We start from the raw sequence: 72,089 nt of genomic DNA on the forward strand, positions 1-72,089 counted from the left end.
CTAAGTGTGACTATCCCTAAGAAGTCAGACTTAGGTCAACTCTGGTCAACGGTCAACGGTCAGCTCGACCGGACTCGGCGAGTACCATGGCGACTCGGCGAGTCTAGACGTCCTCCAACTCTCTGGGATTCCTTATCTACTCGTCGAGTATCCCCCTTGACTCGACAAGATCCACGTGGAAGAATCGCGGGGCCACCCCGACTCCACTCGCCGAGTCTGAAGAACAACTCGGCGAGTCCCAGTAAATCTTCAAGCTACTCGCCGAGTCTGAAGAACAACTCGGCGAGTCCCAGTAAATCTTCAAGCTACTCGCCGAGTCTGAAGAACAACTCGGCGAGTCCCAATAAATCTTCAAGCTACTCGCCGAGTCTGAAGAACAACTCGGCGAGTCCCAGTAAATCTTCAAGCTACTCGCCGAGTCTGATCATTGGACTCGGCGAGTCCATGCCATGCAGACGAGCAACTGCTTCCTGAAATACGTATGGTCCCGAGATATACAATCATGGGACTTTCTGGACTTCTAAACATCTTATTACTGGGGTATAAACGTCTGGGTAATAACATAATAACCCCTCTAATCACTAAATGGGTTTCATAAACCCTAGATTCGTATACACATCAAAATAACAGAAATGGTCCGAGTATTACCTGAAAACGCACTCTCTGTGTCCCCAAACCTCAGGACTCGATCCTCCTTGATATTCCTTTGGCCAAACTCTTCTTCTTCTTGCCTAACAAGTTCATCCAAGTTCCAATAGCTTTCTCTCATGCTCTAGACGTCCAAAACGATTAGGGTTCTTCTCAATCGGCCAAAAGACGGACAATGACGGCCTAAGAGGCGTTATATACGATCCAAAACCAAACGGCTAGGGTTTCTGCTGAACAGCGTCGACTCGCCGAGTCCATATCTGGACTCGTCGAGTCCAGTCGCGAACCCGCGACCAAGTCTGCGGTCCTACTCGGCGAGTCTGGCTCCAACTCGCCGAGTCCCTTCCTAAAATGCCCCCAAAAATAGTTTTAAAGCAATACCTGAAATTCCGGGCTGTTACACATTAATCATGTCTATATTGAAAAGTGCCAAAAAGATCTTATTGGTCATACCTTTCTGACATGACCTTCAAATGCTCTTTGTTTTTTATTCGTTTTTGTGTATTTGATTTGTTTCTTCAAGAAATTCAGTTTTCTATTAATTTTGATAACAAATTTGTTGAATTAAGCATACTTTTATGATTATAAATTTGTCTATTTTCTATTGTTAAATCAAGTGTAAATGAATTTGAACAATCGTTAAATTTCATATTCTGTAATGTAATTTATGCACTAATTAATCAAATGATATTACATATCCAAGTGGTCAGGTACCTCAAAGACAATAAACATACATGTAAATTATATGCAATTACACAATAGTGTAATTTTTTACTGGATTCAAATGAACAATTACTTTATTCACTTGATTTAGATTTTTGATTACTCATATAAGGTTGTAATAAAATAAAATTATGATAAATTGAAAAAATTGTTCAACTAAACCTTAAAATTTTGAAATTTGTTGGAAATTTTGTTATATGCCAAGTTAGGCTTCTTTTTGTGTTGTCATGTTTGCTGATTTGACTATGTAGGGTTCATTTGAAGTTCCATTTCTCTATAAGAATGTTAATGTTCACATCCAAGTGGAAACAATCACAACCGGAAAGCATTCTAAATGATTTTTTTCACTTACATTAATCAAAACTGTCATTTTAAGTGGTGCATTCTCATGGATGCCATACCGGTTGTCACTATATAGACCTACTAGCGGTCTATAGAAGAATCCTAGCGGCTTTATGAAGAATTTTGTTGTGTTTTCATTAAAGTATCACCCTGTCAACATTCTTCTCTATAGTTCTTTCTCTTATTTTCGATATAGATGCGTGTCACAACAATAAGGCAGAAAGAGGTGTTAGTGACCATTAAAGATGAAAAGGTAATATATAATTTAAGAATAATATATAAAGTGTAAATTGTAGATTTATGATATTTTTTTTCAATGAAAAATATGTTGTTTGATTGTTAGGTTACATATCTGGTTATTTTATTATTATTATTATTTTTTTATAATTTGATTTTTACAAGTTTGATCTAAATTTGATACTTGAAGCAAGTAGGAAAGATATGTGCTAATGATTTTGAATTTGTATTGCCGTATAGAAACCAACTGTAGCCTCACAGACCATTCCCTCATATCTCAGTAGGTCTTAACATTTTCCAAAATTCAGCTATAAGAAGTGATGGATGCACTGCTAGAATCAATCCTCTAAACCGAATTTCATTTGTTAGTTGGATGTAGTGACCAAAATGCAAGATTTGTGAAAGTTCATTATTATTTATTAGTGTTAACCTTTAGCAAATTATGAAACTAATATTATATTTTTGTTCATAACATGTTTTTTTTGTAATAATTTATTTGATCGGAAGATATGTATATGTGATTGAGTGTAACCTGAAAAATCATATTTTAATTTTTATAAGGAAAAAATACTTTGAAATCGACCAAATTACAATGTCTGAATTTGATATTTATGGTTATGACAATTCACTTGATTTGTAATGTTTATCTAATTTCTTTGCAAAATTTTATGTTGCCGGTACTTGTAACAACTTACTCTTGCTTTTGGTTTTACATGACCAATATGAAAAGAGCCATATGAGTCTCCATGGGGGTTGGTACACGAAACAAAGTCAATTCATAAAGTTACTGCATAACATGTTTTAATCAAGAAGTCGCATTATGTTGTAATAAAACGAAGATCACATAGATCATTTATGTTAAAAATTATTGTATTAAAAACCAAATTACTCTAATATAAATAGCAAATAAGTTTGGTTCAAAAACTCTAAAAATGAATCTAACTAACATTTTTTTATTAAAATTCAACCTAAGACAAAGCCACATATTAATGTGATATCTATTTAATTTATGTTTCTCGCGTTTAACGCGGGTCATAATCTAGTAAATAAATAAAAAAGAAATGAAATTGACTGTAACAACGGAAATTTTTAAACAAATTTTTCATTTCAAAATAAAGTGTTTTCATCCAAAACAAGGCATAAATATCCAACGTATCATGTCATAATACAAATCATATGGATCCCAAGATCATAAATCATCTATCAGTGTGTACAGATCACGCCGGCGCCTTCCCACGGTCCTCGCTAGTACCTGAAACACATACATGACAACTGTAAGCATAAATGCTTAGTGAGTTCCCCCAAAATACAACTTACGCACATACGCCTTTCCAAGCCCTGACCTTCCGGTCCATGTGTCTCAGGGGACTTCCGTCCCTGCTGGGTAAACCTTCCGGTCCTACCCACGCCCACCCTTCGGTCCACATTACAACGCCTTCCGGCCCATAACATATTCGCCTTCCGGCCCATAACATAATGCCTTCCGGCCCACATTAAACATATCATACATAGCACATATAACAATTAACTTATCACATATAATACATATGTCTCGTATCATATCCGACCTTCCGGTCACACAATCAAACCCTTCCGGGTACAGTATAGTGAGAAGACTCACCTCATGAATATCGATAGCTAGCAAATCCCGAAATCACTCGTGCTCGATCCTCCGAGCTACAATCTCCCTATAACATCATACATCTCTTATTAACACTTTTTTTTCTAAGGTTGACTATCCCTAAGAAGATAACACAGGTCAACTCTGGTCAACGGCCAACGGTCAACTTTGACCGGACTCGGCGAGTGCACAAGGGCAACTCGGCGAGTCTAGACGTTTTCACCAACTCTCTAGGATTCCCTTCTTACACGTCGAGTACTCCCCCTGACTCGACGAGTTCCACCTGGAAGAATCGCGGGGCCACCCCGACTCAACTCTCCGAGTCTCATGAACAACTCGGCGAGTCCCAGCTCAACTCAGACCACTTGACAACCCTTCCCTAACTCGCCCTGAATCACTGAGTCAACCCATGACTCGACTGGACCACTAACTGGCCGATCCAAGGCAATCTTCAAGCTACTCGCCGAGTCTGCTCATCGGACTCGGCGAGTCCATGCCATGCAATCACTCAAACTCACTTCTAAGGTCATATCTGTTCCACCAATTCATAGATCTGGCCTTCCTAGACTGATTCACCACGTAAAGTCCCAAACTTGGTGTACATACAACCTCTATATGTCCATATATGAAGAATTATCAACAAATATCACAACTCAAGGTCATAACCTCCATTGTTCTTCATAAAGCTTGATGAATGAGGCTCTCTGGACCTCTATGGATCCAGATCCAAAGCCTCATCACTAGCAAGGGACTATTTGGCCATCAAATCAACCCAACAAAGGCCACAAGAAACCCTAAATCCAAATATACTTCACAAAACAGAAGATGAGCCGAAATCATACCTTTAGATCGATGATCTAAGCTTCAAATCCACAGAATAGCAACCTCCTTTGCTTCCTCTTGGCTAGGACTTCCCTCTTCTTTGCTAAACAACACACAAAGGTCAAGAAGTGCTTCCTTTCTCTCTCTCAAATCGCTAAAGCACTCTAGGGTTTCTCTCTATGGACTGCTGGGTACAAATGACGGCCATAAGGCCCTTTAAATAGGTCCCAAACCCGAGAAATTAGGGTTTCATTAAACAGCGCGGACTCGCCGAGTCCATATCCTGGACTCGCCGAGTCCAGGCGAATCCCGCGTCCAGAATCGCGTCCCTACTCGGCGAGTCTGAGCTCCGACTCGCCGAGTCCCCTCTCAAAACACCAAAATCATAAACAATAAAGATACCTGGAAATCCGGGCTGTTACAATTCTCCCCCACTAGAACTAGACTTCGCCCTCGAAGTCTCGCTCTGAAAATAGCTCCGGATGCTGCACCCGCATCTCGCGCTCCGGCTCCCAGGTCATCTCCGATCCCTTCCGGTGTTGCCACTGAACCAACACTAGATGTACCTCCTTGTTCCTCAGAACCTTGATCTTCCGATCTCTGATGGCCACAGGCCTCTCGGCATAATTCAGCCTCGCATCCACCTGAATATCCTCTAATGGAACCACTGCCGACTCATCGGCTATACACTTCCTCAATTGCGACACATGAAAAGTGTCGTGGATCTGCCCCAACTCTGCTGGCATCTCCAAACGATAGGCTACCCGGCCTACCCTCGCAATCACACGAAATGGCCCAATATACCGGGGCCCCAACTTGCCCCTCTTCCAGAATCGAATCACTCCTTTCCAAGGAGAGACCTTCAGGAGAACGAAGTCGCTGACCTGAAACTCAAGCTCGGACCGGAGTCTGTCTGCATAACTCTTTTGTCGGCTCTGGGCGGTCAATAATCTCTGTCTGACCTGCTGAATCTGCTCTGTCGTCTGAAGCACGATCTCTGTACTGCCCATCACTCTCTGCCCAACCTCTCCCCAACAAATGGGGGTTCGACACCTCCTACCATACAACAACTCAAAGGGTGGCATACCAATGCTCGAATGATGGCTGTTGTTGTAGGAAAACTCTGCCAAAGGTAAATACGCATCCCAGCTACCCCCGAAATCCAGCACACATGCTCGAAGCATATCCTCAAGCGTCTGAATCGTCCGCTCACTCTGACCGTCTGTCTGGGGATGATATGCGGTACTAAAATGCAATCTAGTACCCAACTCCTCATGAAATTTCTTCCAGAATCTGGAAGTGAAACGCACATCACGGTCTGAAACAATCGAGATCGGCACCCCATGCCGAGATACCACTTCTCTCACATAAATCTCCGCCAACTTCTCCGCTGAAGAACTCTCACTGATGGCCAGGAAGTGAGCGCTCTTCGTCAACCTATCCACAATCACCCAAATTGCATCAACTCCTCTGGCAGTCCTCGACAATTTGGTGATGAAATCCATGGTGATCTGTTCCCACTTCCACCCGGGAACCTCCAATGGCTGCAACTTGCCATGCGGTCTCTGGTGCTCGGCCTTGACCCTGCGGCAGGTCAAGCACCTCTCAACAAACCAAGCGACGTCCCTCTTCATACAGGGCCACCAATACTCTTTCCTCAAATCCAAATACATCTTCGTGGCCCCCGGATGGATTGAAAATTTCGACTGATGAGCCTCCTCCATCAAAGTAGTACGCGTACCGTCCACAAACGGCACCCAAATCCAACCTTGAAAAGTCATAAGCCCTCGTCCATCTGTAACGAACTCCGAAACCAACCCAACGACCCGCTCCTTCTTCTGCATCTCCGGTTGCACAGCCTCGGCCTGTGCCCCGCGAATGACATCCATTACCGAAGCTATCACGGTCAATCTCAAACATACATCCCGCAGTGGAGTGTTCTCCGCCCTGCGGCTCAATGCATCGGCTACCACATTAGCCTTGCCTGGGTGGTACAAGATCTCACAATCATAATCCTTGACCACATCCAACCACCTCCTCTGACGCATATTTAGGTTGGGCTGATCCATCAAGTACTTCAAACTCTTATGGTCCGTGTATATCGTACACCGAACCCCATACAAGTAGTGACGCCAAATCTTGAGGGCGAACACTATTGCCCCCAACTCTAGATCATGCGTGGGATATCTCATCTCATGAGGCTTCAGCTGCCTCGATGCATATGCTATCACATGACCCCTCTGCATCAACACCGCACCCAGCCCCAAAATCGATGCATCACAATATACTACAAAATCCTCCATCCCTTCCGGGAGAGCTAATACCGGGGCTTCTCACAACCTTTGGCGAAGTGTCTCAAAGGAGGTCTGCTGCTCGGGACCCCATGAGAATGCAACACCCTTCCGGGTCAATCTGGTGAGTGGCACTGCGATCTTGGAGAAATCCTTGATAAATCTTTGATAATACCCTACCAACCCAAGGAAACTCCTGATCTCAGATGGTGACTTCGGCACCTCCCAACTCATCACCGCCTCAACCTTTGCCGGATCGACCAGAATCCCTTCCTGGTTAACAAGATGTCCCAGGAACTGGACCTCCCGCAACCAGAAATCACACTTGGAGAACTTTGCATAAAGCTTCTCCGATCTCAAAACCCCAAGGACCTCCCTCAAATGCTCCTCATGCTGCTCTCTAGATCTCGAATATACCAGAATATCATCGATAAATACAATCACCGACCGATCCAACATCGGCCTGCATACCCTGTTCATGAGATCCATGAACACAGCCGGGGCATTGGTGAGCCCAAAAGGCATCACCACAAACTCATAATGCCCATATCGCGTCCTGAACGCTGTCTTCTGGACGTCCTCATCCCGCACTCTCACCTGATGATATCCCGACCTCAAATCGATCTTGGAAAACCAAGATGCTCCCTGCAACTGATTGAATAAATCGTCGATCCTCGGTAACGGGTAATGGTTCTTGACCGTCAGCTTGTTCAACTCCCGGTAGTCAATGCACATCCGGTGTGAACCATCCTTCTTCTTGACGAACAAGATAGGTGCTCCCCACGGCGAGCTGCTCGGCCGAATAAACCCCTTCCCCAGCAACTCCTGGAGCTGCGAGGACAACTCTTGCATCTCTGGAGGTGCAAGGCGATAAGGCACCTTAGCGATAGGCGCGGCCCCCGGAACCAAATCAATACTGAACTCCACTTGCCTCACAGGAGGCACACCCGGTAACTCCTCGGGAAAAACATCTGGAAACTCACGCACCACCGGAACCTCCTCAACTGGACTCGGTCTCTCGGAAGCCACCTGCGTATCCATCACATACGCCACAAAACCCTTACAGCCCTGCTGTAGACACTGCCTCGCCCTAGCGGCCGAACAAAAAGCTGATACTGAACGTGTACCCTCGCCGTACACTGAAAGAACTCCCCCACCAGGGTCTCGTATGGTCACCAGCTGACGCTCACAGTCGATGACTGCACCAAATCGGCTCAACCAGTCCATGCCCACAGTGACACAGACATCACCCATCGCAATAGGAATCAGATCAATCGGAAACTCAACCCCGAAAATCTCTAACACACATCCATGGAGAACCTCCGTGGCACAAATCACTCTCTCATCAGCTATAGAAACTCTCAGAGGCCGACTCAACGGCTCACGACTAACACCGATCTGCTGACTAAAGGCCAAAGATACGAAAGACCGACTCGCACCCGAGTCAAATAACACTAAAGCAGGTACAAAGTTCACAAGGAAGGTACCTACGCACATCATAACATAAGCATAATATCTCGACATCAAAATAAATACATGAAATAAAGCATACCTGCCACAACATCGGGCGCAGCGCGGACCTCCTCCGCAGTCAGCTGAAAGGCTCTCACACGAGCCCTCGGGGCCTCGGCCTTCACTGGTCGAGTCTCAGTAGCCCTGGCAGCAGGTGCAGATCCCTGAAGAAGCTGAGGGCACTCGACCTTCCGATGGCCGGTCTGGTTGCAATGAAAGCAAACCATAAACCCCTTGGGGCAATCCCTAGCGATGTGCCCCTCCTTTCCACACTTGTAGAAAGCACCTGATCGACATGTCCCCTAGTGACCCTTGCCGCACTTTCCGCAAGTGCGGCCCTTCGGACCTCCCGTCCTCGAATCGGCGGACTTAGTCCGCTTGGCTGCCGGCTGAGATTGAGCCGGCCGCCGATCCACCCGTTGAGACTTGGCCTCTTCCCTGGCCTGGGTCTCCAACTCGATCTCGCGCTTCCTGGCATTCGCCTGAAGCTCAGCAAAGGTATGATATGTGGAGTTCGACACGAACTCCCGGATATCCCTCCTCAATACACCCAAATACCGGCTCATCCGAGCCTGCTCTGAGGACACCTGCTCGGGGCAGAACATCGCCCTCTCATCAAACTTCCGCGTGATCACCGTAACCGAATCAGTACCCTGCTTGAGGGTCAAGAACTCCTGAACCAACCGTTCCCTCTCCACCGGGGGAACGTACTCGTCTCTGAACATAGAGGTAAACCTCTCCCACGTCACAGCTGAAATCTCTGCCAAAGTGAAGTTCGCCGTCACGAACTTCCACCAATCCTTCGCTCCCAGACGGAGCTGGTTCAAGGCGAACCGTACCCTCAGATGCTCCGGACATGAACAAGTGTAGAAGCATCCCTCGATATCAGCAATCCACCTCATCGCAGCGATCGGATCCTGCGTCCCGTCAAACTCAGGTGGCTTCGTGTTGCTGAACTCCCGAAACAGCAACGAGTCACCTCCCTGTGGCCGCGGTAGCTGCAGCGGCTGCAGCCTCAGTCAACGCGGCGTACCGCTCATCAAAGGTCTCCATCAAAGTGGTCTTAATAGACCCAAACATCTCCGGAATCTCGGCCCGGATCGCCGCAGCCACCTCCTCATGAATCATCTGACGAATCTCCTCGTCACTTACACTGCTCGAACTCGATCTGTGGCGTGGTCCAACCATGATGCCTCTGAAATACAACATAGAACTTATCAGAGACTCTATCGAGCATAATCGTACTCGATAACGCAACCCTACTTAGTCTCCGATACCTAGGGATTCTTACTTGGGTTGCCCACTGACCCGATGTCTTCGGTAGTACGGGCCCAATACTACCGACCACACCGCATCAGCATTCATCCCAAGTCCTCCTCCCCAAACCCCGGATCGTGAGTACTCTACTCTTGTTATGCACTAACTACCCGCTCGCTATCAAAGCATCTCATAGCAACAGACTTCCCTAGACTAAGGCATCACAAATCAGGCCATTCTAGTCCTATCATGAATACCTAGTCTTCTAGCATGCACAACGATTCATATCATCTCATATCTCTTAACACAACATTGTAAGGGTATTTTGGGGATCTTTACCGTTCGGGCGCTGGCTGATCGTACACACTACTTCATTCTTGTTTACCACAAATACTTTATAAAAATTTTATGCCTTTATTTTAAAAGTTTTCCTCAAATCCTCGGTTTGAGTTCAGTTACGCCCGAAGGTGTACCCGAATCCCTCAAACCTAGGCTCTGATACCAATTTGTAACAACGGAAATTTTTAAACAAATTTTTCATTTCAAAATAAAGTGTTTTCATCCAAAACAAGGCATAAATATCCAACGTATCATGTCATAATACAAATCATATGGATCCCAAGATCATAAATCATCTATCAGTGTGTACAGATCACGCCGGCGCCTTCCCACGGTCCTCGCTAGTACCTGAAACACATACATGACAACTGTAAGCATAAATGCTTAGTGAGTTCCCCCAAAATACAACTTACGCACATACGCCTTTCCAGGCCCTGACCTTCCGGTCCATGTGTCTCAGGGGACTTCCGTCCCTGCTGGGTAAACCTTCCGGTCCTACCCACGCCCACCCTTCGGTCCACATTACAACGCCTTCCGGCCCATAACATATTCGCCTTCCGGCCCATAACATAATGCCTTCCGGCCCACATTAAACATATCATACATAGCACATATAACAATTAACTTATCACATATAATACATATGTCTCGTATCATATCCGACCTTCCGGTCACACAATCAAACCCTTCCGGGTACAGTATAGTGAGAAGACTCACCTCATGAATATCGATAGCTAGCAAATCCCGAAATCACTCGTGCTCGATCCTCCGAGCTACAATCTCCCTATAACGTCATACATCTCTTATTAACACTTTTTTTTCTAAGGTTGACTATCCCTAAGAAGATAACACAGGTCAACTCTGGTCAACGGCCAACGGTCAACTTTGACCGGACTCGGCGAGTGCACAAGGGCAACTCGGCGAGTCTAGACGTTTTCACCAACTCTCTAGGATTCCCTTCTTACACGTCGAGTACTCCCCCTGACTCGACGAGTTCCACCTGGAAGAATCGCGGGGCCACCCCGACTCAACTCGCCGAGTCTCATGAACAACTCGGCGAGTCCCAGCTCAACTCAGACCACTTGACAACCCTTCCCTAACTCGCCCTGAATCACTGAGTCAACCCATGACTCGACTGGACCACTAACTGGCCGATCCAAGGCAATCTTCAAGCTACTCGCCGAGTCTGCTCATCGGACTCGGCGAGTCCATGCCATGCAATCACTCAAACTCACTTCTAAGGTCATATCTGTTCCACCAATTCATAGATCTGGCCTTCCTAGACTGATTCACCACGTAAAGTCCCAAACTTGGTGTACATACAACCTCTATATGTCCATATATGAAGAATTATCAACAAATATCACAACTCAAGGTCATAACCTCCATTGTTCTTCATAAAGCTTGATGAATGAGGCTCTCTGGACCTCTATGGATCCAGATCCAAAGCCTCATCACTAGCAAGGGACTATTTGGCCATCAAATCAACCCAACAAAGGCCACAAGAAACCCTAAATCCAAATATACTTCACAAAACAGAAGATGAGCCGAAATCATACCTTTAGATCGATGATCTAAGCTTCAAATCCACAGAATAGCAACCTCCTTTGCTTCCTCTTGGCTAGGACTTCCCTCTTCTTTGCTAAACAACACACAAAGGTCAAGAAGTGCTTCCTTTCTCTCTCTCTCTCTCTCTCTCTCTCTCTCTCTCTCTCTCTCTCTCTCAAATCGCTAAAGCACTCTAGGGTTTCTCTCTATGGACTGCTGGGTACAAATGACGGCCATAAGGCCCTTTAAATAGGTCCCAAACCCGAGAAATTAGGGTTTCATTAAACAGCGCGGACTTGCCGAGTCCATATCCTGGACTCGCTGAGTCCAGGCGAATCCCGCGTCCATAATCGCGTCCCTACTCGGCGAGTCTGAGCTCCGACTCGCCGAGTCTCCTCTCAAAACACCAAAATCATAAACAATAAAGATACCTGGAAATCCGGGCTGTTACATTGACAACTAAGGTTTGGTGGAGCAACCTATTGTTGGTTTTAAAGGATTTTTAATTTTTTTTAATTGAAATATGGCAACCAACCAAACATTTGGTTGCCAACGGGGATGGTCCTACACCTCACCCACTTGTCATGCCACTAGATACTCCACCACCCCAAAATCACCACCACCATCTCCATTGGAGATAAACTCCCCGACATAACCTTATCCTACTTAGACTTTGACGACAAACTTCAAGCAACCACAATCACCGATCTCACCAAATCCAGAAGCCATCCTCTTTGTCGTCCCCGACACATTCACATCCACTTGCTCCTAGAAAAACCTCCCCAAATTCGTCGAGAAATCCAACGAACTAAAATCAAAGGGCGTCGACACAATCACTTGTATTTCAGTTAACGATGCCTTCATGATGAAGTCATGGAAGGCTGATTTGAACGCAAGCGATGAAGTGCTGCTATTGAGGGATGGAAATAGGGATTTCATGAAGGCAATTAGGTGTGAATTGGATTTGAGTGATAAACCGATTGGATTTGAGGTTAGATCAATGAGGTATGTGATGCTTGTTGAAGATGGTGTTGTGAAGTTATTGAATCTTGAAGAAGGCGGGGCTTTCACTTCAAGTGTTTCAGATGACATGCTTAAAGCTCTTTGAATCCGTTTCATGTGATCTATTAGCGCTTTGATTTGGGGCTTTCACTTCATTAAGCTTTCCAACCTCGAATCGTTACCTTTATTCGGGAGCAAATTTTCAAACAACGAAATCATGAATTTACCTTAGACCTTTTCCGTTCTACAACAATGCAATAATGTCACCACCTTGATTCTAACAAAAAACTTTCAATGTGAAGAACTCCCACAATTTGTAAACGAGTTTGACATATTAATGGTTCTTGCAATCACGAATTGTGCCCTTAAAGACCAAATCCCACCATGGTTACTCAATTGTCCAAAACTTGAACCTCTTGATTTGTCTTGGAAGCAGTTGACTAGAGTCATCATTTCTTGGATTGGTCGAATGGAAAGACTCTTTTACTTGGATTTTTCAAATAAATCATCATGGTGTTCTTGCTAGAATGGATTAATGGTGATGTGGGCGATGGATTCTCGCTAGCAACCTACCGATACATGTTTGATTTTGATGTTGTGGGTGTTTGATTTTGATGTCGTGTGTAGGTACATGATATAATTATTTTGGAGGTGTTGGTCGTCAATGTAATGCTAAAATATTCTAATAAATTTGGTTATTATGTTAAAATTGAAAAGCTAGATTTTTTTTTTGTTTCTTAAAAGCAAGATTACAAAACTTATTACATTAATAATATATATTTAATACTATACATTGATAACATGAATGTTTTAAAAAAAAATGTAACCATTTAAAAACATTTTAGACAATTTTCGAGCCCATTAACACACAAAAATGCTGGTAGATTAATGTTGACTATTGACCGTATTAACTCCGAAAAAAGTTAAAGTCATCTGCCAGCAAATTTAATATAAAATACTACTATTTTATGCAATTATGTATGATCAGGGTATCTCATGAATCTCATCCACACAAAAGGCATCTCTTCCAATTTCAGCAGGTATATCATAATTCCGTCCAAGTACTTACAATTGCTTCCACACACCGAGTTGAATGTTCTAGTTACCATTTTCTCAACAAATAATTAATGGAGGCATTCTTGGAGGAGTTTCAACATCTTAAAATCCAACTCAAAGAGGTAAAGTCAGCCACCGGAAACTTTGATGACAGCAACATAATTGGGAGAGGTGGATTTGGGAAGGTGTACAAAGGAGTACTCTCTCGCTCTAAGGGACAAAGCATGGTTGCTTTTAAGCGTCTAGATCGTAACTATGGGCAAGGAGACCCTGAGTTCTGGAAAGAGATCCTGATGCTTTCTCGTTACACACATGAAAATCTCATATCTCTCTTGGGATTTTGTGACGAAAATGGTGAGAAGATCCTGGGGTACGAGCATGCATTTCATGGAAGCCTTGATCGTCATTTAAGCAGCACTACTCTCACATGGAGGCATCGTCTCAAAATATGCCTTGGGGCTGCGACCGGATTGTGCTACCTTCATGATCCCAAGGAGACACGAGAAAGAGTTCTACATCGTGATATTAAAAGTTCCAACATCTTACTGGATGAGAATTGGAATGCTAAAATTTCTGACATGGGATTGTCGAAAATTGGACCTGCAAATCAGAAACACACATTTCTAGTGTCCAATGCTGTTGGTACTTTTGGATATGTCGATCCGATGTGTGTGGAGATGAGCATCCTAACTAAAGAGTCAGATGTATATTCTTTTGGCGTGGTCTTGTTTGAAGTGTTGTGTGGGAGACTATGTTTTGAAAATAACAATAATCATTTTCAGAGTTTAGTGCCAATGTGGAAAAAGAGTTTCAAACAAAAAAAGTTAGATGAAATCATCTTTGAGGATTTAAAACAGGAGATTGATATGAGGTCATTGGAAACATTTTCAGACATTGCCTATCGATGTTTGCAGAAATCTCGTGAAAATCGACCAAAGATGTCTCATGTTGTGGAAAAACTTGTGATTGCACTTCGGTTTCAGGAGATTTCCGAAGAGGTGGAACAACCATTCGACTATGAAGATATGAGTAAAACTGCGGCACCTCCTTTGCTCTACAGATCCGAAGAGGAACTAAAGTTGCTTCTCTCCGAAGGAATCTTCGTCAATGGGGGCAAAACGGTAATTATCTATGTCTATATGATCCTTTAGATTATTTTTCTTATGTACTCATATCCTACTTAATGGACAGTGGTTTTCGTTAGATAAGAATGGAAATCACCTCGAAATGATACCTGCAGCAGAATGTTTGATTCCTATTGACATAGTACCTCCTGTGCGTGCTAATTATGATCGAGATAAAGCAATGTAAGTTGTTACCCCTTTTGTTTCTAGGTTTTGTTTCGACTATTTCATGAGTATATACTAATGCATTATTTGCTACAACTCTTCGTAGATATAAAGAGGTCTACACTATGTATTGTTCTAAATTTAAAACACATGTGAGAACACAATTTTTGTCACTAAATATCACGTACACAGTAAACCTTGTGTGTAGTCTTGGCTCGAAAAGTAAGGAATATGTAGGAGTTGATTACATATTGGCTGGGGAGACAAAATCATCGACTGCATACTTTGCAGATAAGAGAAAAGATGGACATCTGATGGCTGAATTGTATCAGTTTACTAGCGACAGGAGAAATGTTGATCTTGAAATTACATTTGAATGCCAAAAACCATTGGCAGTAGAAGGCATCGAATTTCGGCCTCAGGAGAGAGTAAGCCGACATATAATAGTTTACTTGGTTTTGTTTATGTTGTTTCTAGTGTTTCAAACATTTCGAAGAAAGTAAATCATTTTGTTTATAGCTCACTTCACTCACATTTGGAGAATAGGAGTTATGTTGTATATTCGATGAAAGATTAATGTGTAAGTTTTATAGGTGGAGTATCAAGTGTTAGAAGAAAAGGAGGTGGATATACAAACCATATCACTTTCAGACACAAATTGGGAACAAAATTTGCCAAGTGATCATGAAGACATCATCAAGTGTTCAAAAGATAGTGTACAATGGACAACAAAGAAGGAACTCTACTATATTCTTTGCAAAGGGTTCCCAATCAATGATGGTGAAGAGGTATTTTTTATATGAATGATTCATTCAATTCCTTTCATTTTTGAGTTCCTTCACTTATTGATAGACACTTGAAAAGGAAAAACTCTAGAATTCGGCTACAAGTACTTACAAATTTATTGATTGACAGTGGTTTTCACTTGAAAAAAATGGGAAGAAATGTCATATGCTATCGGCAAGAATGGCTTTAGGAATACGAGATTGGAAATGGAGGTCATCACCTGACTCGAGGTTCTTTCCTCTAGCCCCCACACTAATCATGCAGCTATTGGTTATTGTGTTTCTCTATTTTAAGAAAATTTATGAACTACAACTTTGTAAGTCTTTAGTTCGCATGAGTATGTGGGTATGTTATCATATTCTAGTAGTACTATTAAATCTAAGATATATCTTTTTGCAGATTTGGGAAAGTGGCTTTTGGTCCTCGTGGCGGCTTTTGGATAGACTGCAGACCCAAAATGTTGTCACCTCAAACAACGTATGCAATTTACCTTGTTTACAAGTTTAAAGAAAACCATTATGGATTTGAGCCTCCTGTAAGAGTTAGTGATAAATCGGATGATACTAGTAATTCTTACAATACAATTCCATGGTATATCTATTTATTTTTGCCTCAACCCCCGAAGGTTCATAAAAAACCCCACAACCCATTGGATAGACCCAAAAGGAAAGGTCGTCCACAACAAAGGAATGATGGTTGGTTGGAAGTACAAGTATGGGAATTTCAAACTGGTACTACAATTAATGAGATTAACAAGTATCTTCGATTGACCCTTTCTGAAAATGAGTCGCTTAAAGGGCTTATTGTGGAAGGCATCGAGTTTAAACCAGCATGGTTTCTCTTACTTGCGATTGTGCACGAATTAATTGTTTTGATTTTACTTTGTACACTTGTTTCATTCTTCATCCCGCTACTAGCTAGCTACGGGAAAATGTCTTGCCAATTTAAAAGTGCTTACAAAAAATAACTATTTAAAAGTGTTTATATATATATTTAAAAGGGTTAGGTTTATGTGAGACGGTCTAATTTTGTGAGACCGTGAGACACAATTTTAGCCACTCATTTAGTAGATAAAACAAAAAGATTTTTAAAATGCAAAATAATTGAAATTTTTCGAATTTTTTTTCCAATATTATTTTCGAAATATATATTTTCCAAAAAAAAAAAATAATAAATTAAAAAAAAATACATTTTTTACATATTCTAGTAATATTCTATTAGAATATTTCACGTATTTTAAAAAAAAAACGGGATTTTTTTTAATTAATTCAAGTTCCGAAAATAATATTTAAAAAAAGAATTTTTAGATTTTTTCCATTTATTTTGCATTTTAAAATTATTTTTTAGAATATATACAGTGTAATATTCTATTAGAATATTTCACGTATTTAAAAAAAAACGGGATTTTTTTTTATTTTTTTTAGTTAGTTCAAGTTCCGAAAATAATATTTAAAAAAAAGAATTTTTGGATTTTTCCATTTACTTTGTATTTTAAAATTATTTTTTAGAATATGTACAGTGTAATATTCTATTAGAATATTTCATGTATTTTAAAAAAAATGAGATTTTTTTTATTATCTTTTATTTTTTTAGTTAATTCAAGTTCCGAAAATAATATTTAAAAAAAGAGTTTTTGGATTTTTCCATTTATTTTGCATTTTAAAATTATATTTAGATTTGGTCTCATGGTCTCACAAAATTAGAATGGTCTCAAATTAACCTGAACGTGTATATATATATATATATATATATATATATATATATATATATATATATATATATATATATATATAATGTTGTATAATAATTTTATGTATGTGATTGTGTTGCATTGTTCGTTGGGCCGAGCCCACCTCTTATCTATATATAGCCTTATGTTTTGTACATATATTTCGACTGAATGTAATATTTCAATTATGGGAAGAATATCGTTTAGCATAGTATCACGCCTATAAATCTATAATCCATCTCTTTTACCTTATTTTTTTTCCAGCCTAACTCTAATCTCGTCTTCTTATCTACACCATGTCTGGCACGCTAATACCAGCCATAGACAAGCAAATTTGACATGTCCAACATACATGCTTCGGTCCCGCTAATTCTAGAGCTTGACTGCCTCAACTAAGATGCATGGCGTGGACTTTTGTATACACAATGTATGGGATACGTTGTCACTGCCCATCTCAACAAAGAGAAATTGGCTGCTACGGTCGATCAAGAATGGCTCCATCTTGATGCTCTCGTGTGATCATGAATTGTTAGAATTTCAGGGTAATAAAGGCACTTGGATATTCTGAGAATTGTGATTTCATTATCAAATCAAAGTATTGGGTGGTACTCCTTAATCTTTGATTGGATAAGACTCAGAAATGAGAGCAAGAATAGAGAATATGGGTGTTACGAATTTCGTGTGCACCATCAAATGAAGACCAAAATTAGTTAAGTAACCTTCCCATCAGATAACTGTCACTAGACACTCGTATGTTTGAAAACTGTTACAAAAAACAGTTTGATGTCTGAAACCTGTCATAAATTAGCCAAGGGCTCTGTGTAACACCCGTAAAATTCAAGCCAAAATAAAACATTTTAATTCATTCAAAACCATTAAGTTCATATATTTGGTTTCAACATAGTTTAAACATCAGAGTGTCCCCCAGAACCATATGACATAAATCATAAAACATGAGGAGCGGTACGATCACGTATTTGTCTTGCCACGATCTTCTGAAGTACCTGAAACAAAACACTGAACTGTAAGCCCGAGAGCTTAGTGACTTACCCCCAAAATACCAACCACATATAACCATACTCATATCATATCACAATACAGAACAACCATGCACATCGGGTCTACTGTGTGACTAGTCCACCGCATCGGGGCTTCAGTCCACCTGGTCCACCTTCTGAGTCTAGCCGTGTACATCGAGTCTACAGTGTGATTGGTCCGCCCGCATCGGGCCTTCAATCCACCTGGTCCACTCTCTGAGTCTACAGTATGATTGGTCCGCCCGCATCGGGCCTTCAGTCGGCCTGGTCCACTCTCCGAGCCTCGACATGTCTGGTCCGCCCTCTTGGGGCCTTCAGCCTATCTGGACTGCTCGATGGGCCTTCAGGATATCCGGTCCGCCTTGGGTACTTTGGGCTACATCACAAAGCAGGACCCGCCTCAACCCAACCTCAGTCAAAAAACCATGTGCACATAAAACAATTAATCAAATAACAATCCTTAACCAGACAGACAGTCTAACAGATCACATAGCATATCAACATCCTAACCAGGATTCCGACCTAACCGGTCACTAGCATAACATTACCCTATATACCGGGATACCGACCTTAACCAGGTCACTAACATAATATCATCCTAAATACCAGGATGCAGATCTAGCAAATCAATAACATAGCAAACAATACCCGCATTTGATGGATTTTAGCCATAAGAACATCCTATGTGCTCATGCAAACCCTAATGCTTGGATCTAGGTTTCTCTATTGTACATGCAATGTATCCAAGACTTACAATCTTAGATCTAACATATTATAAACTGAAATTAGGGTTTAGAGAATTACCTTTGATTGTTATGTAGCAATAACAATCTCAAATCCTCCTTGTAATGACTTTAGAAAGCTTAGAGTCACAATTGTCACTCCTCTAATGGCTCACAAACACCAAGAGCAAGAGGATGAAGAATAAGGAGAGAGGAGGCTGCCTAAAACATCCAGAAACCCTAGTGGAACTCTTAGCCACGTTTTTGGGGCTTAAGGGTACTATATATACATGTAGGCTATTAGGGTTTTCAACTAGGAAACCCTAATTTGACTGCTTAAGCCCTATGCAGCCCATGGACCCTTTTAGAATAACCCTTGGACGATTTCTAATGGGTTTCCCCATAGAATTCGTCCAACCTATTATTCCAAGGTAATCCATAGCCCAAATGCAATTATCTTATAATTACAGTTCCAGTCCCTTAAGTTTAATTAATCTCTTTTAGCCACAAAATTAATTATCAATTAATTCTTGACAAATATTAGTTAAACAATATGATTTCTCCTTTAATATATTATTCTCATAATATATTAATAAATCATAATTAAACTTCTCTCTCCATAATTCATCCTATCAAGTTGCTTTGGTGAAGGCAACCCAAAAGGACCATGCACCATCGGGTCAAGTACATAGCAAAATAGTTATGGACTTAGACACTAATCCAACAGTCTCCCACTTGGATAAGTCTAATAACTATTCTGCGTATGACTTCAGATCCTGATCTGCAATCATAGCTTTCAAAAGCCGCTGTTGACTCTGATCTTATCAGATACGTGTCCTTTAGATAAGGGATCATATATTCCTCCATTCTAGATATCGTATAGACGTGAGACATGGATTTCAATCATTCTCTCTATACTGTTTCCCAATTTTCGATTTATGACGACTGACAACAGACTACATTTGAACACATCAAATTAGTCCCGGCTTGGCCAAGCGCTTAGGTGCCATCACTAAATCATCGAGAGGCCCACATATATCGCTTTCCTCCTGGTTTGGATAAAAGGAACGGATAAACTTTGATTCAATGCTTTCTTGCACTCACTCACCGAATCACACACAATAATATGTTTTATAACACCAAGTTACTGGTGCGTTTACATATTATCAATGTGTAACCGACTCGCAAGATACAACTCACACATCTCGGTTTCAAGAATATAAGATATTATCGTCTCTTCAATCACTCGTGATAAAATCAATGAAGTGATCCAAGTGAGCGTGGGTTTAATCCAATGCTCAAACTCATATTCATAAGCACTCATGAACGTTCTAGCAAACATTTGCTGATGTCTAATACACTTTAGACAATCCACACACCAATTCACGACAGTCTTCATTTATACCTACTTCCAACATATAAACGACTGTGGTCCATTCGAATAATTTGATTGTTCTGAACCAACTTAATTATTCAGGAAGTCAAAACATGAAAAGTGAAACACAAGAATAATACTAATCCCATATGACCCCAAACTCTGGGTATAAATAAAACATTTTATTTAATCACCATATTGATTACTCATTATTTGTTGTTTCGGGTAATCAACTTCTTACTTGAATTATTACTACACTTGCCCCATGCTCTTAGCATGCACACAATGTTTACCTACGGTACTTACTTTGTGAAACAAATCAAATGAACACATTTCCAATCATACTCATTTCACAACTCCCAATCCTTATCATAAGTATAAGAATATCAAATTCTTGTTACTTATGCTAAATTCTAACATTTTATGCAATGATTCTTTCGTAAATTCACAGCTCAAAATCATCAAGACTTGGCCAATCTCTATCAGAAACAATTCTATAGATATGATGTCTCTCACTCAAAGTACATTCCTTTAAACATCCTTCTTGCATAAAAGTATCTAATCTAGACATAGATTCTCAATATCCAACTCCCAATATGGAAACATTTCCATATTTGCCATATGACAACTCATTCTTAATAGAATCTTATCTATTCATAATAATGTCGATATGGTCCATCCAATACCATACTTCTAACTACTCACAAGCGACCAATCCTCAGCGAGCTTTGGGTCGTCTTTTGATAGTTGTTTAATTATCTTAGTCAAAACCGATTCTTGTCCTTTTTCCCTCTTAATGTGCTAGACATTTGGAAAATTTTAGAATGATCAAATATTATAGCATGTGCAGTCGATCCTTTACCCGAAGCGTATGGGACATGATGCATGATGTCTTACATAAAGATACGATAATTTATCAATCTTCTGCCATAATAATTAATGTGTCACGTTCTCACAATTCGAACTATGAAGAGGGATGCCATGATCATAATTGAAATTTTGAGAACGCACTATGTATCCTTGACTAAATTTATTAACATTCCACAACCTAAGCCTTTAGATTTGAAATGAAGCATAATATTCTCTCCCTTAATTATAGCAAAACATCTTTTCAACCCTTACAACTTTGCAAAGTATAACTCTTGCTTTCTATAATTAATATTGCTAACTTGCAACACTTTCCTTAATAATCATACAAGCACAACATTTATGCCCCCACTATCATGATGATTATTATCATATAAGCATAACTCTTATGCTCCCACTAGCTTTGACATGTATTCAGAAACAACTTAACTTCCAGAAAACAATACCTATTGAATTTCTTAAGTTCATATTTCTAATAGATAATGCTTTGATAATCCTTTATCTAAGCTTCTCAAACTTATACACCTTTGCCTTAGATAGTTCATATGTGTGTCTAAACAATTCAGATTAATTGCCAAATCTCACAATTCGAATCATGGAAAGGGATACCGTAACCATAATCGAATTCGAGAATACAATTTCACAATTACTATCTTCTTAAAATCTCTCTTAGTGAAAGCATTTCCTCACAGTCATTTTCATGAAGGAGGGAATCTTATGACACTTAGATTTTAAGGGTGTATGTGTTCCTATCCATGTGAATTTGTCAAAACCAAAGTTTGCGATAGATCCAAACTCAGATGGACCGAACCTTCTCAACCTTGATTTCTTGCCTTATGGCAACACGAGTGCCCACCATGTCTTCTAAGTAGTTAAGCAACTCACCCTTTCCTATCAATGTATTTTTCATTGATCAAAGTGCTTGCCTTTTATGTGTTCAAATGAGAATTCATAGAACTCACATGCATAATTAACTCAACTGGAACCGCACAGAAACAAGATAGTGTCAACACGATAGGTTGTAAACCTCAAGTCGTGTGCTAGTGATGATCGATAAGGTTTATTCTTGATTACTTCTTGAAAATTTTCAAGATCATTAAGACTCCCACTGACTCCTTGACATATAAGGTTTCTCTTGTCAATAAACATTTCTTGACAAACAAATATTCAAGAGTTAGTGTAGCTTTTATCAAGACAAAACACTTCACAAAATTGGTCCTAGTTGGTCTTTGTCTTATCCAAGACATCACAACTTTCCACATTTGACGAATGTTATAAACCTTCTTAAGACTTGTTACTCAATGTCACAATCTTAACTCTAAGACTTGGTTTTGGAACGAAGTATGATTGACTTCTTAATTTAACCATTTCTTCAATTCTTGATTCCTCTTCTCAGACATACAATTGCACTAAGACTTACTTAGAGGATCAATTGACATATGGTTCTTAATCATTAAGACCCATCATAAAACATAATTAAAGGTACTCTCCCTTCTTCTTAGAATAGAGAAACTTTTATCTTTCCGCCTACTTGATTCTTCTTTATTCGTTCTGCCATTGATTGAAACTCTTTCAATCAACTGAGAATTACACTTAATCTCATAAGTATAATCATATTTACTTAACCTTAGTAAATCATGACGAATATCTTTGTTACTTTTGTGGTGGACTTGATCAACACACAACCTTGTGTACTCGATATCCTAGTCCTTCACTTGACACTTTGTCAACGAATTAGTCTAATTTCCAAATATGAAATTTCTCATTCATCATGCAACCAAGTTGTATGATTCCAAGTTTCTATCAAATTGAAACTTGGGCGATGAGAAACTTTCCCTATTTGGTAAATTCTTGACCTTTCCACAAATATCATAATTAAGAATCAAATCCGTTATTGCTAATAATAGAAACTTACAAACATCAATTTTTCATACACGCCATTACAAGGATAAATAAATAATATAAAATCAAAATTTATTTTATTGCGGAAAAAATTTGTCCTTACAATGCAATTCATTGAAAAACTATGTTAATACATATTTCTTAGCAATCTATTCTAACTCCAAGTAGTAGCTCAAGATTCTAATCCATTTCTTCACGATTAGATTCCGCTCACTTCTTCCCTTAAACTTCCTCTCTTTTCTTCGATCCTACAAAACATCAAAATGTAATCTTATCACATCATGTATTAAGAATCTAGAATAGGAACTTAAAAGAGTTAGTTAATGGATTTTACCTAAAGTAGAGCCATACGCTTTGACTTAGAATAGGGCAGCTTCGTCTCCAATGCCCCTTCTCTTGGCAATAAAAGCAAATTGACTCTTTTGGAACAGCACATGGAACTACTTCTGACTTTGCCTTTCTCTTATGATCAAACTTTTCGATCATGGCATGCCTTTTGTTGTCATTGCCTATATCCATAGAGGTCTGGAAGGCAGATCCACTAATCAACTTTGCTTTTCCAGTGCGCCAAATCATTGCTGATTCAATAGCAATAAGCATATAGGTGAGATCGATGAGAGTTACGTCGTGGTTCATCATATAGTAGTCTCTTATGAACTCACTATATGAGTTAGGAAGTGACTGAAGAACCCAGTCTATAACCTGCTCCTCACAGACAACAGATCCCAACATTCTTAACCTATCAATGTGTGACTTCATCTCTAGGACATGTGCACACACTGACTTTCCGTCACGTGAAAAGCTTGTTCCACGGGATTTGGGAAGACCATAGTTGTTATACTTTGAAATCTACAAAATGGGAGAAAGTAAATTCAAGTTAGTTGATTGATTGTGTTCTTAATAAATCACCCAAATGAGATACTAAGGCTAGGACCCAACACAATATTCCACAACTTGGGAGAGGGATGCCGTAACCCAAATTGCAGAACATTTGAAGGTAAGTGAATGGCGATTCACTAATTTTCCACCATGAAAAACGAAAAACAAATTAAGTTTTAAATACTTTGAAACTCCTAGATCCTTTGAGATTCATTGAACTTTTCAATGGCATGTTTAAATCTCGATATGCCCCTCGATTTGTGACTGGGATGCCGAGGATCACAAAACAGGGTGTGAATAACCATGCAAACTTACATGGTGCCCCCACATGTTATAATCACCTATTCAACGTGCTGGTTAACCACACATGCTCCACCGAACTATGACAAACATTGAGTCACCCTTTGCTACCTTTGCTTAGAACCATTTAGTGTGACGGTTAACCACACACGCTCCACTAACATCTTCGCAAGGGCACAAAGTGTAATTTCATGGAATTGCATCAATTTACTTTTTCCTAAAGTAACTAAGATTGGGAATTTTGTAAAACATTTAGTTACTTTTGTACTTCATTATACTTATAATGGAAGGTTTCTGTCCTATCCTACCCGTTCGGCTAACGACCCTCCACTAGTCAAGAGTGCGGTGGGTAAGAGTGGATACCCATTCAATCATAGGCAATTTCCTTAAACACCCCTTATAGACCAGCTTCGTGAATGAGGCCTACTAACGGTAAGACTCACACTTTACTCATACATATATAATACTAGACTTTTAATGTTATATATAGTATAGGGTGTATTTTACACTTTTAAAATACTAGGTGGTCAAATTTAATAATTATACTTTTAATTTAATTAAATTGTAAACTAAAACTTTATGTATTTATTAAATCTCTTTTAATTATACACTTTAATTAATTAATAAAATCATAAGGGTGCGATTTGAACTTTTCAAAACAATACTGGGGTTTTAGAATTTAACATTTATAAATTAACTTTAAATCAACTTTTAAATTCAAAAACTTGAGGGCAAGTTTTGAAACATTTCAAAACATTAGGGTTTCAACTGTTTAAATTTCAAAGCAAAACCTTTAAGTTCAAATTTAAACCATAAAACTTACATGGGCACAAATGAAATTTTTTCACAACACAAGGATCAAATAACAAATAATAGAAATTAAACAATTAATTTTGTCATTGTCTATATTTGACCTAATTTCAATTTTTTGCAAGATAAGTTACCCAATTAATACAAATAATCAATCTTTAATCATATAAGGAAGTTATTATCTAATCAATTGGTAATTATCTTGTGTTTTAGCAAGGATAATCTTTTAGAAACATTAAAGATCACATTTTATAAGTTTAAAACGAATATGGTAATTATCCTTAAGCAAAACAACAATAAAATCCGAAATTCCCTCTGTCTGACGCTCCGACTCGCCGAGTCATACATTGGAACTCGCCGAGTAGGGCAGACTTGCCGAGTCCATGTAGCGACTCACCGAGTCAGTTCGAACAGAAGGTCAGAATTCAATTTTCAGTTAATAATTCAGCATAGCATCACATACAACAGAAACCAATCAAGGCTCTGATATCACTGATGGATTTTAGCCATAAGAACATCCTATGTGCTCATGCAAACCCTAATGCTTGGATCTAGGTTTCTCTATTGTACATGCAATGTATCCAAGACTTACAATCTTAGATCTAACATATTATAAACTGAAATTAGGGTTTAGAGAATTACCTTTGATTGTTATGTAGCAATAACAATCTCAAATCCTCCTTGTAATGACTTTAGAAAGCTTAGAGTCACAATTGTTACTCCTCTAATGGCTCACAAACACCAAGAGCAAGAGGATGAAGAATAAGGAGAGAGGAGGCTGCCCAAAACGTCCAGAAGCCCTAGTGGAACTCTTAGCGACGTTTTTGGGGCTTAAGGGTACTATATATACATGTAGGCTATTAGGGTTTTCAACTAGGAAACCCTAATTTGACTGCTTAAGCCCTATGCAGCCCATGGACCCTTTTAGAATAACCCTTGGACGATTTCTAATGGGTTTCCCCATAGAATTCGTCCAACCTATTATTCCAAGGTAATCCATAGCCCAAATGCAATTATCTTATAATTACAGTTCCAGTCCCTTAAGTTTAATTAATCTCTTTTAGCCACAAAATTAATTATCAATTAATTCTTGACAAATATTAGTTAAACAATATGATTTCTCCTTTAATATATTATTCTCATAATATATTAATAAATCATAATTAAACTTCTCTCTCCATAATTCATCCTATCAAGTTGCTTTGGTGAAGGCAACCCAAAAGGACCATGCACCATCGGGTCAAGTACATAGCAAAATAGTTATGGACTTAGACACTAATCCAACAGGATTCCCATCCGATAAAGGGCCGGCCTTGGTGCCGTAGACCCTGTCAATATAATGAGGACAACTCACCTCACAACTGCCGACTGAAAAGATAAGACCAAGCAGCTCCGACCACCGGCACGATCTTCACCACAGAACACTACCAAAGAACCAATTCCATAAATACCAATATTACTAAAGTACCCTTGGAAGTCAAACTGGTCAACTCTTGGTAAAAGTTAAAGTCAAAGTCAACCTTCCTGGTTGACTCTACTCGCCGAGTCACCCCGTTGACGCGCCAAGTTCCCTTACCCAGAAAACTCTCATAACACACTTAACTCGCCGAGTCTCCCCAAGACTTACCGAGTCCAACAATCTCTGAGTCCCATCCTGCCCAACTCACCGAGTCACCAACCTACTCACTAATCCAAGGCTTTTACCAAAAGAGGTTGGGGTTCTGCGATCTGACTCGCCGAGTCCAAGAGCAAACTCGCCGAGTCCAAGGCAATCTTCAACAGACTTGCCGAGTTGTTCTTCGAACTCGTCAAGTTCCTGCCCGTCATCATACAACTCTCCGAGTCCTCCCATGTGACTCGCCGAGTCGCTTCAGTTCTTAATCCATACAATGGCCTTTTGAGCCATGCAGGGGCTCCAAACTGTAGATCCACTCTTCTATGGCCCACCCTTCACGTAAAGTTGCAAACTTTATGTGGAACCAAGGAGCTATAGGCTTAAAACACCCTAGGGCTAGGGTTTATGACAAACATGCTTTACCAACACACCAAAGGTTGATACTTTACGGGTTTTTGGACCAAGACAAGCCTAGATCTGAAGTAGCAACCTCAGATCTAGACTTCTAACTCAAAATGGCTCCTTAACATGCCAAAATGGCCCCAAAACATCATCCAAGGAAAGATCTTGAAGCAAAAAAGGGAAAGTCACATATTGTTACCTTCAAGCTGATGCTCACAACGAAAGAGTTGATTCCTCCAGCTCCTTAGTGGTCAAATCCTCCAAATCTTCTTCTTGCAAAAGCCCCAAGCTCACTTTCCTCCTCCTCTTACTCAAATTAGGGTACAGAACCACTTATAGAAGCTTTTGGCCGACAAGGGGTTGAGGAGAGGACATAAGGTCCTTTAAATAGGGTGCAAACCCTGAGATTAGGGCTTTTCTCATTCCAGCACCAACTCTTCGAGTCCAGCTTCCGACTCAGCGAGTTGGTCACTTAATTCGTGACCCAAACCCGCTCCAACTCGGCGAGTAAGCGTACCTACTCATCGAGTCCCTTCTTGGAAGTTACACTTTAAACCCTTAAATAATACTTCTGAAATTCGGGATGTTACAATTCTCCCCGACTTAAATTAGGCTTTGTCCTCGAAGCCTGCGACAATATTACTCCCGAACGATACTCTCACAATGCATCCCCTGATCTCAACCGACCTAGATTCCTTTAAACACTGCTATCGAATCCCTAAAATCGGTCTCTTACCTTGCAGGGTCCTGATAACCGCTTCAAGCTGGCTACCGACTTCTTTTCTCTGATGACAACACTTATCAACTAAGTGCCACCTGAAGATATTACCTTACTTCCGTATTACACATATATTCGCCACCTGCGAAAACTGGATACCATTCTAAACCACCGGGTCTTGACCCAATATTAACTCGCTATCTTTCGCCCAACTGGCGCCACTTCTCTTAACTTGCACCGATGGAAATTCATCCCGTTTCCTCCCTGGATCGAATCCCTTACCGTGCTAAGATAATGGAACATTTCACAGCTTCCTCGCAACCCTCCTGAACACCCAGCTATAACGTTCATACGCATCGTACCTGGACCAATCAGCCTCGGGATGGAAAACCAGGCGCGCCTATGATGGTCCAGCCATCCCTAGGATGAAACACCACTACACACATAGCTCATGACCACAACCATAATTCGGGATCCAAGGATCTACCCGTGCATCACTTCCGATCTCCCCTGACTCTGCGTCAGTGCTAACCGTTTCACAACCTCAATGGGCATCCAACCCGTATGTGCTTCCACACATCTGGTACAGTCTCAGTGCCTATCACCAACAACTGAAGCACTTTCGAGCATCCATTTACTCTACTGCCTTCCTTTTAGAGGACCCACACTCCTTCTGGAGCTACATGCCTTCCTTTCCAGGAAGTCTACTCAACGACCCTTACCACACCAATAATTGTCACTAGGCTAAACTCTACTCTACACTATCCATGTAGAGCAACTGCTATTCTCGAACTCCCATATACTCCGAATCCGATCACATAAGTAACAAGGCCCAGGCACGGCCTCCGACCAACTCTATCATCATGATCAATACTTGGGGCCAGACCATATCGATTACTATTGCATGGAGACATATTCACTCATTCTCCGCATACAGATCTACTAACACATGCAGAGTCTTCAGCATGACTGGACTGCCTTTCCAGGTCTTCAGCCTATCTGGACCAGTCTCAGAACCTTCAGCATGTTTGGACCGCCCTTCTGGGCCTTCAGCCTGTCTGGACCGTTCCCCGAGCCTTTGGCCTGACTGGTACGCCTTCCGACCTTCAGTCTATCCGGACCGCTCAAAACTGTCGTACGTCGCCCTGAACCATGCTTCCTGGAATCTCTCCCGTGCAGTCTGTTCTAGCCCTCTTGGGGTTCCGAACTCCAGTTCCGTTCCCGGAATCCTTTCCATGGCCTAAACCCAGGCCTCACATTGACCAACCACCTTTCCTGAAACCATGGACTGCTCTCTACCCCACTTGTCTATCACTTGCTCCAATCATGCCACACCCTCGGCTAACAACAATGATAAATCTAAGCAGCTAACCAACCCTGGATACTTGCTATTTTACCGGAGAATTTTCCAATTCTCCCCATTTAGTGTACCAACTACTAACTTCCGCTGACAAACTGGCATAACTCGATCGACCTTACTTGATAAAGTCCCCCTTCTCTAGGAACTAAAACTCTCTGGGTTAAGCAATCTCCACAGAGCACTCTCCCGACATCACATATCCTGAACTCTAAGGAAGTTCAAATCTCAACTGAACACTTCTCGCATCGCAGTTTCTATTCCTAGCAACAAGATCATATATCCTATCTTCCGATCACCTATCCTCTTGGATGCTAACCGACTACAACCCCTAACTACCAAGATCCTCAATTATACCATGAATCATGCGAAAAGGTGAACATATTTACAATACCACATAATCGACAAGATAACAAGATATCAAATGGAAACATACCCGTAGCTACATTCGGCTCTACCCCGACCTCCTCTTCTGTAAGCTGGAAAGCGCGTCCCTGAGCCCTCGGAGGCTCCGCTCCACCCTGACCTCCACCCGTAACCCTCAATGTGGCCGGTGCTGGAGCCTGCACCGGTCTTGCAACAAGTTGTGGACAGTTGACCCTCAAGTGTCCAACCTGATGACAATGATAACAGATCCTCATATCCTAAGTCGGGATCGACTGACGACAATCCCTCACATAATGCCCCTCTCTCCCACACTTGCGACACGAACCACTGGACCTACAAACTCCGACATGACCCTTCCCACACTTCTCACAAGTGTGGCTGATTGATGTGCATAAAAGTACTCACTAATTTTAATATTTATAACCTAACAAACTTAACTAACTATGCACTTATAGTTACTGTACCTAGTCAGATTACAGTATAGCTTGGGTAAGTCGGGTGTCGATCACAGGGAACAGTGTTTTAATTAATTTACTTACTATTAAATTAACCTAATTTATTAACAAGTTTAAAAGGGGTTTTACCTGATTTTACAAGATCAGATGAACTTAAATTCAAATTCAATAGATAAAAACATACTCTTGTTTAGTTTGAATCCACTTCTCCCTTATGGCTAGCTAATGATTACGGATTATTAAGTTGGTTTTTTAGTTGTATTAGTAATTTAGTTCTAAATTTACCAATAATTAACTAATTCATGTCAAACCATGTATGCTCACACATAATTAAACACATAACTAATTATGAATGTAAATATGCTATGTAAGATTTGTTGTATAAACGCAATTATGATCACAATACACGTTCTCTAGCACATCTAAGCTTATTTATTCTAATTACTAACTAAGATTGGTCAATCCTATCTTTAGCAATTCAATGTTCACTAAATCATTAGGTAAACAGGTTCGTGCAGTTTAATGGTCACTAAGCTACATAGAACATGCAATCAAGCAAATAGATAAACAAGTAATAGCATGCTAGGTTATACAAATCAAACACAAGCAATTTTTACCAACTAAACTTAATCCATAAGCATATAACTATTCATAAGTTTAAAGCTTCATCTAGCTAAACAAGAGTAGCTAGATTCAGCTGCTCATCATGGCAACTAAACCAACACAACTAAAAATAATGAAAGACATGTTCTTATTTAACTAAAATATAAACCTTTACTTCTTTTGGTGTTGAAAACCCTCTTCCAGAACCTTTCTTTCGCTCTTAATCGTCTCCTAGAACTCTTTTCTTCTACCAAAAGCTTCTCTCTTTCGTAATAATCAGGAGGACTTATATAATCCTCAAAAACCCACGCCACATCGTGGCCAGATGCGCCACGTCGTGGGCTTCAAGCAATCCTTATCCTTCAAGGAAATCCTCTGCGTCGCGATGTTTATCTTCTGGAACACCCGTGCCACATCGTGAACTTCATCGCCACGTCGTGAATTGAGTATTTATCGTGAATTTATCATTTTCTTGTCTTTCAAGCCTCCCAAGTTCCACATTTTGGCACTTTTGGTCCCTCTCTTCGAAAATCCTTTATATTGACTGAAAATAACAATTTAAAGTCATAAGTATCATTATTCTAAACATATTCTCAATTTATTAATAAAAATGTACTTAAATATTGCCCAAAAATAAGTATAAATATGGCAATATCAAAATACCCCACACTTATGCTTTGCTTGCCCTCAAGCAAATTTAAACTTAATTCTTAATTACTAACACCACATAGAACAATCCGACTCTAGTTCAAACATTATGCCAAGACCTCAACGCATGCTTTTGTGTCTAAAATTTTCCTAAAGTACCCCCCATACTTTAAATACTCACAATCTTCATAAACACTCGCCCACTTTTTCCGAACAATGCTCATTTTATGCAACCCTCCGAATCCATCCTCAGAAAACCTCCTTATCCTCAAGGTATTTTTAGTTGAGCAACCTAAGCATACATAATCTAGAATTACAATTTTTCGATACCACTATGGAGCTCTTTTGGAATTCTTCATTTCTTTGGCATTTGATCTTTGATTTCACCTCCTTATTTGATTTGATTTCTGGTATCTTCAACTTTTGAATTTCTTGGAATTTTGATCTTTTGATCTTCACTTTACTTGCTCCAAAATTCTTAACATTTTTCTCGTAATTCTCTCTTTTTTTTTTCTTTACATGTACCTCACTTTTTTTTTCACTCAAACCTACATGCTTAAGCAGAGCCGCTTAATCTCAACCTTTATTGGTTAATGATAATAATTTTCCTGGATACATTTCAGGTTTAGGCTGCTAAACATATTGCATCCCTCAAACCAAGCGGGGTTGTGTTTTTGTTCCATGATTTCACTAAAATAATGGAGGCCACAAATGCACTATAACGTATATTGGCTCAACTAAACATTTGAACTTTCATCGGATCATCCCACATAATACTAGCAATTATAGCTCAAATCATTACTACTAGATTCAATTATTAAAAATTCAAAATTTTCAAAATTTTTAATTTTTACTATCAAATTCTATGATTATCTAGCAAATTTTTACTTTTTCTACCCCTACCCCACACTTATTTCATACAATGCCCTCATTGTATTCATAAAAATAAATCAAAATTAAAGAAAAGGGAGAAAAAGGAACAGACTCCCCTGGGATAGTGGCGTGAGCATCTCCAAAAGTGTGGAAAACGTGCAATTGGACTTCCAAAAATAGAAACTCGTTGTAGAACTGGTTGAATATGTGAATAAACCACGAACATGACTTGAAACTTCAATTCTTCAAAGTGGGTGTTTGTAAGGAAAAATGTGGGCAATGATAAACTGGGTCACGTCGTGGCAAGTGACTGGCCACGTCGTGATATGGGTTGAAAGCGCGAACACCAAAATGCTGATATTAACACAAACTGCAAGAACGCCACGACGTGGCATTAAGGATTCCACGTCGTGGAAACTGGGCATCAGCAGAAAATGGCTTATTTGTTTTATTTACTCTAGCAACTTTGACCAATGGCTAACTGGTTTCAGACGCTTCTATGCAAATATATTTCCCAACTGTAACCTCTCTCCTAATATACCCCACACATATCTTGAATTGTGGGTTTCAACTCACGACTCTAGGCTTCCTTGACTAGACAAACACGACTCGAAAGTTAAACTTTTATGCTCCTTAGAATTCCAATGCTAATCTGAAAAATGGAACAACCCAAAAGAAACAAAGAGTAACATCATAGTTTAAGAATGTTGTACATTACACACCAAATTCAAACACAAAACAAAAACTACTCAAAAACAAAAAGAAATAAAATCAATCATCATCTTGATCTTGTGCTCCACTTGGCCCTACCCCGTCATTCTGCGGACGCCATAGCTCCTCCCATGTCGGAAAATAGGGATACTGTGGTGGCATAGAAGGTGGTCGGGTCACACCCAAATGCGAATAAATACCCTCAATAAGCTGGGTATGGTAAATGGCATGCCCCCGTAGATTATCCAAATACGTTCCCACTCGACTCTGAAAAGGGTCGGTGGGCACTCCCTGCACATACTGCGAAGCAGCATGTTCTCTCTCGACTTCACCTCTAGCCTGCACATTCCGACGCCGCGGTCTGGCTGGTGGTTGCTGTCCTGGCTGCACCTCTTCTTGCTCATCATCTATCGGCGGTATAACAAAACGACCCCCGATATTCACCACCGCTCGCATAACACCCAAGACTTGAATGTTCAAGTCTGTGTCCGGGAATCGAGTAAGATTCCTCACAAAGTCATGGGTCAAAATATGATATGACCTAGCCAAGCGAGTAACCAAATGCCCCCTAGTAATCGGGCTCCTAGGCCTAAAATTGGCCGCTTTCTTCCCCATGAACCTCGCCAACATATAAGGTAAATCACAACAAACTCCCGGGGTAATAAGAGTCCATAAATAAAATAGATTATGAATGGGGACTTTATCACCATGATGCTTGTGATTTATTGAAAAAGTGATAAGGCGGTGCAAAAATCGGAAAACAGGATTCCGAATTTGTGACTCACTCGAGTCACGAGTGTTGTACTCATGGTTAGAAATGCCCCGCCAGAACTGCACATCCAAAGTACCGGGAGCAAAATCTCGAACACATCCAAGCAAGAACGGAATGAAAAACGGAGATTGCGTCTCCACTTCTGTATAGATCCCCATATGCCAAGCAAATTCCCGAAGACTACACTCTCGATATACACCACCCAAACGAAACACAAGTTCCTGGTTGTAGGTGAAATCAAGGGTGTATTCCTCGAAGCATACGGTAGAGAAAAACTCCACCAATAATTCCCGGTACACGGGTTCCTGAATGGGAAATAAATTCCTCCACCCGTGACAAGTGAACGAAAATTGATCTCCAACATAAGTCTTCGACCAATAACGTTCCAACTTAGCTACCATTCCCACTCCACCAAGCCATCCCCAATCGATAATTGGGGCTATTGCAAACTCCCTATTATACAGCCATCCAAGCCGATTCTCGTACGTAGTTAGCAACGGTCGGGGAATGTTTTGAGGAAACTGGTATAATGGATGTATGCTTGCTACATCTATCGGGTTTTCCTCCTGTGGAACAGCTCGTCGTGGTCCCATTTCTGCATACAAAATCAAACCAAAGCAGCAAACATCCAAAGCATTAAAACATATTAACCGGGTCTGCCAGAAGTTTCGACGTGGCCAGGCTACGCCACGTCGTGGGCCGTAGTCGCAAACAGCTTCTAGATTAGTCATTTTATAAGCGATTTCTACCAAAATTAGTGCTTGGGGTTTGTTCCTATGGACATTTAAATGACATGCAATCTAAAATCAACCACTAGATTCAACCAATTTCGTGAATCATACAAACCCTAACCATGAAAACTTGAAATTAGAAGAACTAACTACAAAATAATGAGTAAAACACATACCAAGTAGATTAATTGGCAAGATCTTGCAAGAAAATTGGAAGTAGATTAAGAAATTGGCTGTGGGGCTTTGTTGTTCCCGTTCATGTGGCAACTTCTAAATATGATTGGGGCTTATTGGTCAAAGGGTTTTAAGGAAATGGTCCCCCCTGATTTTTAAAGGCCATGACGTGGTTGGCTATGCCCACGTCGTGGACCTTAAATCTGCTTTATAGTCCCGTGTTTCCATTTCGACCCACGATGTGGCTGGCTATGCCCACGTCGTGGAAACTGCCAAATGCCAAATTTTAATAAACTCTAACATATTAACTAATTACTTTGCATATTATTATTAATTAAAGTTCCCCACAGCTCATTCTTTACCAATTATCAGTTTTTAGATGATGAATTGATGTCTTTCCTAATTGAAAGCTAAAATTTTTTTAAAAAGAAAAGAAAATGCAAACCAAACTCGGGTTGCCTCCCGAGAAGCGCTTCTTTTTTCTTGGAGTCTTGAGCTGGACTCCGTGCCTTCTATGTTGAATCTTCGGAAGAGTCTACCACCAGGATCTTTTGTTCCTTGAACCGCCGTTTGTAAGCTTGAACTCTCCTTTTATACGCCTTCTTTGAATTCTCCTTTTTATCTTTTCCATCTTCTTCAAGCTTGCGTTTTGTTCCCTTCGTTTGTTCCTTGCACTCCATAGCATTCTCCTCTTCTTTCAACACTGGCTTTGTTACTCTTGAAGTGACCTCCTCTTCCTCACTTGTCATTTCCTCATCCTCTTCGCTCACCCAAGAAGGCGGACTCTTGTAAGCTATGACTTCAATCAAATATGGAACAGATGCCCTCGGTTTTGTCCTCTTGACTTGATGAACTGCCTTTATCTATTCTTCCAAAAGTTTCTCCAGTTCTTCTAGTTCATTCTCTTTATTAATTGTAAACACCTCTTCTTTATCTTCTTGAAAGTCATCTTTTATCCCAAAGACTTCTTGTTCATCTCCAACCCTTAAAGTGAGCTTAGACTCGCGGATATCAACAAGGGCTCCAGCAGTGTTAAGCAATGGCCGACCAAGGATTATTGGAACATTCAGATCTTCTTTCATGTCTAAGACTACAAAGTCTATTGGAAAAACAAATTTTCCAATTTTCACCAAAATATCCTCCACGATGCCGCGGGGTTGTGTCACCGAACGATTCGCCATGTGAATCTTCATTTTTGTAGCCTTCATCTTCTGAATCTCTAATTTTTGATAAAATGAAAAAGGCATTAGATTAATGCTAGCCCCAGAATCGGCTAAAGCATTAACCTTCATTTTATTCCCAAACTCACATGGAAGAATGAGGCGTCCAGGATCCCCCATCTTTTCTAGTGTTTCTCCTAACACAGCTTTTGAAGTTTGTTCACTTAGAATCACTGTAGACTGCTTCTTTAATTACCTTCGAGTGTCTATCAAGTCTTGTAGTAATTTCTGGTTCTCGGGAGCTTTGGATAAGGACTCGACAAAGGGGGTATTAATTGGGATCCCCTTCACATGCTTTACAAACTCTAAATGCTCCTTCTCCAGTTGACTGAGTGTAGCTCGGGTGGGAAATGGCAAAGGTGGATGATAAGCTGGAACTGGCTCAAAGTATTTTTGATCAGACATGCGCCACGTCGTGGCCAGAGGAGTGGCACGTCGTGGCGAGCCTGGTTCAACAATTTTTCCACTTTCGATCCTTGATTTTTTGGGCTGCTGCGGTTCTTCTTCCAATGCCTCCAGGAACTCAGATATTGCATCTTCTTCAGTATCGATGGCCATTACGTGAGATTGGGTCTTTACTTCGGGATTCTTTGGGGACAATTTTTCATGAACTAGAGTGGCTAGTTGACCAAATTGTACTTCAAGGTTATGGATGGAGGCTTGCTGGTTCTTTATCAAAGTTTGTTGTTCCAAAATGGTGGAATCAGTGGCATCGTGTCTTTTTTCTGAAGCCTCCATAAACTTCATCAAAATGGTCTCTAGGTCGGGTTTCTTCTCTGCCGGTGGATGCTCCTTTTGATAAAGGCCTCGACCTGTCTGCCTATATTTCTCTTCTTTTTTATTCTTATACTCTTCATATGGCAGCCACTCCTTCTTCAGTTTCCTCCAGTCCTCATCAAACTTATCCCCACTAGAGTAGCACACTTGAGCTTTTCTGTTCCCAAACTCATCTACATGGCAGTCCTTAGTTAAGTGTGGACCACTGCATCTCTCGCACCCTACTCTTATGGCATGTATTGACTGGTCCATTTGTGTTATCCTGCGATCCATGTTATTCAGCATGGCCATGACAGCTGCAATTTCTTCAGTTTGGGCCCCTCCACCGCCTTTGATTCCATCTTGCCTTGGGTTGTGGTATTCGCGAGAGTGTTTCGTGAATTCTTCAATTAGATCCTTGACCTCCCTTGGATTTTTCTTTGTCAACGGTCCTTGAGAATCAAGGAGTTGTCTTGTCATCACATTGACCCCATCATAAAAGATTGACATCTCTTGCTGCACATTGAGGTCATGTTGAGGGCAATTTCTGAGCAAGCCCTTGTACCGCTCTCATGCTTCGTATAGTGACTCCCCCGGATGTTGCTCAAAGTTGGCTATTGCCTTCTTGAGTTTGGCTATCTTGGATGGCGGGCAAAACTGGTCCAGGAATTGCTCACGCATTTGAGCCCAAGTGGTGATTGTACCCGGTGGGAGTGCTTTCAACCACTCCTTAGCAGCTCCTTTGAAAGTGATGGAAGCATCCTAAGCAAGACTGTGTTTCTGTTGACATCTGGGACATTGAAGTAATCCGCAATGTCGTTGACTTCATCTAGATGCTTAAAAGCATCCTCATGATCTTTCCCGAAAAATGGGATGTCCTTCAGTGCGGTCAATATGTGTCCCTTTAGCTCGAATGTGGCAGTGGCAGGTATTGCGGGGTGGACTAAACCGGGACCCACATCTTCTCGGATCCGCTTCTTGTAAGATCCTATGGACATTTCCTCAATCGCTGCCATCTCGTTCCTTGGCTCGTTCTCGGGTTCGCTCGTGTGTTCTTCAAATTCTGGCTCGGTATCGCTTTCGGACTCGGTCTGGACGGGTGTATGATCCAAATGCTCAAGATTGCTCTTGTGCTTTGCTGATGAACTTGACTCTCCTGTCTTCTTTCCCGATTTCCTAGAAAAAGCTGACTTCAATTCTTGCAAGGGCGTCTTTTTCTTGTGAAGTGCAGACTCGGGGTCTTCAAGTGGTGGCACCAAGTGTGTGTTTGAGCTTCTGGTCATGAACTCCTGCAACTTGCTAAACTAAAAAAAAACGTAAAACTGAACTAAAATAAGAAAAACTAATTTCAAATTAAAAAATCTAGTTTTTAACTGTCCACATCGTGGCCAGAGTAGTGCCACGTCCTGGACTCTGTGAATAACAGAAAAATTATTTTGCTGAAAAATTAACTTTTTGTGGGTTTTTACTCCACAAGAAGGATCGATTAATTTAATGCAAATAAATGAGCTAAAAACTAAGCCGCTCCCCGACAACGGCGCCAAAAACTTGATGTGCACAAAAGTACTCACTAATTTTAATATTTATAACCTAACAAACTTAACTAACTATGCACTTATAGGCAGTGTACCTAGTCATATTACAGTATAGCGTGGGTAAGTCGGGTGTCGATCACAGGGAACGGTGTTTTAATTAATTTACTTACTATTAAATTAACCTAATTTATTAACAAGTTTAAAAGGGGTTTTACCTGATTTTACAAGATCAGATGAAGTTAAATTCAAATTCAATAGATAAAAACACACTCTTGTTTAGTTTGAATCCACTTCTCCCTTATGGCTAGCTAATGATTACAGATTATTAAGTTGGTTTTTTTAGTTGTATTAGTAATTTAGTTCTAACTTTACCAATAATTAACTAATTCATGTCAAACCATGTATGTGCACACATAATTAAACACATAACTAATTATGAATGTAAATATGCTATGTAAGATTTGTTGTATAAACGCAATTATGATCACAATACACGTTCTCTAGCACAGCTAAGCTTATTTATTCTAATTACTAACTAATATTGGTCAATCCTAGCTCTAACAATTCAATGTTCACTAAATTATTAGGTAAACAGGTTCATGCAGTTTAATGGTCACTAAGCTACACAGAACATGCAATCAAGCAAATAGATAAACAAGTAATAGCATGCTAGGTTATACAAATCAAACACAAGCAATCTTTACCAACTAAACTTAATCCATAAACATATAACTATTCATAGGTTTAAAGCTTCATCTAGCTAAACAAGAGTAGCTAGATTCAGCTGCTCATCATGGCAACTAAACCAACACAGCTAAAAAGAATGAAAGACGTGTTCTTATTTAACTAAAATATAAACCTTTACTTCTTTTGGTGTTGAAAACCCTCTTCCAGAACCTTTCTTTCGCTCTTAATCGTCTCCTGGAACTCTTTACTTCTTCCAAAAGCTTCTTTCTTTCGTAATAATCAGGAGGACTTATATAATCCTCAAAAACCCACGCCACGTCGTGGGCTTCAAGCAATCCGTATCCTTCAAGGAAATCCTCTGCGTCGCGATGTTTATCTTCTAGAACACCCGTGCCACGTCGTGAACTTCATCGCCACGTCGTGAATTGAGTGTTTATCGTGAATTTATTATTTTCTTGTCTTTCAAGCCTCCCATGTTCCACATTTTGGCACTTTTGCTCCCTCTCTTCGAAAATCCTCTATATTGACTGAAAATAACAATTTAAAGTCATAAGTATATTATTCTAAACATATTATAAATTTATTAATAAAAATGTACTTAAATATTGCCTAAAAATAAGTATAAATATGGCAATATCACTGATCTGACCTCCAGCCCTAGAGTCAATGGTTTTGGATTGTTTCGGCGCCGGCTGCGACTGCACCGGGGCCTGCCTCTACTCTCGTATCTGTAACTCCATCTCTAACTCTCGTCGCCTGGCGGCCTCTTGCAGCTCTAACAAGGTACCACACCTCTGCATGGACACAAACTGCCTGATGTCCCTCTTGAGCATACTCAGATATCAGGACATTTGAGCCTGATCTAAAGCAAACTCTGTGCAAAACATCGCCCTCTTAGTGAACATCCTGATGATCTCCGTAATCGACTCTGAATCCTGCTTCAGCTCCAGGAACTTCTGAGCCAACGTCTCTCTCTCAACTTGCAAAACATAACGAATACTTAACATCTCCCAGAACTGAACCCACGAAACCGCAGCCCGCTGTGCATCAGAATAAGATCCCGTAGTCAACCTCCACCAATCCTTCGCCCCGAGCCTCAATAGGTTCAGAGCACACCTCACCCTTTGGTCCGCAGGGCATGAACAAGTGAAGAAACAACCCTCCACGCCTAACAACCATCTCATAGCAGCGATCGGATTCTGAACTCCATCGAAAGTAGGGGGCTTCATATTATCGAAGTCCCGATACTGAAAACCTTGACCGACTCCTCCCCCTGCCGCTGCTACAGCCGCTGTAGCTGCCGCGGCAGCCGCTTCCGCAAGAGCTGCATAGCACTCATCAAAGTACTCAACCATAGCGGTCTTGATCGACCCAAACATCACCGACATCTCAGCCCGGAACATAGCAGCGTCCTCATCATGCAGGATATCACGAATCCTGGCATCCAACTCATCCATACTCATCTGACCAATGACCTCGGGTGGTACTGGTCCATCCTGACCACTCTCTCTTGCTCCCAATCCAAAACCGGATCCTGCCTCGAAACGTATCGTAATCGCCATACTAAAAATACACCACAAGATATTAGGCATTTCTCATAATAACCCCAAGGACTAGCTCCCAACAAAACCCTAGGGGTTGTGACTTCCTTGATACGCGTATGGGTCCTGTGCTTTCAGTAGTACGAGCCCATACTACCTTCCACACCTACCCATATTTGTATCAAGTATCACCACAACACCTTATCAATAGCATATATTGAACGCTTTATCCCCACTCCTAAAGGAGTACCACTATCTCATAATCGACCTACTAGTCTCACGCAACCCACCCATCCATGAAACTTCCACCAACCCTGCAGCACTATGTATGCTAGTCATACATAACGCTGGACTCCATAGACTTTCGAATATCCAATCCTACCCTAAGCTCCCAATCAAACAAGAACGGAACATAAGGCCAAATCAAACATTCTTAGGCTATAAGATCTTAATTATATATGGCCGTGATGCATACACTAAGTAACTACAGTAATGATGTCAATTTCATACAAAAGAAACCCTAGGCTGGCAGACATCATATAACCAGGCAATTCTATCATGCAATCCCTGAAGATCCCTATCCTAGTACTAGCATGTTGTTCTAACAAATCACATAATCAAATAACAGCATGGTATTTTGGGGTCTACTTACTGGCTCTGGCTAATCGTACACTCCGCATCCTCTGTTATTTGTTTTGAAAACAATCTTAAAAACTTACTTTCCGAAATTTTCCTTGATTTGAGACTGGATTCGCACGAGTGTTCCTCCAATTCACTTAAACCAAGGCTCTAATACCAACTTGTAACACCCATAAAAATGAAGCCAAATTAAAACATTTTAATTCATTCAAAACCATTAAGTTCGTACATTTGTTTTCAAAATAGTTTAAACATCAGAGTGTCCTCCAGAACCATACCACATAAATCATAAAACATGAGGAGCGGTACGATCACGCCTTCTCCTTGCCACGATCTCCTAAAGTACCTGAAACAAAACACTGAAATGTAAGCCCGAGAGCTTAGTGAGTTACCCCCAAAATACCAACCACATATAACCGTACTCATATCATATCACAATACAGAACAACCATGCACATCGGGTCTACTGTGTGACTGGTCCACCGCACCGGGCCTTCAGTCCACTTGGTCCACCCTCCGAGTCTAGCTGTGTACATCGAGTCTACAGTGTGATTGGTCCGCCCACACCGGGCCTTCAATACACATAGTCTACTCTCTGAGTCTACAGTATGACTGGTCCGCCTGCATCGGGCCTTCAGTTGGCCTGGTCCACTCTCTGAGCCTTGGCATGTATGGTCCGCCCTCTTGGGGCCTTCAGCCTATCCGGACCACTCGTTGGGCCTTCAGGATATCCGGTCCGCCCTGGGTACGTTGGGGTACATAACAAAGCAGGACCCGCCTCAACCCAACCTCAGTCAAACAACCATGTGCACATAAAACAATTAATCACATAACAATCCTTAATCAGACATACAGTCTAACAGATCACATAGCATATCAACATCCTAACCAGGATTCCGACCTAACCGGTCACTAGCGTAACATTACCCTATATACCGGGATACCGACCTTAACCAGGTAACTAACATAATACCATCCTAAATACTAGGATGTAGATCTAGCAAATCAATAACATAACAAATAATACCCGGATTCCCATCCGATAAAGGGCCGGCCTTGGTGCCGTAGACCCTGTCAATATAATGAGGACAACTCACCTCACAACTGCCGACTGAAAAGATAAGACTAAGCTTCTCTGACCACCGACACGATCTTCACCACAGAACACTACCAAAGAACCAATTCCATAAATACCAATATTACTAAAGTACCATTGGAAGTCAAACTGGTCAACTCTTGGTCAAAGTCAAAGTCAAAGTCAACCTTCCTGGTTGACTCTACTCGCCGAGTCACCCCGTTGACTCACCAAGTTCCCTTACCCAGAAAACTCTCATAACACACTTAACTCGCCGAGTTGCCCCAAGACTCGCCGAGTCAACGATCTCTGAGTCCCATCCTGCCCAACTCACTGAGTCGCCAACCTACTCACTAATCCAAGGCTTTTACCAAAAGAGGTTGGGGTTCTGCGAGCCGACTCGCCGAGTCCAAGAACAGACTTGCCGAGTCCAAGGCAATCTTCAACCGACTCGCTGAGTTGTTCTTCCAACTTGTCGAGTTCCTGCCCATCATCATACAACTCGCCGAGTCCACCCATGTGACTCGTCAAGTCGCTTTAGTTCTTAATCCATACAGTGGCTTTTTGAGCCATGCAGGGGCTCCAAACTGTAGATCCACTCTTCTAAGGCCCACTCTTCACGTAAACTTGCAAACTTTATGTGGAACCAAGGAGCTATAGGCTTAAAACACCCTAAGGCTAGGGTTTATGACAAACATGCTTCACCAACACACCAAAGGCTGATACTTTATGGGTTTTTGGACCAAGACAAGCCTAGATCTGAAGTAGCAACCTCAGATCTGGACTTCTAACTCAAAATGGCTCCTTAACATGTCAAAATGGCCCCAAAACATCATCCAAGGAAAGATCTAGAAGCAACAAAGGCAAAGTGACAGATTGTTACCCTCAAAATGATGCTCACAACCAAAGAGTTGAATCCTCCAGCTCCTTAGTGGTCAAATCCTCCAAATCTTCCTCTTGCAAAAGCGCCAAGCTCACTTTCCTCCTCCTCTTACTCAAATTAGCGTTTGGAACCGCTTATAGAAGCTTCTGGCCGATAAGGGGCTAAGGAGAGGACATAAGGTCCTTTAAATAGGGTGCAAACCTTGAGATTAGGTTTTTTTCTCTTTCCAGCACCAACTCGTTGAGTCCAGCTTCCGACTCGGCGAGTTGGTCACTTGATTCGCGACCCAAACCCGCTTCGAATCAGCGAGTAAGCGTACCTACTCGTCAAGTCCCTTCTTTGAAGTTACACTTTAAACCCTTAAATCATACTTCTAAAATTCGGGATGTTACACTCTGCCCCTTGGACCCTGCCAGGGGCTTCCGCCCTTTGGACCCCGCTCCCAGGCGCGCTGCCCCCGGACCCCCGTTCGTTTAGGGGCTTCACCCCTAAATAACAATCTACTTTAAATCTTGAATGAACTTAAACAAGTGTGCACTCCACACCTCCTTTACTTGTTTAATATTCATCAAGATTGATTTTTGGTCAACAAGTCAATCCATTACACTTAAAATACATATTGATGATACAAAATCACCAACAAACCTCCCCCATTTAAGTGTAATCTTGATTAACTTAAAACAAAACATAACAACAACAAATTCATGCATAAATGAAATATCGTGACAATTGAATTTCACATTAGTATATTACTGATTCCAAATATTCGAATATCTGGGTGTCACTAAGGATTGTGTTGGAATAGTGTCTAAGGCTGCAACTATATTAGGCAAGTATTTGACCCGATTGTGCATGGTCCTTTTGGGTTGCCTTCACCATAGCAACTTGATAGGATGATTTATTAAGAGAGAATAAATATTATTAATATATTATGATAATAATATAAAGAATAATAATATTGTTATTTGATTAATATAAGTCATAAATTAATTGGTATTAATTTGGTGACTTAAAGAGATTAATTAAATAAGAGGGTATAAACTGTCAATTGTTTGATAGTTACACTTTAGACTTCTTACATTTTGGGAAGTGCTTCGCTATGAAGGACCTCGGAGAGGCTTCTTACATTTTGGGAATAAGGATAGTAAGAGAAAGAAGTAACATACTAATTGGACTTAGTCAGAACACTTACTTAGAGAAGGTACTAAAACGTTTTAGTATGGAAAACTCGAAGAAGGGAGAATTACCGATACAAAGTAATGCCAAGTTGAGTAAGACTCAAAGTCCGAGTACCGAAGCTGAAATAGCAGAAATGAGCCGAGTACCATACGCTTCCGTAGTTGGCTCAATCATGTACGCTATGACTTGTACTCGCCCTGATGTAGCCTTTGCTTTGAGCATGGTTAGTAGATATCAAGGGAACCCTGGCAGAGCCCATTGGATTGCGGTGAAGAATATCCTTAAGTACCTTTGGAGGACGAAGGAATGGTTCATAGTCCTCGGAGGGAGTGATGACTTGAAGGTGTGAGGGTATAGTGACGCCAGTTTTCAGACCGACAGGGACAACTACTGTTCGCAGTCGGGCTGGGTCTTTACCCTGAATGGAGGAGCAGTGACTTGGAAAAGTTCCAAGCAAGAAACCGTAGCTGATTCAACGTGCGAATCAGAGTACATTGCAGCGAGCGAAGCGTCGAAGGAGGCAATATGGCTGAAGAACTTCATCGGTGATCTTGGAGTTGTTCCTGCGATAAAGGAGCCAATGGATATTTTTTGTGATAATGAAGGAGCGGTTGCCTTGACCAAGGAACCGAGAGATCATGGTAGATCAAGACATATCGACAGAAAATATCACTTTATTAGACATCATGTAGAAGAAGGACAACTTGTAGTGAAGAGGATATCATCAGAAGATAACCCAGCAGATCCGCTTACAAAGGGACTGAGTAGGGTTAAGCACTTGCAGCATGCTAGGAGTATTGGGCTGAAGGATGATATTAGCATAGATTAGATAGATAGTATTAGAAACGTGTAATAGATAAATGTAATTAACATTTGATGATTAAATAAAGGAGTTTTATTTATAAGTAATGTTACTGTCTTATGTTAATTGTTTAACTATTGTTTCATTTTGCATGTTTTGACTTCCAGAATAATTGAGTTTATTAAGAATAATCGAATTATTCAAATTGTCCACAATCGTTCATATGTTGGAAGTAGATATGAATGAAGATTGTCATGAATCGGTGTGTAGATTGTCTAAATGGTATTAGACATAGCAAAGGGTTGCTGCAACGTTCATGAGTGCTTATGAACTAGTTTTGAGCGTTGGAACAAACCCGCGCTTGCCGGAATCACCTTATGGAATATGATATAAAAGGGTGATCGCAAGACGATAATATCATATAGTCTTAAAACCTAGATATATGGTTTGTTATTTGTTAATTGATTGTACATTGATAATGCAAAAACGCATCAGTAACTCGGTGTCATAAAACGCATTGTTGTGTATAGTTGGTTAATAAATAAGTAAATGCATATAAGTCGAAGTTTATCTGTAACTTTTATCCTAAGAAGGTAAAAGTGATATCTCGGCCGCTCGATGATTTGATTTGACTTATGTGCCAGGCCCGGTTAGAACTGAATTGATGTGTTCGATTATGTTCTATGTCAAATAAATCAGAGATCGAGAAACCTAAATGCTTGACTAATCATTCCATAGAATTGTCAGCATGATATCTAACAGAGGACTGTACGATCCCTTATCTAAAGGACAAGATTGATTAGATCAGAGTTTGACAGTGTCTTTGAGAGCTACGATTGCAAATCGAATTGTACTTGTGCATATAGTTACTAGACGTATCCAAGTGGGAGACTGTTGGAATAGTGTCTAAGGCTGCTGCTATATTAGGCAAGTATTTGACCCGATTGTGCATGGTCCTTTTGGGTTGCCTTCACCATAGCAACTTGATAGGATGATTTATTAAGAGAGAGTAAATATTATTAATATATTATGAGAATAATATAAAGAATAACAATATTGTTATTTGATTAATATAAGTCATAAATTAATTGGTATTAATTTGGTGACTTAAAGAGATTAATTAAATAAGAGGGTATAAACTGTCAATTGTTTGATAGTTACACTTTAGACTGTAAATCCTTATTGGATAGGGGTTGGACGAATTCTAGAGCTAAGGATAGCTCAAAATCGTCCAAGGCTATCTATGGTAAGGATATGGATTGCTTTAAGAGAAGATTATCCAACTAGGGTTTAAGTTGTAACCCTTAAGGAGTCTACAAGTATAAATAGACCCCAAGGGTTAGGGAAATTAGAACCTCATTGAGAATAGAGAACCCCTGGCCGATTTCCTCCTAGCCTCTCTCTCCCAAATCATCTTCTTTGCTATTTGGTGTTTGTAAGCCATTAGAGGAGTGACAATTATGACTCTAGAGCTCCAAGACAACAAGATCAAACAAGAGATTCAAAGGTATGCTTCTAGAACTAATTTTGTATTGTTCTCATACCTAATTAGTCATTAGAAGTATTGGATTCAAAGCATGCTTAATTAGAAAGCCTAGATCCAAGCATTAGGGTTTTGCATGCGCACATAGGAAAGTTCTTATGGCTAAAACCCATCAGATTGAACCCTTTCTATTCTAAGAGAATACATGAAGATAATATACACAACAATTTACATTCTTAAAGTTCTAAGTTGACACTATATTTTGCTAGCTTGTGTCCAATCCTTCAATAAGCATATCAAAGTCAAGTCCCAACTTCTTGAAGCAGCTAAACTTCATGCTTATATAGGTAGTTCTTTTGTTATTGCACCTACAAATGAAAATTTTCAAAGAACTATTAAGGAATTAAATTTCAACCTCCTTAACTTGCAGTACAGAACACATACCTTGGGATGATGATAATAATGTGTTCTAATCTTCAAATATCAAGCTTTCCACATTGAATTCAACATCTAATATTACATTAGATGGGAATTAGGCATCTCAATATAAAAGATTTTAAGTGGAATTTAAACCCATCCCTACAGCGGCCTTATGCACAAGATCTCTTGCTAACCTTTGGTTAGATGATCGACTGAATTCAACTGAGTTCTTACAAACTCCACAGATATCACACCAGCCATGATGAGCTCACGAATCATGCTATGCTATGTCTAACACCTAAATGTCTAGACTTTCCATTGTACACTTGACTATAAGCCTTACCAAGGTTGTAGCACTATCACATCTTATAGAAATGGTAGATATCAGTTTGGGCCATAATGGAATTTCATAAATCAAATTCCTTAGCCACTCAACTTCTTTACCCGCAGCAGAGAATGCAACAAACTCAGACTCCATGGTTGAATTAGTAATACAAGTTTGTTTCTTAGATGCCCAAGAAACGGCACGTCCTCCAAGAAGAAACACACAACCACTTGTAGAAGAGTGATCCTCTAAGTTTTTAATCCAGTTGGCATCTGAATAACCTTCCAAAACAGAGGATATCCACTATAAGTTAAATCATAATTTATGGTCCCTTTCAAATACTTGAATACTCTACTCACAGCTTGCGAATGATGTGAACTAGGATTACTAGTATATCTATTAAGCCTTCCCACAACATATGCGATATCAGGCCTAGTACTAATCATGGCATACATTAGACAACTAATAGCCCTTGAGTATTCAAGTTGAGACACTGGAGATCCTTTATTAGGTAGAAGCTTAAGACTAGGATCTATAGGAGTGCTAACAGGAGAACAATTCTCAAAGTTAAACTTTTTCAATATCTTCTCAATATAATGAGATTGAGAAATTGAAATCCTGTTGTTTCCTTTTCTAATTCTTATACCAAGAATTACCTCAGCCTCCCCCATTTCTTTCATATCAAAACTAGAAGATAAGAATTTCTTGGTTTTATCAACTTCTTTAAATCAGTACCAAAAATCAACATATTATCTACATATAAACAAATCATGACTCCTTTACCATAAGTATCAAAGTTTTCCGAAATCGAACTGAATGGAATTATTACTTTCAAAATATGCTTTCTGAAAAGAAAGAAGATCCATTTTCCCACGTAGTTCGTCGGTCAAACCAACAATTCTCTTCTTATAGTAATAGGGATATCCTTTTCTATTTAGACTTCTTGCAATGAAATAACCTTTGCTATATACACACTTGTTAGCGTGGTTTAATGCAAAACCATTAGACAAGACAACATCATTAAACTTTTAATGCCATTGTTTTTGGTGCTTGTTTCAAACCATATAATGATTTCTTCAACTTGCACACTTTGTGTTCATTTCCAGGCATTACAAACCCTTCAGGTTGTTTCATGCAAATTTCCTCATCTAAGTCACCATTCAAGAATGCAGTTTTTACATCCATTTGGTGAATCACAAGATTATGTATAGCTGCAAGAGCTAACAATAATCGAATAGTGGAAATTCTAGCAAGAGGAGCATAAGTATCAAAGAAGTCAATGCCTTCTTTTTTCCTAAAGCCTTGAATAACCAATCTAGCTTTATACTTATCAATTGTGCCATCCACCTTCATTTGCCTTTTGAGTATCCACTTACTTTCCAATGCCTTGCAACCAGGAGGTAAATCTGACAATATGGAAGTATTGTTATGCATGATAGAATCAATCTCATCCTGAATTGCTTTTTCCAGAAATGAACATCCCTAGATGTCATAGCTTCACTAAAAGTCTTTGTATCCTCCTTAATATTAAAACAATATTGATGTTGAGATATAGTCTCATTCCTTGTTCCTTCAACTAGATAAAGTTGAAAATAAGATCCAAAAGACTTATCTTTTCTAACTCTTGTGCTTTTCGTAGGTTCAGGTACATAACTTGCACCACCAGAAACATCTTCAGCTTGATTAGTACTCTTGCTAGAAGATTGATGAATCATGTCCCTTGGTCTAGGTATAGATGTAAATCTTTCTTCATCAAAATAGCATCTCTTAACTCTGTCATGGTGTTTACAATTACATAGTCATTAGATTCTATAACATAGAATCTATATGCTTTGGAATACTCAGAATATCCAATAAAGATAGAATCTGCATCTCTCTCTTCCCATGTTTTCCTTTTGGGTTCAATGAGCCTTACAACTGCTCTACAGCCCCAAACTTTGAGATAACTCAAAATTGGTACCTTTTTACACCAATAGTTCATAAGGAGTATTCTTACTCCTTTTATTTGGAGTTCTATTCAAAATGTGACATGCAGTTAACATTGCCTCACCTCAAAACCCTTCACTTAATAAGGAATAGGACAGCATGGGATTAACCATTTCTTTCAAAGTCCTATTCTTCATTTCAGCTACACCATTTTGCTGTGGTGTATAAGGAGTTGTGGTTTGAAGTATTACTCCAATTGATTCAAAATAAATTGGATCATAATACTCACCACCTCTATCAGTACGCAAGACTTTTATTAATTCATTTTTATGAAGCTCAACTTGTTGTTTATAAATTTTAAATTTATCAAGTGATTCATCCTTAGAATATAGCAAATAGACATAACAATATCTAGGTGCATCATCAATAAAAGTAACAACATACTTTTTGTTTCCAAGAGAAGGTGTTGCATAGAATCACATAAATCACTATGTATAAGATCCAACACCTTGCTTTCCCTAACAACATCTTTGAACGGTTGTCTAGTGATTTTAGTTAGCATGCCTGTTTTACATTTTTCATTATTTTGCATATCAAAAGCAGGAATTAAACTCATTTTAGACATGTCTTTTAATCTCTTGTAATGAATGTGTCCTAGTCTAGCATGCCATAATTCAGATTTATAAAAATTATTGCTAGTACTAGTAGAAGCCATGCAAATAGAATTACTAATAAAAGGATAATTAATATTATGTCTAATAATTCCATTGCATACATATCTAAATCCCATAAAAGAACCATGTCTTGACAAGATATACTTGTCACTTTCTAATACTTGTTTATAACCACAATTATTTAAAATAATTTCAGACACAAGATTCTTTCGAATCCCCGGTACATATAAAACATTGTTTAGACATAAACACTTTCCAGAAGTAAAGTAAAGTGAAACATATCCTAAACCCTTGATTGGTTCAGTTGCAACATTTCCCATTTTCACCACAGATCCATCTTCAATTGGTTGACATTCCTTGAACCAAAGAAGATCCTTACATATATGGCTTGTTGCTGCTAAATCAACCCACCATGCAACATCATCATCCTGCACATAAAATGCTTCAGAAATCATAAAAATATAATTCTAAACGTATTTAGAATTCTACATGGAAACAGAAATCTGACCTTGTTGCTTTTCTGGATCCTTAGATCCACTTGGTCCATCACCATCCTTGTTCACTTTGCGAAGACGACAATCTTTCTTGAAGTGACCCGGTTTGTTACAATTCCAACAAACCAACTTAGCCTTCTTGTTTGAAGATTTTTCATATTTTCCATTAAACTTCCTTTTTCCATTAGACTTCTTGGGATTCTTTGAACTTTGTCCTTCCACCATGTTCACAGAAGAAGAACTAACTTGGTTCTTGCCTTTAGGATTGTTATCAAGTTCTTGAGTCCTTATGGACTCTTCAATCCTTAAATGGCTTCCAAGTTGAGTCAAAGTCAATTCCTCTTTGTTATGTTTTAGATTGTGTTTAAAATCCTTGCAGGAAGGGGGCAGTTTGTCAATGATCACAACCACATAAATGGCTTCATCCATTTTCCGATTATGTTGAGCAAACTGTCCCAAAATCCTTAACATTTCATGGAATTGTTCCATACAGGCCTAGAGTCAACCATCTTGTAACCCATAAAGTTACTGACAAGAAACTTCTTGCTAGAAGCATCTTCAGCCATGTACTTCGATTCAAGAGAATCCCACATTTCTTTTTGCAGATTCGAAATTTTGATAGATATCTGTTACACCCCCGAACCGTCAGGGAAACAACGGCGGAAACGTCCGGGGGTGGGTGACGTCATGCATAGTATCACAACCATTGTACATAGTAAGCATAGTAAACACAACCATTACATTACCATATGAATATTTACAACTACTTGAAAACATTGAAAACATATTTTATGTACATTAGTATAAGCAAAAGTAAAGATGAGACTTCAATATGCTCCCTCTTCTCCAAAAGTGGGCGAGGTACCTATCTAACGTTGACCTGAGAATACAAGTGGTTTGAAAGAATATCATCATAAAGCTGGTGAGTTCATAAGTATGTTTTTGTAATGAAAACTGGTCACTGAATTTGTGAAACTATTTCATTTTCATTAATTGTAAATGTCGTTAGTATCGGAAACCATTGTTACCGAGTTCTGAAATATGTATGCATGTTTTCCAAGAAAATCCAATATTTTCTAACATGTTTGTTGGTTTCTATATGAAAAGTACGTTCCGTTTGAAAACCCTGGTTACCACCAGCATGTAAGATCTGTTTCGAAAACCCTGGCTATCACCAGTAAGTATAGTAGTTTTATTACTTAAAATAAAACCATAAGTTGTGCCACTGGAATATCCTCCAGTAAGTAGATAGGTAGTTTTATTACTTAAAATAAAACCATAAGTTGTGTCCCTTGAATACCCTCCAGTAAGTAGATAGGTAGTTTTATTACTTAAAATAAAACCATAGAAGAAAGAAATCCCATAAACAAAGGTTAGTTTATACATATTGTGAGTTGTATAACCATACTAATTTGACCCGTGACCTCCTTGAAGTTCTTTAGGCGTCGTACGATTACCAAATTTGTCACCACAGGTGTGCCCGCCTAACTGTACCTAACAGTTCAGGTATGGGATTGTTGGTCCCGAATAGATCTATTCACAAATTTCACGCTCTCCCTCCAGGAGACTCTGGTTATACTACCGAAGAGGATTTATTGATTCCCCGAGGGGCATAACGAAGATAAGTCTCACAATCCTGTATTACTAGTTTACGTGTTGTTCGGTTGTTTTCGAGTTCGAAATCGTTTGTAGCGGGTAGAGTATAAATAATTATACAAAAAATAATTATTTAGCAAAGTACTCTAGTTTTGTATTCGTAGTAATGGATAAACCAAATCTGACATGGTTTATATGTTTGACTTTGCATGAAGTTTGAATCTGTAAGACTGGTACTGAAATCCCTATTTGTACCTATTATAGTTTGAATGGTTTGTTATGCTCGTGTACTATTTTGAAAACTATGCAATTATGATTAGAAAACGTCCCTTATGCTTCGCGTATTACAAAAGGGATAATTGTATCTAAATCTTTGATAGAAAACCGTTGTAATTGCATCAATTTTAAGTTATGAAAACCTTTATGTTTAGCTTGTATCCCCCCCTAAAAACATGGAAAACTCGAAAAAGTGTAGGGGTATGAACTCACCGCTTGACGTAGGATCTGGGAGTATGACTGGTTACAAATGTTGAGTGTCAACCGATGTTTCGTACACAAGTGGATCCTATTAACATGTGATGACACATATGTGTGTTATAATTAGGGTGTTTCATGACTAAACATGATGGGAAACCACCCTAAAGACTTGGAAATGTTTTTTGGGACTCTATATGATCCAGTAAGAGTAGTATACGACCATTAGAGTGAGTGTGCGGCCAGGGTGTCAGGCTAGACTACGTGTGCGGCCATACAGAGGGTGTGTGGGGCCGTACACAGGAGTGTGTGGCCATACACTCCTCATTTGTGCCCGAAATGTCGATTTTGAGGTGTTTCAAGTTCCAAGCCAAGTCTTAATGTGAATATAGGGGGCCAAAATCTCACTTTGGAGGGTTTTAGTGTGTGTGCGGCCACCTTATGATGGTGTGCTGCCGTACACCTTCAAAGGATGAAGAACATGAAGAACACCATGAGTTTTAAGCTTAGATTCAGGTGCTTTACCAGTATAACAAGCTAGATGATGGACTTCTTCACGTTTTTGAGGCCCTTAAAGTGTTCTTGGATGAGATTTTTAGAGAAAGAAAGTAGAGAGAGAAGTAGAGTGTAGCCAAAAGGGAAAGGAATAAATGAAGGAGGTCCTCCCCTATATATGGAGGAGAGTGTGCGGCTGGGGGAAGGGTGTGCGCCCGCACACCCATGTGTGCGGCCGTACACACCTCATTTGAGTGTTGGGCCCGCTTTTTCTATCATATGACGTGTTGACTTGTTCCTAAACTCATCCTTGGCTGTACTCTTGCTTAGAACACTTAAAAGAACCCTTGAATGACGTTAAAAGATAATGAAATCATATTAAACATTGATATTGATACTAATTGTACAAGATAAAAGTTTCAGGTTGTCAAAATATCAAAAAGCGAGTCATACATGCCATTGAGAATATGATCACGACATATGTAATCATCATTTTGCCACTTTGATCTCCTTTTTGTTGCCTCCAAAGGTTCATCTTCAACAGATTCTGGTAAAACTGGTATGTGTGTACTCAGAACATACACCACTTTCAGAGTAGTAAGGAGAAAGTTCATCTTCTTCTGCCATCTATGCAAATCTTGCCCTTCAAACTTGTTCAATTTGTCAAACTTGCTTGTCATATCCTTCACAGAATCGCCACTTGCCATGATCACAGAAAGCTTTGATTTTTGTTAGAATTTTAGGGTAATAAAGGCACTTAGATATTTTGAGAATTGTGATTTCACTATCAAATCAAAGTATTGGGTGGTACTCCCTAATCTTTGATTGAATAAGATTCAGAAATGAGAGCAAGAATAAAGAATATGGGTGTTTTGAATTTTGTGTGTACCATCAAATGAAGACCAAAATTATTTAAGTAACCTTTCCATCAGAAAATTGTCAGTAGACAGTTGTATGTCTGAAAACTGTCACAAAAAACAGTTTGATGTTTGAAACCTGTCATAAATTAGCTAGCGGCTCTCCCCCTTGGACCCTGCCAGGGGATGCCGCACCTTGGATGTCACACCCCGAAACCGATGGCGGAAACGTTCCGGGGCGGAGGACGTCATGTATAGTATCACAATCAATGTACATAGTAAACGTAGTAAACACAACCATTACATTACATAGAAGTATTTACATTTGTTTGAAAGTAAAGTTATACATGATTATAGATATATACATCCAAACAGAACAAAAGTAAAGACGAGACTGCTAAAATGCTCCGTCTTCTCCAAAAGATCATGAGGTACCTGTCTAATGCGGACCTTAGAATACAAGGAGTTTGAAATTCAGCATAAAGCTGGTGAGTTCATAAGCGGTTTGTTTTCGTAAAAGTACAAGTTTCCTTTGGTTTTCTGAAAAAGTCGTTATCCAAGAAAATCCCATATTTTCTTATAAACAAAGTTTTGTTATCCATTTGTTCACAGTTTGATTAAGAACAATTATGTTATCCCAGGAAAAACCCTTATTTTCCTAAAATTCGGTGGTTGGTTATCGATTTGGAATGCAATGTCTTAGTATCTACCATACTTGTAGTATTAAGATAAGTATTCTGAAAGTCTGGTTATCTTATATACGAATGCCGAATATCTACTATACTTAACAAGAATGTTATCTTCGAAACTCTAATTTTGCTCAAAGGAATATATTAATAGACGAAATTTCGAATCTTTGGAGACACTCAGAGACGTACACTAGCTGTATTTTCGAAGTTCTGGTGACATCCAAAGGCATGTTTTCGATGTATTTCCGAAACTCTGATGACACTTAAAGACGTACATTAGCTGTATTTTCGAAGTTCTGGTGACACTCAAAGGCGTACTTTCGAATTATTTTCGAAACTTTGGTGACACTCAAAGACGTACAATAGTTGTATTTTCAAAGTTCTGGTGCCATCCAAAGGCGAGCACTAGCTGTATTTTCGAAGTTCCGGTGCTATCCAAGGCATGTTTTATTAGTAATAATCCTAATTTATGATTAGCATGAATCCTTCGTAAATTATAAAATATAACATAAATTATAACATTTTATAATGAGATCTACAATTAATCTGAAAGCGAACTCTGCAAGTTAAACGGTTGGTCAATACGGTTTCAGTGTTAAAAGCATAAGGAATATGAAAACATTTCAAATGAAATAATAAGTTTGAGTACAAGATTTCCTTGTACTTTTTCTTGTATTCCCCCTGAAAATATTGAAAAACACGGAAAAAGGTATAGGGGTATGAACTCACCGGTCGAGAATTGTGTTGGCTAGGATGCTAAGTGTCAGTTTGGGGCTTGATTACGCGTGAGGTTCCTATGTAATATGAAGAGATACATAATTGTATCTAATTAGACTTTGAACTACTATTTAGAATAAAATATACACTCCGAGGCACGAAAGCACTTCATTTCAAGTGTTAGGAGTGATCCGGGTAGCATCTAAGGGTGTGTATGGCCTAGACATGAAGTTTTCTTTTCAAGTAAACTCCTAATGGAGATTAGGACCCTAAGACCATATCCCCATGAGTTTAAGGCCATAAACTCATGGGTGGTGGGTTCTTGGTTGCTAAATGGTCTTACAACACTTGTGGGATGATGCTAGGCTTAGTTATAAGGCATTGGAAGGGGATTTGATCAACATAAGGACCATTTCAGGAGTTTATGGAAGTAAACTAGGAGTTTACGGCCGTAAACTCTCAAGTACCCTTTTCTTATGTGTTTTGGTGGTCCTAGGTTAAGCACAAGTGTTTCTAGTCCAAAGTACAAGTCATGGAAGGACGTTAGGGCACCATTTGACCACCTTATAGGAGTTTATGGCCCAGGAACCATTCCTTGGGGGTTTACGGCTGTAATCTCCTAAAGGGATGGTTTATTTCATGTTTAAGGTCCCTAACACAATGGTGGATGGTTCTAGACATTATTCCAAGGCTTAGGAGGTGTTTAAGGGGCATCTTAACACCTTAAAAGGTGTTTGCGGCCTAAGAAAGGGTGCTTACGGTCCAAGCATGTTCTTGGGCCGTAAACTCATGTTTACCCCTCAAATGTTAAGGTTTTGGTGTTCTAAGTCCAATCTTGTAAGCCCCTAAGTCATATCTAGGCTCCAGAAGTGTTTTGGAAGGGTTTTGGGGCTCCAAAACCCCATTTATGTGTGTTTACGGTTTGGGATAGTTCCTGGGCCGTAAACATAAGTTCTTGGTCCTATTTCATGATTTAAACACGAATTTGAAAGCCAAACATGTTATACTATGAGCTAGGATGGATTTCTTACCAAATTAGAGCTTGAAATGGATGATTTTGGATCAAAACTTGGATTTGATGAGAGAGAGTAGAGAGAGAGAGTGGAAAAGCCTCAAATGAGGTCTACTCAACTTTAAATATGGTTTGAGTTTGAGACCCGGTGGAAATCTACCCGATACTGATGTTAAACGAGGCTTATGGTCGTACCCGATTTAGTTGTTGTAACCCGATGTGGTCGAAACTAAAATTTTCTAAATAATAATTTGGGATGTTTTCTTGTGTTTCTAACGAGTTTAGATACTCAAGAGGTCATAATAAATGTCTTAAATTAAATGACCTAATCCAAAATGTTAATGGAAAAATTGCAAGATAAACGGGTTTTATTGACGGGAACGGGATACCGTGACAGATAAATTTTTGGATTGTCACATTGGACCCCACTCCCAGGCGCGCTGCCCCTGGATCCTAGTTCGTTTAGGGGATTCACCCCTAAATAACAGTCTACTTTAAATCTTGAATGAACTTAAACAAGTGTGCATTCCATACCTTCCTTACTTGTTTAATATTCATCAAGATTGATTTTTGGTCAACAAGTCCATTCATTACACTTAAATGCACATTGATGATACAAAATCACCAACATGAATCTATGTCACTCTTTCTCGAAGCCTCATTCAAATTGTACTCAAACAGAACGGGACGACTTGTAAAGTGTAGAATAACTTGGAAAAACTGTTTATGCACAACAAAGATGCTAAATCTTTCCAACTTGATAGCGGACTCCAAACAATTTTGATTGGTGATTCTATGATCACAGAATATTGAACGAGGATTAAACTATCGCCACCTAGTAGAGAAAATCGAAGCCGCTGTCCTAGAGAAAAACCAAGTCAAATACACTATGATTGAACTCTCGTCCAAATACGATTACATCGCTAGCTTGATATGACATCAGAGTCCGTTCATCTTTCTTGAAGCTCGTTCCATGTTATTGTCGGAGGAACAAAGAATGAATCAAACCTGGAATGTTCAAGCTTTGCATACTGATCATTCGTTGTATGGTAAAATTCTTCTCGTCTATAACCTCCACGAAAATTTTGTTCAATCTCGCCGATAACCCCCACAAACTGGTAATAATTCTTTTACTTATCATTATGCACTGGTTGGTAACGATATCCAATAGATGTGACTAAGACCAACAACACCGTCCTCTTCAATCACACTCACCATCCTCTTCATTTATGTCACACCCCTGAACCAGGATGGCGGAAACGTCCAGGGGAAGCTGACGTCATTGTACAGTATCATAACAATTGGATATGAATGAAACATAACATTCCAAGTGAAATACATTGAAAATACACACTTACATAGTTTATATATTGTACTTGTTCATCAGTTACACAAAAGTGACAAAAGTAGAACTTCCTAAGATTTCATCGCTTGATCTCATAGCAGAGCTGACCTGTTACTGGTTCCCTGAGAATACAAGTCGTTTTGAAAAGCATCAACTAAAAAGTTCGTGAGTTCATAATCATTTTTGTATAAAAATGGTTTTTGCACTTATTTAGAATAGTTCTTGTAGTACTTTCATAAATCCGGTATTTTCTACAAAAATGATTTGTAAGTTTCGTTCCAAAACTGTGAATATATGCATGCATGTCCTTTTTTATCTTTTGTTTGTAAAATTAAAGCGAACGTTCCAATAAAATCTAATATTTTCTGATGTAAGAAAAACTATAGTCTTAAACCATAAGATCGGAAGTGTAAGAGACTGGATACTTGAAAAATGATTTGCAATTTTATAGTTTAATAAAACCGATGAAGTGTAAGCTTCCCGTAAACCAAAATCGTATTGTTATTCCCTATTTGAGTCATTATAACCATGCTTGATGTGACTGATATGCCTGTCATGACGTTCTTTAGGCGTCAGTTTCAGTAATATATATATGTCACCCTAGACTGGCTCCGTCTAGCTGTAGCAAACAACGCATGTGTGGGGGTGTCAACCCCGTATAGATCTATACACAATTACCTTGCTCTCCCTCCAGGAGACTCTGGTTATAACTACATGACTTATGGTGTACGCTAGGTAGGTATGGTGAAGGAAAGTCTCACAAGAGCATTAACAGATTCACGTGAACTATGACTCCCTTTTACTTGCAAAATAAGATAATCATGCCTTTAAATAATTATGTGTACCTTTGGAAACTGTGGTTTGTAACCTCCAAACTATACCGATTATAGTTTATTATGTTTGTTTGTCAAGACAATTTATATAATCATATATATATATATATATATATATATATATATATATATATATATATATATATATATATATATAAGTTAACATGTCTTGATGTTTTAAAAGAATATATCATATAAACTTACATCCAACTCAAGTATAAGAACTTTTGGTAATATAAAGATAATTTCTAGTTTTTGACTTTTCTGTCCATGTTTTAGAAAAAATATAGAAAAATCATCGTAAGTCGAAATTTGGATCCGTAAACTGTTGGGGTACAAAGTTATCGATGTATGACTTTGTAAATGTTTTGACTTTTGTAGACCCACTTGCATGTGGTGCATTAACCTTGTGACTTACGAGAGATAGAGATTGAGAGAGAGACATGTAAACAACTCTATATAAGGTGGGTTCATACCATTTGTAGAGGTATGCTTGAGAGATGTAAAATTGAGTGTGTAAGTGTGTGTTATTTATGTAGATTTAGATCTAGATCCACTTTTTGTAACACCATACATAATCGAATGCATCTCTTAAACACCCAAATCACCATGTTCATTGTGTGTTCTTTAATTCCACATGCCAAACCAAAGTTCATAAATTCACATCAATTGGTATCAGAGCGGGTCTTCGAAGATCAACATGATTTTTTGAAGAACGATCATCGGTTTGGCTAAATTTGTCACAATTGGAGAATTTATGGTGAGTCTTTCTCTATGATCTCTCTTAATCTTGTTAAATCATGCATTACGTTTTTGAATTTTGATCGTTCGTTGGATATAATCCGTTTTTACCCCATTGATGATCCAATAATTTTTTTTAGATCAAACCTAAACTAAATCTAGTTAGTGTTCATCAATCCAATATTCAAGCCTAATTTTATTCTCGGTTAATATGCATTGATTTGAGCCCAAAATCAAAATTCAAATACTGTTCATTATCCACTTTTGTAAGCCCAATTAATTCGATCACTTTGATCAGATTTAGTGGATTAAAATCACATTCTTGTTCGTCAGCCGACAATCACATATCATACTTGTACATTCAGATCATCATCTTTATAATCAATCAATCTTGATTTGTTAATCTCGGTTTCACATTGTTATTTTCCAATCATCGATGAATCTTTATCTAAAAGTAGGTTTCAATTTCATATGTGATGAAATCGTTTTTTTTAAAGACATCGCACAGACTTCTTCAACTGAGTTTATGATTTTGATAAAATTGTTCATCCACTTTGAAATTTTCGTGGAGAACATGTGAAGAACAGTTGGTTTATCATTTTTTGATCTGAAATATGGTATTAGATTCATCAAATTTGTGTTATTTGATCTTTGGCTTCGAAAAATCAAATCCATAAAAAGTCAAAGTTTATTTTCTGGAGATGAATCAATGATTTGGTGATTGAAATTGTTCGTTACAAGTTGAATATGAGATATGGATGTCGAAATCAAGTCTAAGTTGGAATTTAATTTCGAAATTGGATGGATTTTGAGTCGATGTTCTTATCGACTTGTATGGATGATTGGGTTGATTGTTTTCAAAATCGGTTAATGGATGATTTGGATATGATCGATTTGAATATAGTGCTTTAAAGTTGAATTTGGAGTAATTTCGAAGAACTGAAGCCATGGATTTTACAGTTAAAGTTTTGAGTTGATGGATTTTTGATAGTCCAGTTAACGATGGATGTGGTTTCGATAGTTTGGGAACGAACGACATAAAGAAATCAGATGTTCGTTTGTTAGTTTTGAAGATGATATGGTTGAAAAAGCGAATTTGTTGCCGATTAACGAAAAGTCGATGGTTGTTGACGAAGGCAAAAGTTAATTTGTTCCCTGGTATCCAATTGGGGAAGAAACACAAATCTTTCGAAATTAGACCTTATACTTTCGAAAGTTTGTCACCTTTTATAAATGTCGACATTTGGTGCAATTTTTCGAGAGTTTGATGAAATAAGGCAGGATTTTTGAAATTGGTCCCTGGAATTTCGACAGCTTGGCAGCATTAGTCTAGATTCGACATCAGGACATATTTTCGACATTTCGGGACAAAAGGTAGAAATTTCGAAAATAGTCCCTGAAGTTTCGAAAATTTGGCTGTTCATACATAATTTCGAAAATAGAGTGATTTTGCTATGAAGTTGAAGAAAATGCATTTCTGGCCCCTATAGTTAATGCGAATTGACGCTTTCTACCCAGTTTCGAAAAGGGGGAGAGTTTCGCATTTTTTGGCTGTTTTGGGCGCACCGGGTCACTGTAGAATTTTGAAATTGAAAATTTCTACCTATTTTTGAGAAATTTTGTCAAAGGCGGTCCGTGAATGAAGCTAAAAATTGAAGATTTTTTTGATTTTTCCAGATTGAAGCAAAAAGTTTATGCCACATGTTAAAGGGGAGTTTTGACACGAAAAATTCTGAATAAAGCACGTTCTCTTTCCTTGATGGTTTTATAATCAAATTTTGATTATAAAAAGGGGGAGAAATTTATATGGAAATTCGAAGTTGAATTTTTCATATTACTCGAACTTGAAGACCGAAGTACATTGAATTTTTGAAGTTTATGAAATGATGTGATTAGAGATTCATAAGTGATTTTGGTTCGAGATGGGTTTAGATTTATTGAAGATTTTCGGGGTGTGTTTTTATGCTCAACTTTTGGATGATTATTTTGAGTTTGAGAAGTTCTTGATCATTCGTTGATGCTCAGTTCGTATGGTCTCACATCCTAGAACCCAAATTGAAGAATCATGGAAGAATTGAAGATTTGAAGATCATTTCTACATGTGTCACACTTGAGGCTCGGATCGCGTAGTTGCTCGATTTCGGAAGATTTGAAGTGGGTCATCCATTCCTAACTTTGAGGGGGAGAATGTTGGGGTACAAAGTTATCCATGTATGACTTTGTAAATGGTTTGACTTTTGTAGACCCACTTACATGTGGTGCATTAGCCTTGTGACTTATGAGAGATAGAGAGTGAGAGAGAGACATGTAAACACCTCTATATCCCTTTTTGTAACACCATACATAATCGAATGCATCTCTTAAACACCCAAATCACCATGTTCATTGTGTGTTCTTTAATTTTGCATGCCAAACCAATGTTCATAATTCACATCATAAACTATGAGAGTTTAGAAAATGAGTCTACTTTGTTCATAATTTTTATTATAATTTTTAGTAGTCTCAAACCAGTGTGAAAATGTTCATCTTCATAGACTGGTCCGAAATCATTTCTGAAATGATAAGCAGTTTTGTAAAAGTCGCCAAAAATTGTAGAAAAATCATATGAACACGTGCGAGTAGTCTTTAGAAAGGTATAAACCTGAGCTATTTGTATATTGAACAGTTTTGAAAAACATTGAGTTTAAGATGGTCAAAAAAGTCCGTGAATAGAGCATAATTTTTCTAGTTAAAAGCTGATGGTTAGTTTAGATTATGTTTTGGTGTTGTAACTTGTATTCCACCCTAAAACTTGAAGAAAACATGAAAATGTAGGGGTATGAAGCTCACCTTGAGTGTTTTGTGGTGGGATAAGGAGATGATGGTGAAGATCTTCAAACTTAGAGCAATTTGAAGATGGTTGAAGAACTCTTGGAGAGATGATCTTATCCTATGGATTTAACACATAATAGTGTGTATAAAGGAGATGAATCTAGCATAAAAATGTGTATAATCACTAGATGAACAAGGATCACATACCAAAAACCTTAAGAACCAAATTGAAGGTGAATATCTTGGAAGGATTTGAGGTTGTTCTTGAGAGAATGTTGATGAAAAGTGAAGAAGGTGAGAGGGAATAACCCTCTCAGCCATAAGTTAAGGGAGGAGAAGGGGGGGGGGGGGGGTAGGTGAGGTGATGTGCATGGTTACATGTTGGGTAATAGCATGGATGTTTGTTGGTTAAAGGTTTGTGTAGGAAATGGGGGGACATCAACTCACTAGGTCAACTCCTATATGTTTTTTACAAAATGGATGAATTTTTATAGAAATGTTAGTTTTTATAAAAAAAATGGTATAGATTATTAATACTTACTAAATTCAATTATACATTTCAAATTATAACGAAAAGATCATTATTAATATTATTGAAATTAACGTTGTAAGTCCCAACTAGGGTTTTGATTTCAATAATTGATGAAATGAAGGACATTTCACATAAATACATGGAAATTGTACATTTGAGGACATCAAGATTCATCTAAAATTTTGATATAGGTCGAGTTGACTTTTGTTGAGTTGTTGACTTATTGACTTTTAGTGACTCCACAATTTGCAGTTGTCACAATTTACGTAATTTTCTCATCATCCCAAATTAATAAAAATTTGATCTATGTCCGTAAATTTATCCCTGAAAATTAATGTTCTATAGAATCTGACGATTTTTTTTGTTCTATGAAGGACTTCCTGACGCCTTATTAGGTGCAATGGAAATTTGATAAAGGTTCACTGATTCCTAAATTGATTAACTCCAATCTAATTTCATTAATCCTATGATCTTAAGTTATCTACCAACAACTCAATAGTATGATGAATCCCAGATTTAATGACAACTTCTCAAATTGTCCAAGTTATTGGATCAATCACGACTATTAACTTAACTTTATTATGTTTAACCTAGGGATGCATCCACTAGTTCAATTTGTTTACGCCTCAATCGGTCAAGTTCCGATCTCCCAGCTATTAAATAAATAGTTGATCAAGATACATAATCTGAACCTATCATAAATCATGCATTCAGTTACATAAATATAGCAAAATCAATATCAATTCACATAGATCTTTAATTAAGCATTAACATAGTAAATTACACAACTATCAAAATCCCTTTCAATGAATTAAACCATAGTTATGGATCTCATACATCTAATCAAAAGCTTTGGGACTTAACCCATAACCCAAACTAAACAACTGAAAAGAACTAGAAAATTGAACATAATGTAAACCAAAAATCTTCTGATTCGATTTTGTTGGTCCTCTTCTGGTTTCTTCCATTTATACCAGTATCTTTCTCGTTTGGAAGAAAATAAGGCTCTATTTATAGGATTTGTAAACCGACTTTTTTCATGGCACAATTTAATTTTCGTGGCGCAAATTGCAAATATTAGTAGTTATATTCAAAATCTTATATTTTTCTAGAATTATCTTTTATTAACTCTTAAGAAATTTTGCTTAGTCTTTAAGCTATGAAAATTATTCCAAAATACATCCTTAAAGCTTTCATTTGAACATATTATCCTTTTAATCTGCAATACATAATTTATAACAATTAACTACAAAATATCTATAAAAATGTGTAGAGAAGTGCAAAATATATTCCTTAAAATATGTATAATTATGACATATCAGGTGCTCACAGTCACAACAGTTGGTAATATTACTATTAATAGTAGCTTCCTTTTAGGTTACAAACAATGACAAATATTAGCAATAAATGGCATGAGAGTTTTTATTGGGGTCTAGTTTGTTAATTAAATAAGGATGTAATTAATTAATAAGAAACCTATAGACACTAGGGGTTTAAAGTGTAAGAATCTAAAATTCGGATCTCCAGGTTAATTATAAAATCTTGTGGATAATTACCAGACTTATGGATAATTACCTTGTGACCAAGTAATTATCCTATAAGGGTTCTATACATTCTTCTATAAATAGGGGAGCATAAGGAACGAATATCGACTGAAGGAAACCCTAGAATTCAACTCTCTCTTAACCTATCTCGAAATCCTGAAACATCTCGAAGGTTACGATGTGACCTCTAGGTCCTCGGGATGCAAAGACAACAATAGAACCCTAATCATTTAGGGTTCAGTGCTATGTGGTTCAAGGGTATGTCATGTATTGCTGGATCGAACTCTTAGGTGCGGCTAGGAAAAAGGAACTCTATGTTGGGCTCTTATCACTCTCCATCAAGATCCAAAAAGATTTACAAGGGACTACAATGGTATGTATTTCTTATTCCATCTCGATTTTATTAGGTGCTTTCGATCTAGTTTAACATGTATCCATTTATGCTTACGGGCTTATGAGGTTATTACTTTTATTGCTTACATTGTGCACCTCTGTGGCCTTTTAGATCCCTTATATCTCAGCATTCTCAACTTCTCTTTAATCAAATTATCTTTATTTAACGTACTTTGCTTTGCTTTTCCATGGTCTGACTTAAAAGCAATCACTACAAGAAATAGTCAAAATAACTACGAAAAGTTGCTATGGAACGCCTTTTTGTTAGTATTATGCAGCAGTTAATGCTATAGAATGTCGTTCCATAGATAACTTATTATCATATTTTCTACGGAATGAATGTTCCGTAGAAAACATGAGATTTTCTACGTGTAATATCCCAAAAATCAGAGTAAACTTTTCATTTTTCCAAAACAACCCCAAGTCAATAATTGTTCACAAAAATGTTGTTTCAAAAGTATAGTTCGCAAATCAGAGTATCCCAAAATCTAATAACATAAAATCTGAAGGATGTGCATGATCATGCCTTTTCTTTTCCCAATCAACTGAAGTACATAAAACCATAAAAAACAACTGTAAACACGAAGCATAGTTAGTTACCTCAAAGTACCACCACATAACATAAAAAACAGCCACAACAAGCATACAAAGCCATCCACATGACTGGCATGCCACACTGACCTTAAGCCTATCTGGACCGCTCTACGTACCTTCAACATGACTAGACCGCCTCACATGCCTTCAGTCTATCTGGACCACCCTGGGTATCTTGGCCTTCAGTATCATCTGGTTTGCCTCAACCCAGTAAACCATAACAACATACCAATATAAACATTACCAGGTTTGTTGACTGGCAGTACAAAGCAGTATAGTCTCAACGCAACCACACTATGTCGACATATGCAACAGATCAACACACACCCAACGAACAGATAAATAGGCAGATCTACAGATCACTACCGCTTAGCAACATCCTAAATATCAGGATACAATTCTAACATATTACTACAACATAGCAACATACGATATACGAGGATACATAACCTAGCGGGCCGACATTTGTGCCTTCGAGCCACGAGTACAATGAGGAAAACTCACCTAAATCGAAGAACCTTGAAAGACTGCAATACGCTCCCTTCTGTACTGCTTGCTCCTGCGAATCCACTAATGCCAAAACCAGATAACATCTTAATCATTAGCCTAAAATCCTCAAGTTCGACCCAAGGTCAAACATAGTAAAAAAGTCAACGGTCAACGAAGGAAACAAAAGTCATAGTCCAAGGTTGGTTGAGTACGTCCTGTATACTGAACTTATGCCCAATGTACATGGGAAGGTTTAGTATGACCATCGTATGAAAATTACACCCAACGTACATGAGGTAGTTCCATCCTTTCCATTAAGCACTTAATCCCTTAAGGACTTTTCACCCAAACTCAGATCTATCCTCAAAACATTGTCTCAAGTCATAAAGTTTCCACCTTTATGACTTTCCATGGCTAGGGAAGGTCCAAATGCTAAAATGCTAATAGCTCGATAATGGATAAAATTTCTAACATTATCCATTTGAATGGTCCCAACTGTTGGGTTTTGAGCATTCTAACACTCCTATGGTGTACATGCAACCCTATAAACCTTGGATCTATGTTTTCTCTATTATACATGCAAATAAGAACTTTCCAAGGCTTTAATCCTAACTAGCATACTATGAGGTAACTATACTACAAAGACTAGTAAGATGACATACCTTTTGGTGTAGCTTGATGTCTTCAAGATTTAAGAGCTTAGCCCTAATAGTGTGGAAGCCTCAAATGGAATCACAAATCACCAAAACAACTTGGAAGACTTTAGAGAATATGGATACTTGGTTCTCTCTAGTGAAATTGGCTAGCCCTCTTAGTGTACCCACACTAGTGCCCATTTCACCAACCAAGGACATCTTTATATAGTGTGGAGGATTAGGGTTAAACCCTAATACCCATGATCTTTCATCTCCTAGGATCCATGGGTTAAAGCTCCATGGACTATCCATGAAGACTTAGCCCAACCTAAATGAACTTGGCCCACTACACATATATATCTAAGAGTCCATATTTAATTAGTTCATTTTGATCACTTAATTAATTATAAATTAATTCTTGATCAATACTAATTAAATAATATGATTATATTAATATATTAGAACTTATAATATATTAATATAAATCATAAATATACTATTCTCAAAATACTATCCATATAAATTTTGCCGGTGAAGTGTAGCCCAAATGGACCATGCCGGGTCGAGTCAAGTACATACCAAATATAGTTATGGACTTAGACATTAATCCAACAGTCTCCCACTTGGATAAGTCTAAAACTATTATTGAGTATGACTTCAAAACCTAACTGGCAATGGTAGCTCTTAAAGCCGCTGTCGAACTCTGATCTTGTCAACGAACTTGTCCATTAGATAAGGGATCATATATTCCTCCATTCTAGATATCATATGGACTGAGACATCGATTATAATCATTCTCTCTGTCCATTTGTTGTTTCCCGATTTCCGATTCATGATGACTGACTGATTGAACAAATCAAATCAGTCCTGGCTTGGCCAAGCACTCACATGTATCATCATTAAATCATCGAGGGGCCCACATATATCACTTTTATCCCTAAGGTAAAAGGAATGGATAAACTTCAACTCATATGGCTTGTTATACTACTTGTTGAATCATACACAAAGGCACGTTTTATAACACCGAGTTACCGAATGCGTTTTCGTGCAATCAATGTACAACCAACTCATAGTAACAACTCATATCTCTAGGTTTGAAGAATATAAGATATTATCGTCTCATGATCACTCGTGATAAAATCCATGAAGTGATTCCAATGAGCGCGGGTTGAATCCAATACTCAGAACTTATGAGCACTCATGAGTGTTGTAGCCCTTTGTCCAACATCTTAGACCTCTACAAGCCAACCCATGACAGTCTTAATTCATATCTACTTCCAACATATGACCGACTATGGATGGTTTGAATAACTTAGTCATTCCAGAAGAATAACCTAGTTTATTCTGGAAGTCAAAACATGCAAAGTGAAACACAAGAATAAATGAATCAAATATGGTATCAAACCCTATGAATATAAATAAACACTTTTATTTATCACCATACTGATTACTCATTATTCATTGTTTCGGTTTTATCAACTTTATACTTGAATTTAAAACAATAGTTGTCCCATGCTCCAAGCATGTACACTATGTTTTCTAAACACTAGTCATGCCATACACAAAGTATGCATACTATGTTTGTCAATGATCTTTACTTTGTGAAATAGATCAAGTGAGCATAACTCCAATGATCATCTTTTCACAGTCCCAAACCCTTACTGCAATGCAAGAATTCCAAATTCATGCCATTTACTGAAATCTGTTAGATTCTAAACTTATATGCATTGATCCTCTTGTAATGATTATGCACAAATTCAACCAGACTTGGCAACAATCATTGCAAAGTATTCCAACGGAGATCAACTCCTTGGAAACATCCTTCTTGCATTAAGTTTCCTAATCTTACAGATTGAATACTTTCTAACATTGAACCATTTCCATATTCCATTTTGACTATCACTTCCGAACAAGAGTTGCCTCTTTTCAGACTATGTCAATATGGTCCTTCCAAAGTCAACACTATACTTCCAACTGTCCTTGAGCAACCAATCCTTGGTAAACCTTAGATTGTCCTCAACAATTGCTTAATCATTTTAGTCATATCCAATTCTAGACCTTTTCCCTTCTTAATGCCCCAGGCATTTGGAAAATTTTAGTAAGGATGAATATAGCACATGTAATCGATCCTATATCCGAAGCATATGGGACACGATTCATGATGTCTCACATAAAGACTAAACCAGTCTTTTGCTATAACATTTCCATTTCTATTTGCCAAGTTCTTATAATTCAAATTATGAAAAGGGATGCCGTAATCATAATCGAATTTTAGAACGCAAATAATGAACCCATATATAGAATTTCCTTATGTTGAGCCATTCCAACATGAAATTCATATATATTCTTGACTAAATACGATTAATACCTCAAGCTAAGCTTTTAGATTTGAGATGAAGTATAATATCCTCTCCCTTAATTATAGCAACACAACTTTTTTTCCCAATTGAGACCTTTTATTTTTCTATAATTAACATTGCTAACTTGCAACCTTTATCATAATTATTATGCTCCCACTAACATGATGATTAATAGCATAACACTTATGCTCCCACTAGCTTTGACATGTACCCAGAAATCAACTGGACTTCTAGAAATCAATACTTTATTGACTTTCTTACCAAAGTTCAGATTTCTGATACTAGATTGCCTTGATAAGACTTTATCAAAATCACACACCTCTCTTAGATAGCTCACAAGTGTGTCTAAACAATTTCAGAACTATGAAAAGGAATGCCGTAATCATAGTCTAAATTGTTTAGATCTTTTGCCATTTCTCATAAGTCAATGTTAGTGTGCCGGTTAACCACGCACGCTCCACTAACGACTTTGAGAACTGCAAATATCACAATTGCTATCTACTTAAAATCTACTTAGTGAAAGAGTTTCCTTACCATCATTTTCATGAATCGAAGAGAAACCTTATGACACTTACATTTTATGGTGTAAGCGTTCCTATCCATGTGAATTTGTCAAAACCATAACCACATGACTAGGTTAGTGACAAATCCTAACTCATATGGATTGAACTTGTGCAATCTTAACTTCTTGCCACCTGACAACTCAAGGGTTTGCCATTGCTTCCAAGTAGTTATCCAAACAATTGAGAACATGTAGAACTCAAATGTATAGCCAATTTAACTGGAATGGGCACAAAAATGTCAACACGATAGGTTATAAACCTCTAGTTGTGTGCTAGTGATGAAATACAGGTTTTTGTTCTTGATTACTTCTTGAAACCCTTTCAAGATCTTTTAGACTCCCACTGTCTCCTTGACCTATAAGACTTTCTTGCCAAATATTCAAGAGATAGTGTGTGGATTCTAATCAAGACAGACACTTAACACAATTAGCCTTAGTTGATCTTTGTTTTATCCAAAACATCACAACTTACCAATTTCAAATGTACAAGAGTAGAAAACTTTTACTCTCACATTTGACAAATGTTTTAAACCTTCTTTAAGACATGTTACTCAAGTTACAATCTTAGAGTATAACTCCATGAACTGTTTTCGAATGAAGTATGAATCATCTTCTTGATTTAACCACTTCAACAATTCATAACTCGTCTTCTTAACTCTCAGAATGTACTTGGAGGATGAATTGTGATAAGGTCTCCAAATCATTAAGATGATCTTAAAACATGATACTAATGGACTCTCCCATCTTTTCAGATTTGAGAAACTTTTATCCTTCTGCCTAATTTGAATCTTTTTATTCGTTCTGTCATACATTGAAAATTTTTTCAATGCTTCAGAATTATACTTAAGCTTGTAAGTATAATCGTATTTACTAAACCTTAGTAAATCATGACGAATCGTCTTATCCATATTTTGTGGTGGACTTTGACAAGTGCACAAGAAAGTGTACTTGATCCCTTAGTGCTTCTCTTGACTCACACATCCATGTGAACAAGCAGTTAGTCTTAATTTTCCAATGCTCGAAAGTTCTCATTCATCATACTATACAACTTGCATGATTCCAAGTTTCTATCCAACTGAAACTTGGGTGATGAGAATCTTTCTTTATTTGGTAAATTTAGACACTACCACAAATGAAAGACTCAAATTCATATTTCCAATATTGCAATCAATGGAATCATATAAACAACATCTTTTTTCCCAAATGCCATTCTAAGGATATTTTTTTAAAATAGATAAAATTAAAAACTTTTCTTTTATTTTAAAACTTTGCGGAAAAACTAATCCTTACAATGCAGATGTATGTGAAAACTTGTTGTCATATATTCCTAAGCAATCTATCATAACTCTTAAGCACGTGCTCAAAATTCTGATCACCGAACCATGCGTTCGAAATCCATCTTCGCGATCAGAATCAACATATACTTCCTTTAAGTTTCTTTACTTTTCTTTGATTCTTAAAACATCAACATGTGGCCCAGCCACATCATGTAATAAGAATCTCCAAGTAGGAACTTAATAGAGTTAGACCTTGGACTTTACCTGAAATAAAGTCAAAGTTATTGACTTTATCATCCTTAGGTAAGTTTGGCAGCTTCATAACCAAAGCCTCTTCCTTTGGCAATAGAAATATATGGATCCTTAGGTAATAGTGCATGGGACTATCTCAGACTTAGCCTCTCTCTTTACCATTTGGTCAACCAAGTTGACTATGGCCAATCCCTTTCCATTGGGAAGAGAATGCATTTCTGGATTTCCTGTGTCACTATTGTCCCTGTCCATCAAATTTTGGGAAGTTGATCTCCTAATCAAATTTGCTTTACTAGTACACTCAATCATTTCTGATTTAGCAGAACCAAGCAAATAGATAAGATCATTAAGGGTCTTGTCATAGTCTATCTCATAGGAGTCCCAAAGGAACTCACTATGTGTCTTAGAAAGTGATTGGACCACTAACTTTCTCAAGACTTTGACACCCAACTCTCCCGGCTTGTCAATATGTGACTTCATCTCCAAGATGTGATCACACCTAGACCTTGCCTTGCCAATAGGGCTTGAGTGACCTTGAACTTGTGGGTTAGGGAGAATAATTGGAGGAGGTGGAGGAAGTGAAGTTCCAAGATATTTGGGAAGATCATAGATGTCTAAACTAGACATCTTTTTGGAGATATTCAAGATAGTTGATTTAAAGTCCTTAATATAACACCCAATATGAAATATTAAGGCTAGGACCCAACAAACTATTTTATAACTTGGAAGAGGGATGCCGTAATCCAAGCTATAGAATATTTGAAGGTAGGTGAATGACGATTCACCAATTTCCACCATGAAAAAAAAATAATTAATTAGGTTTTAATTGGATTTGAAATTCCTAGATCTTTGAGATTCATTGAACTTTCAATAGCATGTTTCAATCTCGAGTGTGCCCTTCAGGTTTTGTGACTGGGATGCCGAGGATCACAAAACAAGGTGTGAAGTAACCATGCAAATTACTTGGTACCCTTAAGTGTTTACCCCTCAATCGATGTGCCGGTTAACCACACACGCTCCATCAATACTATGATAAGCATTAAGTTACCCTTTGCCTACCTTGTTAAATACGAGTTAGTGTGCTGGTTAACCACACACGCTCCACTAACCGACTTAAACAAAGTGCAAAGTGTAATTTCATGGATTAGCACCTTATTCACATTTTCCTAAGTAACTAAGATTGGGTATTATTAAGAGTTTAGTTACTTAGTATTTATCATTAATACTTTTAATGAAGGGAGAATTATAGTCCTGTCAAACCCGTTCGGCTAGCGACCCTCCACCAGTCAAGGAAGCGGTGGGTGAGAGTGGACACCCATTAAACGTCCATTTTATAGGAAGTAACCTTATACCCCCCTTATAGACCGGCTTTGTGAATGAGGCCTACTAACGGTAAGACTGACTTTACTCTTATACATATATATATAAATATTATTAACTTATAATATTATAAAGTATAAGGGTTGAATTTTAACTCTTTAAAATTCTAAGGGCTTAACTTGGAATTAAAGTATTCATAAAAGAAAACTTTTCAAATTCCAAAACTTGAGGGCAAGTTTTGAAACTATTCAAAACTCTTGGATTTTCATAACTTATGAGTTTTAATTAAAGTATTAAAACTTTTAATGAAGAGACTCTTGGACATCCATAACTTGAGGACAAGTTATGGAGCCATAAAAACTATTTATAAGAAAAGACTCTT

The 72,089-nt window shown here is 38.7% G+C and overlaps 1 protein-coding gene, 1 non-coding gene and 1 pseudogene across 4 annotated transcripts; all 3 read left to right on the forward strand.

Moving 5' to 3' along the window:
• The first annotated feature begins 1,909 nt into the window (after nt 1-1,909).
• LOC145049882 (peroxiredoxin-2E-1, chloroplastic-like) lies at nt 1,910-12,467 on the forward strand (annotated as a pseudogene).
• An 896-nt stretch (nt 12,468-13,363) lies between these two features.
• LOC145053115 (uncharacterized) lies at nt 13,364-16,531 on the forward strand. Of its 3 annotated transcripts, none has more exons than XM_079001103.1 (6): nt 13,364-14,519; nt 14,590-14,705; nt 14,794-15,115; nt 15,281-15,475; nt 15,603-15,685; nt 15,873-16,531. In XM_079001103.1, the coding sequence occupies exons 1-6, from the start codon at nt 13,470-13,472 to the stop codon at nt 16,438-16,440; spliced, it is 2,334 nt and encodes a 777-aa protein (XP_078857229.1). In that variant the 5' UTR covers nt 13,364-13,469; the 3' UTR covers nt 16,441-16,531. The 3 variants fall into 3 exon arrangements, with proteins under 3 accessions (XP_078857229.1, XP_078857230.1, XP_078857228.1); XM_079001104.1 differs by having other exon boundaries at nt 15,603-15,789; nt 15,873-16,089; XM_079001102.1 differs by having other exon boundaries at nt 13,368-14,519; nt 15,603-15,703.
• Nucleotides 16,532-37,042: 20,511 nt separating this feature from the next.
• Nucleotides 37,043-37,149, forward strand: LOC145055927 (small nucleolar RNA R71). Its single transcript, XR_013685472.1, has one exon. It is a non-coding gene; the product is annotated as a small nucleolar RNA R71 (small nucleolar RNA).
• The last annotated feature ends 34,940 nt before the right edge of the window (nt 37,150-72,089 follow it).

The sequence above is a fragment of the Lactuca serriola genome, chromosome 5, assembly GCF_051521515.1.
Source record: "Lactuca serriola cultivar US96UC23 chromosome 5, Lser_US96UC23_V15, whole genome shotgun sequence".
Classification (NCBI taxonomy): Eukaryota; Viridiplantae; Streptophyta; class Magnoliopsida; order Asterales; family Asteraceae; genus Lactuca; species Lactuca serriola.

What these genes read in the sequence shown, in the direction of transcription:
- LOC145053115 (XM_079001102.1), top strand. Translation starts at nt 13,470, where the DNA reads ATGGAGGCATTCTTGGAGGAGTTTCAACATCTTAAAATCCAACTCAAA. An exon ending in TCGTCAATGGGGGCAAAACG is followed by an intron (nt 14,520 to 14,589) that starts GTAATTATCTAT and finishes CTTAATGGACAG; the next exon opens with TGGTTTTCGTTAGATAAGAA. An exon ending in TATGATCGAGATAAAGCAAT is followed by an intron (nt 14,706 to 14,793) that starts GTAAGTTGTTAC and finishes AACTCTTCGTAG; the next exon opens with ATATAAAGAGGTCTACACTA.